Source organism: Balaenoptera musculus, chromosome 13 (genome assembly GCF_009873245.2).
Source record: "Balaenoptera musculus isolate JJ_BM4_2016_0621 chromosome 13, mBalMus1.pri.v3, whole genome shotgun sequence".
NCBI classification, from domain to species: Eukaryota; Metazoa; Chordata; class Mammalia; order Artiodactyla; family Balaenopteridae; genus Balaenoptera; species Balaenoptera musculus.
This window is the reverse complement of record NC_045797.1, coordinates 56632665-56704753: the sequence shown is the minus strand read 5'-3', so window position 1 is coordinate 56704753 and position 72089 is coordinate 56632665.

The window sequence follows — 72089 nt, the reverse complement described above, 5'->3', positions numbered from 1 at the left end:
TTTTTGGAAAATTTACTGTCACAAGCGTAAAGGAGTAACAATTATTGAGATGAGATTAGTGAGAAGTTGTTTGGAAATTGGGGATTGTCACCATGTCACTGACCAGAAGTGGATTCTGATAGACTACTGTCTGGCTTAATACACTAAAACTCAGGTTGGCTTGATGATGCATTAAGAAAAATTGAATGTTGCAATATATGTTCATGATGCCACAATTTACATATATGGCAATGGAGGGGACTTTTGAGTATTGATGGGTTTTGCTGTAAGGAAACTTATAAAAATCAGAAGCCACAAGTATTCACTTACCTAATCACATGGCTTCCTTATTCTGTTCAGGCTGCCTTGATCATCAACCTACAGGCACATCTCCAAGAACAAATGAAGTCACATGATCACCCTCAGAGTACAGCAACTCCTCATTTTTTATTCTTAATCTCCAGTATAACACTTACCCTGCTGCTTTGCATGTTTGACAGTAAAACCTAAGAAACAGTAACACTAGCTGAATTTCAGCCTAATAGTATTTGAGGATAACACAGGCCAATGTAGAAGCAATGACTTATGGATGTTCTTCATGACCAAATCAGGAAAATAACATATGTTATCAAAAATTATAGATGCTCCATAGAGCAAGAGTAACAAGATTTTTATTTCTTTACATTTTTGTATGATAATATTCTTTGTAATATATGAAGGGGTCTAACAAAATTGGATGACTTCTTCAATGGTGTCAGTTTGCCTGGAGTAGATGAAAATCAAAAAGTGGTTGTCCTAAAATAAATTGCACCCCATCTCATGCTGCAGATAAATGTCATAAAAGAAACCTCAGCAATCAGTGATTCCAGAGCAGATGATATCTGAGATGATGTTGCTTGAGCCTGAGCTTTCTTCTACTCCAAGCCGGGTTCTACTCCAAGCTTAACAATTTTAATGATACCTGGCCTCACCAATGTTCCATGATAATGATTTTCTTTGTTTTCTTCACCAGGTGATAAGCAAATTCGTAGGATTTTTCATGACAAGTCTTTGATGGGAAATCCAAATTTTCAAGTCAAAACTTTTTCTTAAGTAAAATCTCCACACTTATTTTGGAAATGGGCAAAGGTGCCTTTTAGCTTTGATAGCTTCTAGTTTAAATTGGCAAGAATTTGCCACAGGAAAAAAATCCTGGAGTCTTTATACCCTATCACATTTAGTAGTGAATGGAAAACCAGTTGGCATAAAAATTTTATCATATTTTCATGCACATTTGCATTGTATGCTAAATTCAATGTAAAAAGAGGATATACAAAATTATGATGGCAGGATTTAGCATTCTTTACTGCTTCATAGGCTTTTTATTTTATTTTTATTTAAAAAAATATTTTGTGGAGGTATAATTGACCTACCCACTGAACGTATATAAAGTGTAAAATCTGATACAATTCATATATACATGAAACCATCACCAAAATTAAGAAAATGACTTTGCTGTACCATGTATTGTTGTTATTGTAGTCTCAACTTGCATCTTTTCCCATGAGAAATCTAAAGTCATGCTTACATCTGTTCTTTTTACATTACATAGCATGTCCTTTTGTTTTTTAGGGTTTTTTTTGGTTGGCTTTAAGGTTTTCTCTTTCTCCACAGGTTTTAAGCAGCTTGTGATGTGCCTTGGAATAGTTCTTTTCATATTTCTTATCTTGGAGCTTGTTAAGTTTCCTGGATCCATGGGTTTCCATTTTTTCAACAAATTGAAAAATTGTGACCATTGTTTCTTCAAATATTTGTCTACTGCCCCCTCCCCTTCTCTTCTTCAGGGACTCCATTACATGTATATTAACAACTTAAGCTTTAACATTTTAATGTATACCTTTCTATAGTACATTATTCTGTGAGAAATCGTATGAATACTACCTGTCTGTTCAATTAGTCTTATGCCATCCTACATGCATTCAAAGTAAATTTTGATTTAATATGTTTGCAAAATCAATATCCAAAAGTACAGGCTAAAAACAAAATAAATATTTATTTTACTTTTCATTAAATCCAATACATTATTCTTACAAAATTATTTTAATCACGTGATTGAAAACCCATCAAATTATAGCATTGGAATATTACACCCTAAATGTGAACCCTGGGATTATAGCCATTTTTGTGCTTTTCCATACTGATCAAAAATACTAAAGTGACAATATTTTTGTGTTCATAAAATGTTACTTAAAAAGTGGTGTTTTTATACTTGAAAATATTACCAACTAATGATATAGAAGTGGCCAATGTTAGAAGATATAAAAATGTGCATCATTTTGACCTTTTAACCTCTGAAATTGGGGGAGGTATGTGAACATTGTGACATAGTCATGTGAAAATATTTGACATCTTTTGGCAAGATAAAAAAAGTAAGAGCATCAAAACATCTTAGATATGTAGATCATATAGGGATACATTAGGATATAAGAGGTTTTAAATTATGTATTGTTTCCATTGGACCCCTATAACCTGAATATTTAGTACTTTATATTAGAACAAGTAGTAAACTAAACTGGATGACCTAAGCTCCATTTCCAAACCCCTTCTAACTATTTCAGTCCCTCTGAAGCTAAAATACCAATTTTCCATCCTTCCTTGAAACTGGGAGTTGCCATAAGACACAATGAAACCTCAAGGCTGGTCAGCCAGTGCCACCTCTTCTCCTCATTCCTTCTTTCTGTCTGAAAGAGGCTCTCAATTCATGATAGTGAAGTGGCTATTACTAAGCATTGTGAAAAAGAAAGAAGGAGCTTCTTTCTGCAGGTGTTGTTAAGCTGCTATAGGAGCCATTCCTGGTACTTCTTGGTACATCAGTTAAATAGACTCTTGTGAAACGTAGTACAGGTTTTCTTTTACTTGAGGCCAAGTACATTCCTAGCTGATAGAAGTAGTATTGATAACACCTGCTTTTGCATTAGCTTTTAGTATGGGTTGGATTTCATAAAGGCCTTTACATCTGCTTGAGAATAACAACATGCACTTGGTGACTTAACTTTGGTTTGGCCTACTGTATGGGGCCATGAACGCACCCTTTATTTTCTCTCTCTTCAGTAGCACACAGAGAAAGCTTATAATGAAGCCGGCATATGCTACACAAAAGTCACTTTTGTCTTCACTCTACACTAAAAACTTCACTAGACACTAGGGAGCATTACTGCTTGTTGAAATAAGCTCCAGTTTTTCATATGCACTATGCGTCCTGTACATGTGATAACTGATAGATGTGTGACTATTAAGTGATGAAACTGGAGATGATTTCTAGCTCTGGAGAGTCAGTGTCCCCAGATTCCTATGACCTAAGTTCTTAGATGGCAAGACTTAAGCCTCCCTCACGTTCACAGTCCCAGCTGCTTCTGGCTTGTGATGGACAACCGAGTAGTTGATAAGCAGTCTCTGCCATCAGTGTGCCTTGTCACCTAAATCTGATTGTTTCATCTGCATTTTGTAGAGCCCTGTGTTTATTTCCTGAAAATGTCTTGGGGGCTGGGCTGCCTCCTCAGACCTGTAGAGCTAAGGAGACCTAAGACTTTCTTCAGCGTTGCTACTCTTTTAAAAATCTAATTCATGTGCTAAATTTCTTTGTTAATATTTTACAGAAAAAAAGTATTTCATAATCCAAAATTTTTTTTAAAAAATTAGAAATTGAAAACATTAAGCACATAGGATAATGTGCCTAGAAAGACACATTAACTTAACTTGCTTTCCTTTCTAGCATCAACTCATCATGCTATTTGCATTGTACTTGCATGCTTTAACATCAAACTTGTCATTTTCTGAATTTCATGGCTTAGGGACCTAAATCCTTCCAATTTTATGTTAAGGTAATAGTCTATACCCTGTCTCTCCCTTAGTCCATTCTCTGTAACGCTTGAAGTCAATGCATGTTAGAGATTCATTTTATTCACCATATATATATGTATATACATTTCTCCCCTCATATTTTACATGGTGTCTCCCCACAAAACTTAGAATTCATTATTTACTTATTCTGCTTATTCTTATACCTTTGCTGAGCCTAAATTAGTCTAAATACTGGGGATACGAGTGGCTGTTTTTAGTGAGTTCACCATCCAATGAGGAAAAAAGACAGAAAATCTATTAGATCAGAAATTCTGAGTGGTAGGATCCAGCAATTTACATACATATTTTAAAAGCTTTCCAAGTGATGCTGATACACACAAGGTTTAAAAATCATAGGTAGCCTATATTTACAGCCAGTCAAAATCTGCAAGTAATTTTACAGGGTGCTTCTTATAGACAGGTAGAATTCCTGCCATATTTTATTGTTTTGTTTTTCACTCCATCCCTACCACCATCTTTTAGAATGTGAAAGAGTCTTAGATAGCCTTTTTACTCAGAGTTCACATTTTAAGATGAGAAAGTTGATGAACAGAGAGGTATAGTGGTATAACCAAGATGGTCACTCCAGTATTATTACACAGTTCCTCTAACTCCAAATGTAATCCTCTTGTCTCTCCATGCTGGACAACCTATTATCACTACCTTGTATGAAAGAAAAAGAATCTCCTTTGGTAAAATGTTTTCCATTACACACATACACCTTAATAGAAATCATAAATGCCTTCAATCCTAGTAATTTTCTTTCACACTTAGCCCCTTATTTCCCATTTCCTTTCATGGGCAATGTCTGAAGATGAAGTTATCATACTGTCATAATATTTTCAATATCACATCCTGGCATCATTAATTTTCCCTATCACACCAGCTACTCAAGGATATATTTCAAAATACTATTTTCAGTTGGGACTGTCCTCTAGGACAGCTGTCAGAATACTTTTCTGGGTTAGGGGTCAAGAGTAAACTAATAAGGTGCCATTAAAAACAGTCTAGTGATGGATATGTTTATGGCATTGATTGTGGTGATGGTTTCATGGGTGTATACTTATCCCCAAGTTCGTCAAGTTGTATACAATAATATATACAGACTTTTGTATTCAGTCATACCTCAATAATACTTTGGTTTCTCTTCAGATCAAATAGATCTTTCACCTTTTACTAAAAAAATAAAATCATACCTCAATAGAGTGTTCTTTATTTAAAAAGGAATAAAGTACATGACAAGCTCATAGAAGTTATGCCTTATGAGCTAGTGACTTTTAACTTTTGTGCCAAGGCATAAATATCATAAAGTATTATTAATAATCACACTATTAAATATAAAACTTGTGAGAAAATATAAAAATTAAAGCTTTAAAAAATTATTCCTATAAATCTTCTAATTGTCCCAGTTGTTGTAACAGTACCAACAATCGCAATCTGTGGAGTACTTTTTGATTTACATAGTACATTTATTTAGTCCCTCATTTGATTGTCACAGTACCTTTACAAGGGAGCAAATATGTTCTGAGGAAAAAGTGACTCGTGCAAAGGCACATTGCTAATAAGTTCTCAAGCAGCGATTCAATCCCAGATTTTTGGTTGGCACACTTAAGGATCTGATGTACATTATAGGACTCCTGAGGCAATTAGAGTGCATTTTCATAGTGAATGTAATAGTGGTTGGTGTTCTTTAGAGACAAATGCATGACAATGCAAGTGGGTAAAACTTTGTTTCATAAAATATGGAATTCATTTTAAACTACTAAAGTTACATAAAACTACTAAATGATCACGCAAACTAATCATTGTGTGTTGACAGATTTGTTATTATTACCACAGGAGCGGTGCTGGCATCATATTTGTAATAATTTCAAATGCATTAATTTTGTGTTCATGTTAAATTATTACTAAAGATATATGGATATTGAATCATATTTCATTGATTTCCAGACTTTCCTGCAGATAAGGGTATAATTGCATTAATTCTTTATGGTTTTCTTTTGCAGATGATACACCAATTCACTTAGAAACATCTATGCATTTCTAATATCTAGGCATACCATAACAACACTATTTTATAGCAGCTACAGTTCCACTTAAATCCAAGATAGCATTCCCAATCTAAAATAGCACAGGAAAAAGTAAAAAGAGATGGACCTGGCTTGGAGGAACTCTGTCTGCCTATCTATCTATCTATCTATCATCTATCTATCTATCTATCTATCTATCTATCTATCTATCTATCTATCATAAAGCATCTGCATACCTAGCTACCTACCTGTTTGTGATATGGACCTTTTCAAAATGGAATCTTACATGCAACCCCAAATTGTCTCACTGGCTCGGTTTCCCTTTCTCTTTCAAAAGATTCATTAGTATCCCTTATCCTTCTCTAGGCTATCTATTCTTCCCAGTCCAACTCTTCAGGGTAATATTATTTTACAAAATATAATTTGAAAGAAAAAAAAGCTGGACCAGATGATCTCTGTTTTCCTTATACTCTAACGCTCCATTATTGAGTAAAATGAGGGGACCCTCAAATGACTGTAAATTTAAGATCTTTCTCTCTCTCCATCCCTCCCTCTGAAATCACTCTGGAGGTTTTCCTAGTAGATGCTTTAAGGTAAATTCTAACTGTATTTGTTTGTAAATGGGTAACCAATGCAATTCTTTTAATAATTTTATTATATAAATTTGTGGGTTCTTGCATCAATGCCATCCTGTTAAATACATTCAAATATCTTATTTAAGTAAATTATACATTGATTTCTACTTTTTTTCCTAAAATATCTTCACTCTTCTTTCACATACACACAATCACATAAAATTCAACACAATTTATAATCTTTCATATAAATTTTAACATGAGTTTGTAATTTTCTATTATGTATCTATTGCACTTTTGATTGTGATTTCATTATGTTTATAAATTTAATGGAGGAAAATTGATATTTTCACTAAATAGGATTATAGCATATTTTAGCATTAACTGTATCTTCTTTTATGTTCTTCACTAATGTTTCATGATTTCATTCATATGGTAGTGTATATTTCTTGTTTAATGTTTTCCTAATTATATTTTAATATACGGTATTCCTTTTTTTTTGTAACGGGATGCTTTCTTTCATTATATTTTAATAATTGATAAATGCTGGTATACAGACAGGCTGCTTTTTAAGATGTTAAACTTAAAACTGTAAACTATTACTGGTTTTAAATACACTTCTGATTACTTTCTTGGTAAACAAACAAGAAAGTGATGGGCTTATCTTTCCTTTCAAATACTTATACCTGCTGGAATATAAAATGGTACTTTGGGCAAAAGAGTTCACAGATTCTCATTAAAGTTAAAACTACACCTAACATTTGACCTAGTAATGTCATTTCTAAGTATTAATACAAGAGAAATAAAAACATATATCCACAAAAAGAATTGTACCTGAATTTCCATAGCAGCTTTATTCACAATAGCTAAAAATTAACATCAACACAAGTTTTCATCAAGAGGAAAACTGATAAATGAATGTGGTTATTTCTACAATGGAATTTAGCACAACAATACAAAGGAAGGAAATACAACATTAATTGATTTCACAGAGAAGTCAAGTTAAAAGAAGCCTTTTGTTCTAAGGATAGCTTTGTATGATGAATATTTAGATTATTTATTTTCATTCTTATCTGATTTTATTAAATGTATTTAAGGGTATGAGTTCACCACTAACTTCTGTAGCTGCATCTGCATCCCAGAGATCTTGACATGTACTTTTGTTTATATTCAGGTCTACATATTTTGTTAATTCCAGTTATTTCTTCTTTAACCCTTCATTTTAAAACAGAAGAGGAGAAGTGGAAGGCATGTAGCAGTCAGAGGACCATATGAGTTCTGACATTCTCCTGCGCAGATGTTGTCAGGTCGTCCTACTCCAGGATAGGTCTTGACTAGGCCCAGCTTTGTTCCCGCAGAGTGGTACCCAAGTCCATCACTCCTGCCAGCTCTTGACTCCACCTTAGGGATGTACTTCCTTTTCAATTACCCTCCTTGACCATATCTGCGGAGTTAGAATTTGAGAGTGTGCCCTTCTTGGTAGCCAAGGAGATTTTCCAACTTGGTCCTTTCCTTTACATAGTTGGAGACCAGATATATTTTTGCATCTCAAATATTTTAATATTTTAGACCTAGTTGGCATTGTTGTTGCTAGTACACATCTTTTTTCAAAGACGGATCAATTCCTTTGGCAAAAGCCACAGTCACAATCTTTTTTGAGATAGAACTCTCTCTATATTTAATTTCAGGTAATTTGGGTGCAAGTGTCATTGTAACAAGGCGTTTAATCTTTTTAGAGCCATTTAGGTCTAGAAGAAAGGTCTACTAGATACCATCTAAATATTTTCAAGTGTTAACAAATGACAAAATGGGATTGAAGCCACACTCTTTGGTCTTTACCTGGAGCCCATTTCTTAATGGTTGCATGCTGTGTTTGATCTTTTCCCTGCAGCTGCATTTAAATGGCTCACCTTTGATTTGGTGAAAAACTCCAACTCTGAAATGTATCTTTAATTTCCTTCTAAATTATCTTGTAAACCAGCCAGTCTTGTTCTAAGCTCATCATTGTCTTGCATCCCTGTATCAACTGCAACAGCAAGAGCCAGCTCGTACTTCACACTCAGCATTCTCTTTCAAAATCTTATCATCCAGTTTCACCAATTTATTAGGTAAATTTCCTGTTCTCAGGATATTTTAGGCAACACTTTTACCAAGTGTTTCACCACTATACGAGTCAATGTTTTCCAGCCTTCTGTGTTTCCTCATATGTGGCTCAACTGTGCAAACATTTCAAGCCTCTGTTCACATCCTGTGTGCTAACACCCTGCTAGCCAAAGTAAGTCACATGGCCAAGCCCTGAGTCAATATGATGGGAAGTATAGTCTTCCCATGTAGATGGTGGTCATGGAAACTGAATGTTTTCTGAACAACAATCTTTTATCTACCATACTACTACTCACCTAGTATCATGACACATTTTTAAAGTAGCCTGTCTTCGGAAAAGATAATTAGAGAGAATGTTTGAAACTCATCCTTTGGATTTTCAAATAGGCATTTATCAACATTGGCAGGGATTTTGCCATTTTATTTGTGCCACATAAATATTTTAAATTATACTGTGATCATGCACTCTTCTTTGAAAGGACACTCACATACATAGGGAGTGCTTGAAGTCTCTTACTATCCCTATTACCCTATCACAGAAAATTTGTAACCACTTCCCACTATGCACAGAGAACACAGACTATAAAGAAAAAGTTTCTGTCTGCAAAAGTTTATTACTTCTCAACCCCCTTGATATTTTCTAGCATCTTCCACAGAAAAAGAAGAAGTACATTCTGTTAACAGAGGCATTGCACATATGAACATAATCCTAATGGTTTAACCATTTTATAGCAAAGGAAATTCTGGGAAACATACTTTACAGGAATACTTTTCCCTTCATAAAGCATTTAGTTTGGCAATTGAAAAAAACTGTCTAAAGATGACTTAAATATTTTTATTTTCTGTTTTGTTTGCTTTTCATGAATCACAATTGTAGGAAGTCAGGGGATTTATGGGCTGGTCCAGAAAAAAGATATGACCATGATAGGCAGTAGCACACGCAGCTTTGTCTGTCAGTGCCATGTTAGGTTTGCCTGTGGGAGAAGTCCCTCACAGAATAAGTCTGTCCAGAGGCTATGACTCAGGGGTCTCCTACTCAGAAGGGGAGGGAGATAAGACCACTCCAAGGGGAGAAGGGAAACTGAGACGGGGCTTAGACCTGTAGGTAAAGTTGCTTAGCCTCCTAAGGGGAGTCTTTGGTCAGAGAACTGAAAATCAGGGACCTTATAACTTCAAGGCCCCATTTTATCAATAGATAACAGCTGTTGGGTGAGGTTTCACAGGGTATTCAAAGCAGGAAGGCTAGACATGGCCAAACATTTGCCTGTTTGGTCTATTTTAAAAATAATTACATGTGCAAAAATTTGAGTCTAGCGCTGGCAGGCTTTTGAGCTGGAAGGTCTCAGTCTGCAGGGAAGAAATAATGTAGGGGCCAATACACAGAGGCCATTTTTGGCTCATTTATGTAACAATGATGCAATAGAAAAAAGAGCAGGTTAGGGTACATGGAAACTTGGCGGCAACTTGAGCTCCGATACTAAGTTTTAATGGACTTTGGCTAAGTAGATCATTTAATATCATTTAATATCTCTGAACCTGATTTTCCTCTTCTCTAAAATAAAGAAATTAGATTAGATGAGGGGTTCACAAATAACTTGCAGGCCAAATCTGGCCCACCACCTGGTTTTGTAAATATGTTACCGGGACACAGCCGCATTTGTGTGTTCGTGTGTTATTACCCATGGCTACTTTCCTTCTGCAAGGGCATAACTGAGTAGTTGTGAAAGTGACCACATGGCCCACGAGCCTAAAGTATTTACTACTTGGCCTTTTACAGGAAGGTTTGCTGACCCCTGGACTAGCCTATAACATGGGATTCCTTCAGCTTAAACATTTTTTGACTTAAAAAATATTAGAAGTCCAGCTCTTATCATCTTAGAGTTCCTGCTGCTTATTTTTACTTACCTTTTGCACCATCACTCACTACTTCAACTGAAGAGACTATTCGTAAGTTTCATACCAAATGTCACAAACACCACCTCTCCTACAGCTAAAATGATGTTGCCAGTCTCTCTGAATAAATCAGTAGCTATTTCATTTTCAAGTCTAACCTGAAATGAAAATGGAAAGAGAAGGCAAAAAGAGTGGAGGGAAATGAAAAATATAATATCTAATTGAAATAACAGGAGTATTTTATGTTAAAAGAAATGTAATTACCTAGTTGGATTTCAGCCAGTGGCATGCCTTCCCTCTGTCTCGGTTGAATGACCCAGGTCATTCCATCTCATCAGGGGTTCAAGTCTACATTTTCACATCTCATCTGGCAAAGGCCAAAAATTAGTCAGAAGCAACCCATTCATTTTAGGCACTTACATTTTTATTTGACAAATACCGCTATTAATTATTAAGTCAGTATTTCAACCAGCCATCACTCATTATTACAAGAAGCTCAAATTGTCAGAAGTCAAACTGAAACCTCTCAGAAATCATTTTGTCTTCTTCCCTAATAAAAGTCAAGATTATTTTGCTATACAATGAATAAAATTTTATACAGATCTTCATTATATTGCCAACTCAAGAATAGTAAAACACATTATATAACTGTACATCCTATATCTTTTTAAAATAATTTAAAGCATAATGAGAACACTCACCTAAAAAGGATATGTGTTCTTCTCAGAATGTTTTTGTCACATATATTTAAAATAATTCCTTCATGAAGACTCTTGAGTGTGACTGAAGTCACAATTTATTTAAATTTATTTCTACTATGCATACTATGGTGAAGGACCAGTGGATGTAGTAAAAAGATAACGACCATGGAGTTTCATTGATTTTTAAATAGAAATTGAAAGATGGAAATTGAAATATTTTAAATGTACTTTCTATTTACATGAAAAATGCAGTACGTTATCTGACCAGGTTTTCTAATTTTAATACGTATTCTGTTTGCTGTCTAAGCAAATTCATAATGAACCACGTCTAGATCTAACTAATATATGCTGAATCATTACCATCTTTCAAGCACAGCTACTGGTACTTTTACAATTATTTCCTTATTTAATATGGACTATAGCCCTGTGAATGAGGTTCTTTTTGTTGTTGTTTGACTTTGTCTTGTTTGTTTCCATTATATAGTTGAGGATAATGAAGCTCAGGAAGGGAAAGTGTATGCTAAAAACAGAACAAAAAAATCAGAGCCAGGTTTCAAACCCAACGCTTTGGATGTCTAAATGGAATAAGGACAAAAATATTTTCTCTCCCACCAACCTAAGCTCATGCTGATTCTGCCCTGGTTTGCTGACAACTACATTCATAAGATGGATGAAATCCTGTTTAAAAATGACAATTCAAACAAAATCCTTTATAGTGCTTTTTGAGAACTTTTTAATGACAAATATCAAGCATCAACAAAAAGGAACAATTCTAGAATGGGGGCAGAGAAAGAAAAGATAAAAGCTTATAAGTAAATATTAATAGTGAAGTCAAGTTGTTGTGATGTTTAAATCAGACATTTCTCAAATGTGCATTTCCTTTGTTCCTTTGCTGCTGCCAGAGCTATAGCACTGTATTTTTTCTCAGTCTAATTCCTACTGTATTTAGGAACAACCCCAGCAGAGTGCCCACTTGGACCCGATTTGATGCATGGCAATGCTGCGTAAGTGACAGAGAGGGAGAAGCATGTGGTACAGATACACCCAGGGATTAGGAGGAGATGATGGGCCTTTGTGGCCGCCACCAGGTCAGGTGGATCATGCTTCCTTAGGCACAGTAGATCAGCTGCCCTCACGCTGCAGGTTTGTTGATGCTGTGGAAGTCATCCCGGCCTGTCTCCAAAACAGCATGATTTTGACAAGGTTTTTAGTGCTTGCCGCTGAATAGAGCACATTCAACACCTCGTCAGCTTGCAGCAGCGGTTAAAAGAACACTTAGCCCAGCTTCCTTTATGTAAAGCTGTTGGCAGGTAGTAAACAGCTACGTGGCACACCTGTATATGTGCTGAAAATGGCTCGTGTTTTCAGGCACACCTCAAATCCCAGAAATTATAAATTCCATGCACTATAAAGCAAATGCCTATCAGGTATAGAATGTCTTCGCACAGAATTCCATTAGAGAAGGGGAGTCAGGTTTTCTAATATCTAACTTAGTCTCTGCTGAGTACATTTTACTAAGAAGGGGTTGAAAAGTTTTAACAAGTTAAATAGTATGCTCAATATTTCTGTGGCCAAAAAAATTGTTTTGAAAAAATTTCTGTACCTATATCCTGCTGACACCCACTCCGTTTCCTAAAGAATTATTCTTTCTAAGATGGCATTATTTTCTTCTTTGATTAGAAATCCTCTCTCAACCGTTAACTGCTTACTATGTGATTGCTAGGTAACAAGTTTGTGATAAGTGCTTTACAAGCATTATATCTAAGTCTGTTTTGATACCCCAGCAATTATTTATATACTTGTTACTACTGAGCATCTTCTGAACATTTTCTGTATTAGGGGAATTTAGTACATTAGGGGTCCAGTCTGCTCAAGCCAGAAGACCGAGTTTCTTTTCCTAACTTCCTTCAGTTTGTTTTTTTAATATATATATATATAAATTTATTTATTTTATTTATTTATTTTTGGCTGTGTTGGGTCTTTGTTGCTGCACGCGGGCTTTCTCTATTTGTGGAGAGTGGGGGCTACTCTTTGTTGCGGTGCGTGGGCTTCTCATTGCAGTGGCTTCTCTTGTTGCGGAGCACGGGCTCTAGGTGCGCGGGCTTCAGTAGTTGTGGCTCGCAGGCTCTAGAGCACAGGCTCAGTAATTGTGGTGCATGGGCTTAGCTGCTCTGCGGCATGTGGGATCTTCCTGGACCAGGGCTCGAACCCATGTCCCCTGCATTGGCAGGCGGATTCTAAACCACTGCGCCACCAGGGAAGTCCTGCAACTTCCTTCAATTTGAACCAGACAGATGACCAAGCCTTTTTCAACCAAAGACACATGAGAGCCTGATTCAGGAGAGAATGATATGAGGAGAGAATGCTGGGCAGAATTTACTGGGGAAGATATATAGTTGTGATGGAGGGATATTTGTCTGTTTAGAGTTTTCACTCGAGTACCCTGAAGTGTAATACAGCTGTTGGAATCTTAACTTCATTCCTCTCATTCTAAGTCTTTGTCCTCTGCAGATTCTTAGTGAGCTTCCTGTACCTGTTAATATTTGCTTTTGTAGGTATGGGGCATAAGATAGCTGGACGAGGTGCTCTTGCAAAACTGTCAATAATAAATAACCAAACTTTCAAACATTACCTTCCAATTCTTGTTTTGGTATCTCATGTAAATCTTAGTAGAGAGAAGTATAGCAGATATATCCCGTTAGATGCCAAAATTAATCTATTCTCTTTCTCTTTAATTTTTGTAACTATTTACGACACATTGGTGTATCTATCTTACTGCCCCCAAGATTATAAGTAACTGAATGTATGATTGTGTGAAAATAAGTTTGTATCTTTCATGGCTATTTATTGAGTACCTTTCATATGGTGGGTACACAATAAATGTTGAATAAACAGCTAAATGCTCTTACCCAAAACTGGTGATATAAAGCAAATTCTACGTATTAAGCTTTTGATGGCAAAGTAGCATGATGTTTGTCATGAGTAGAAAATATAACCTTAGAACATAATGGATTAAAGGTAACTTGAGGGACAGAGTAGAAAGGTTAGATGAAAAGAAGGAAGGACCATGGTAAGACAGAGGAAAAATAAAGAAAATTTTATTTATGATCTACACATTTTTCTTTAGTTCTGGACAAAGGGAAAGAAATAATTTGCATAAACAATTAAAAAATAAACATTGTCATTTCAATCAATTCTGTGAAAACATATGTAGTCGTAAAATTAAGTAATAATTGGAATGTTGTCATTATGTTTATCATACAGTGTGGGAAATGCAATACAAAGGATAAGTAATAAGTTGAGCTGTCAGCATGATAAAACATTATTAATGTCACATTTAGACTGGACTCCTATTTATTGGGGTGATTGAAAGCTAATAAAGTTGGTCTTCAGGCAATAGGCATAACTGACTCCAAATCACACAACTTCAAAGTTGGGGAAGGAGAATCTGATTTAAAACACAAGAATGAGATGTATCGTTTTGAGCAACTAAAATCACAATGTCTTAGGCTTGTTTGGGACAGTGCTCTCATTTAGTTACCGCTTTCCATACTGAACTTTTGCAGTGAAGTCAACTTCACTTCCTGTCAATGTGTTACCAATTCAATTTTCAGAGCCTGCATGTCTCTACACACTTCTGCCTACCCTAAGAAAAAATAAGAGTTCTTCAAATATGAAAAAAGAATTGGGTCAAAAAGCTTTTCTGTTAAAACTGCATTATTCTCCCACAGCAGGTGAAAGATCAGCAAGGTATTGTGAAGTGCAAATGTCAATATACTGAAGATGCAGGATCAAATAATTTTAGAGGTCAAAGGGGCTTTATAAGCCATCTTCACCAATTTTCTACCCCCTCAGAAATCTTTTCAGCAGGATCTCTGGCAGATGGCCCTCTAGCTTCTGCTTAAATACACTGTAGTGGTGGGGACTCTATTTCCTCCTGAAGTATCCATTTATTTACCTAAAATAAGTATTGATTGTTTTGTATCCCACAGGCACACTGCTAGGAAGAGATATCCTAGATATTATATACTAGATGTTGCAGGGGCATGTCTTTAGAATGTTCTTCCCATTTTACAGTGAGCTAAAATTCATCTCACTTTAACTCCTATTAATGGACACATTTATTTAATATTAGTAAATAATTAAAGTGTCTGTTGATCTTGAGCTTCATGATCCAAACAACTAAATTTAATTAATAAGTAGAGAGATTGATTCATATTCCATTTAATTATACTTTTTTGACAGAATAGTTTTCTTTATTAAAATATCAAGGTTTACTAACTTAAAGAAAACACCACATTTAAGAGGATATCTGTTCAGATTCATACTAAAAGAAAAAGCATCTAAGTACACTTTATCTTCTCATTCATCACTGTTTTTAACAATCTGCTCTAATTGCCAATCTTATTTCAAGAGGAGCATATTTCATTCTATATTTTAACCAACATATAACACTTTCTTAACTTTTTTTTTTTGTATTTTTAAAATTCTTTATTAGAGTATAGTTGATTTACAATGTTGTATGAGTTTCAGGTGTACAGCAAAGTGAATCAGTTATACATATACATATACCCACTCTTTTTTAGATTCTTTTCCCATATAGGTCATTACAGAGTATTAAGTAGAGTTCCCTGTGCTATACAGTAGGTCCTTATTAGTTATCTATTTTATATATAGTAGTGTGTATATGTCAATCCCAATTGCCCAGTTTATCCCTACCCCCTTTCCCCCCCTGGTAACCATAGGTTTATTTTCTATATCTGTGACTCTATTTCTGTTTTGTAAATAAGTTCATTTGTACCATTTTTTTAGTTTCCACATATAAGCAATATCATATGATATTGGTCTTTCTCAGTCTGACGTACTTCACTCAGTATGACAATCTCTAGGTCCATTCATGTTGCTGCAAATGGCATTATTTCGTTCTTTGAATTAAATATACATAATGGGATTTAAAGCCCACTTGGCTTCAATCTTTTTGAAAATTCTGCCACTGTCAAAAGTTTATAAAGAAGTTGTGGTCAATCCTATATGCACAATTGGATCATGTGGAGAGATTTAATAACTACTGAGACTCTCTCACCACTACCCATTCCAATTTAATTGGATTTTGGTAGAACCTGGGCATTGATAGGTTTCTAATCTTTCCAGGGGATTCTAGTACGTAGCCAGATTTCAGAACCACTGTTTAAAGAAAAGCTTGAAATCACTTAATGAGTCCTTCTTACGTGATAATCAGATACAAGCGTTGCTTCCTTTTCCAAGTCCATTTTCTCATGCCTCTTTCCTCATATGTGTCAGTAGCATGAAAATGATAAGAAAGCAAACAACCAAATAAAAAATGGGTCAAACACTTGCACAGATACTTCACAAAGAAGGTATATGAATGACCAATAAACACCTGAGAGATGCTCAACATCATCAGTCATCAGGGACATGCAATTAAAACCACTAACACCCATTAGAATGGTTAAATTAAAAAAAAAAATAACATGATATTATCAAGTATGGGAGAGAATGTGGGGCAACTTGAATGCTCATACATTGTTGATAGAATTGCAAAATGGCACAGCCAATTTGGGAAATTTAAAACAGTATATTATGTCACTTATCATATGATTTAGCAACCCTGTTCTTGTGTAAGATCATATAAACAAAATAAAATGAAATGAAAACATGTACATACAACTTATACATGAATATTTATAGCAGTATTATTCATCATAATCAAAATCTGGAAACAGTCCAAGTTGTCCATCAAATGGTGAATGGATAAACAAATTATCTTTTAACCATGCTATGAAATACCAGTCAGCAATAAAAAGAACACCACCATGGATGTAACAAAAAAATGTTTGCTAAGTGAAAGAATTCAAAAACAAAAGACAGCTACCATATGATTCTCTTTATATGAACTTCTATAAAAGGCAAATAATGACAGAAAACAGATCAATGGTTGCCTGGAGACAAGGATAAAGGATAAGGGTTCACTTCAAATGGTCATAAGGGAGCCTTTAAGGGTGGTGGAACAGTTCTGTATTTTTATTGTAATGGAAGTTATACAACCTTATACAATTAGAAAATTTATCAAACTGTACTCCTAAAAGAGTGAATTTTGTTGTGTATAAATTATAGCCAATAACTATTAAAAAATAAGTCATAGAATTAGGCATTCTCATATGCTGTAGATGGAACGGTAAATTGGTACAACATTTTTGGGGGCAACTATGACAAAGTAAACATTTTCTTTGATATGTAGTTCCACACATATATTTATTCTATAGAAATCTTCACTTGTCCATAAAGATATAAATGGAAGATTGTTCACTGAAACATTGTTTTTAACATCAAATAATACTCAACAGGGGCTTATTTAAATCAATTATAGTATATCCATACAATGGAAAATCATGCAGCTCTTATAAAATGTAACATATCTGCATGGAAATTTTCTAACATTTAAAAATCAAAAGTATTAAGGCACAGAACAATGTGGATAGCATACTAATGTGTATGTAAAAACCCTTACCTTTTACATGCATAAAATGTCTCAAAGGATACTAGGTCAAAGGGAAAATGACACCAAATTATACATAAACACACACGCATATTTATATATGATGAAACTTTAAAATATATCTTTAAATTTTTCTAATAGAAGGTAATTGTTTAAGGCAAAAAAAATACTATATGTGGCAGCATTTGTAGACTACTCAGAAGATATGTAACGAGAGCACATAGGGCAGGAGAGCGTTAAATAGAATTACACTCTTGTAAATTTCATGTATTGTTTGACTGTAGATTGTGATAAGTTAAAGATACATATTGTAATCAAATAAAATACAAAGAGGTATATCTCAAAACTCAACAGGGGAAATACAAATCAAATACTAGAAAAAATATTATTTATCAAAAAAAAAGACAGAAAACTGAGGAATAAATATATCAATTTTGGAACAAATATCAAACTTACAATAAATGGAAAAGGAATAAACACTTCAATTAAAAGGTCTTGATTATAAGACTAAATTAAAAAAAGCAAGACCTGTCTATATGATGTCTCAAAGGAATATGATATAAAACAGACTGCTTTAAAATAAAATGATGGGGAAATGTATACCTTGAGGACCCTAAGCATAAGAAAGAAGAGGTGGGTATGTTAACATCAGACAAACTGTGCTGTACTTCATCCCCAAAATTATTTCCAAAGATATATCTGTATGCACATAATAACAGAACTTCAAAATATAAAAACAAAACTGACAGATTTAAAGAAAACATAGACAAATCTACAAGGAACTTTAGAAATTTTAATACTACCCTATCAATAACTGATAAGAATCATAAAAGTCGGTAAAAATATAGAATGCTTGATAACACTATTAAGAAATTGGCTTATTTGACTTTGATGGACTACTACATCTAACGATTATAGAATATACATTATTTTCAAGTGCATATGAAACATTCACCAAGGTGGACAAAATTCTGGGTCATAAAACTCAATAAACATCAAAGTATCAAAATAATACAAAGTATATTATCTGATCAGAGCACTATTAATTTAGAAGTCTGTAGAACAAAGAAATAATTGGCAAGAAAACACAAATTGACAATATCTAGAATTTTAAAAATTGCACATCATTACAGAGCCTTCATATATTAAAGGAGTAATAAAAAGTAAACAATTTAATGCCAAAAATTAGAAAAGGTAGATAAAATATTTGAAAGTACAATTTCAGGACAAAGGGTTTCTCTCTAAAGTAATACTTGTGAAAGTTTAATGTGTTCAGAAATCACTAGGGGGGGGATCATTATAAAATGCAGATTCTGATTCAAAGTTCTGGGGTAAAAATTGAGGTTGTGCATTTCTAACAGACTCCCAAGTAATGCTGCTGCTAAGAAAAAATATGTGTTGCTTAAGGAATACTCACTATGCTATTAAAATGCTTCAGTATACTGAATGGATTTACAATTATAGAGGACAGGTGTATTTTGATCTGGAATCCAGGGAAGGAGAGCCAAATAAATGAGATGTTGACTTACGTGAGATATTTCATAGGGATTTGTGAATGGCTGCCAGGTTGGAGTGGACACCATGGTGCAGGGAGAATCTACACATACCTGGAGCGGTGCAAAAAAATACCTTTACTTCACAAACATCAAGGGCCTATGCCTCTTTTCATTTGTACCTTTTATTTATTGTGCCTATTATTTATTTGTACCTTTTATAATGGACAGAAATTTTCATATTAAAACAATCAAAAATTGTTAAGTTAATTAAATATCACAGTAAAAAGGGCCCTTGATTTGCAGATAAAAACAAGTTTAAATATTTGTCTTGATATAATGATCTTTCTAGCCTAGATGGCTTAAATGAAGAATTTAATTAGACTGCTTTAAAAGGAAGATCACTAGTGTTCAAAAATAGTTAATCTTCAAAATTAAAAATAAGACACTCTTCTCATTTAACAGTTGGCTGCACAGTCAACACAAGGGTATTTTGCCTCCTATTAACACTGTATGTCTTCAAAACTCAGCAAAAATTTTAAAGTGTACATGCCAAATTATTTTCTCGTTGACTTATATTTTAATTTCAGTAATACTTCCCATTCTGATTGATCTTAAATAAGCACTGACTTCTAATTTATAATTATATTGCTGAAAACAGACGCTGAGTAAGAAGAAAATAGCAGAAAAAACCCAGCAAATTATGTCATAGAAAAAAATAAACAAGCTACTTGACTTTTGAGCTATGCTAATGTCTTGGATAGTAGCTTTGGTTCAGAGCCTGGTCCCAGGTCTGCAGTTGCAGAAAATTACCTTTGTGAAGCAGACTGCAAATTGATCAAGCTCTCATTTTTAAAGGAGATGGGTGTACAAGGCAGTATGTAAAAACACAATGATGGCAGATGTTAATTCTACCTGACATATTTCACTCTTTTTATAATTTATAAATTTGTATTAAAAATAGTACATATTTAAGGCACACAATATGATAATTTGATATACATGTAAATACTGAAATGATTACTACAGTCACACTAATTAACGTGTCATCTTACCTAGTTACCATTTTTTCCATAATGAGTACATCTTAAATCTAATCTCTTAGCATACTTACAGTATTCAATACAGTACTATTAACTATAGTCATCAGGCCTATACATTAGAACACTAGACTTATTTATCCTAAGTAACTATAACTTTGTACCCTTTGATCAGCATATCCCCCACCCTACCAGCTCTTGCTCTCTGCTTCTAAAAGTTCTATTTTTTTTTTTAGATTCCACATATAAGTGAAATCATACAATGTCTGTCTTTCCCTGTCTGGCTTATTTCATTAACATAATGTCCTCCAGATTCATTCATTGTTGCAAATGACAGGATTTTCTTCTTTCTCATGGCAGAAACATATTCCATTCTCTCTATATATATAGAATAGAATTTTATATGTATAATATATATTCTATTATATTTTAAAATATTCTAATATATATTAGAATATATATATATATATATATACACACACACACATATATATAATGTCTTCTCATCTTCTTTATCTATTCATCCATCGACAGACACTTGGGTTGGTTCCAGACCTTGGCATTGTGAATAACGCTGAGTGCAGATATCTCTTTCAGATCCTGATTTCATTTCCTTTGGGTATACACCCAGAAGTTGGGATTGCTGGATCATGTGGCAGTTCTATTTTTAATTTTTTTGTGTGGAACCTCCATACTTTTTTCCATAGTGACTACACCAGTTTAAATTCCCACCAACAGTGAACAAGCGTTCCCTTTTCCCTACATCCTTGCCAACAATTGTTACTGCTTCTCTTTTGATAATAGTCATCCTAACAGGTGTGATGTCATAGTTCATTGTGGTTTTCATTTGCTTCTCCCTATGATTAGTGATGTTGAGCATCTTTTCATATATCTTATGGTCATTTGTGTGTCTTCTTTAAAGAGATGTCTATGCAGGTCCTTTGCCCATTTCTTAAATCAGGTTATTTGTTTTCTTGCTATTGAGTTGTTTGAGTTCCTTTTATGTTTTGGATATTAAAGCCTTATCAGATATACAGTTTGCAAATATTTTCTCCCATTTTGTAGGTTGTCTCTTCACTCTGTTCACTGGTTTCTTTGCTATGCAGAATTTTTTTTAGTTTGATACAATCCCATTTGTCTGTTTTTGCTTTTATTGCCTATGCTTTGGAGGGTCATATCCAAAAAACTAATTGCCAAGACCAATGTCATGAAGCTTTCCCTCTGTTTTCTTCTAATAGTTTTATGGTTTTAGGTCTTACATTTAAATCTTTAATCCATTTTGAGTTGATTTTTGCATATGTGGTGAGATAAGGGTCCAATTTCATTATTCTGCATAAGGAAAACTAATTTTCCCAACACCATTTATTAAAGAGACTGGCCTTTCCCATTGTGTGTTCTTGACAATTTTGTTAAAAATATATTGACCATAAATGTATGTATTTACTTCTGGGCTCTCTATTCTTTTCTATCGGTCTATATATCTGTTTGTATACTGGTATCATGATGTTTTGATTACTACAGTTTTGTAGCATATTTAAAATCAGATAGTATGATGCCTCCAACCGTGTTCTTTTTGCTCAAGATTATTTTGGCTATTCAAATCTTTTGTATTCCATATGAATTTTAGGATTGTTTTTTTCTATTTCTGTGAAGTAGCCATTGGGAGTTTGGTATGGATTGCGCTGAATCTGTAGATTGCTTTGGGCAGTATGGACATTTTAACAATATTAATTCTTCCAATCCATGAACAAGTGGTATAATTCTACTTATTCCAATTTCTCACGTTAATGTTTTATGGATTTCAGTGTATAGACCTTTCACTGATAAGAGTAAGCATTCTTGTCCTGTTCCTGAAATTAGAGAAAAAGCTTTTAGCTTTTCACCATTGAGTATGATGTTAGCTGTGGGCTTGTCATATATGACCTTTATATGTTATATGTTGAGGTACGTCCCTTCTAAACCTAATTTGTTGAGAATTTTTATCATGATGTTGCATTTGCCAAATGCTTTTTCTGTATCTATTGAGATGACAGATGATCATATGATTTTTATCTTTAACTCTTAATCTGGTATACCAGATATATTGATTTGTGTGTGTTGAATCTTCCTTGTATCACAGGGATATTACCCTTTTAATGTGCTGTTAAATTCAGTTTGCTAGTATTTTGTTGTACATTTTTACATCTATATTCATCAGGGATATTGCCCTACAGTTTTCTTTTTTGTAATGTCCTTGTCTGGCTTTGGTATCAGGATAATGCTGCCCTCGTTAAAATGTATTTGGAAGTGTTTCCTGCTCTTCTATTTTTGGAAGAGTTTGAGAAGGACTGATATTAATTCTTCTTTCAATGTTTGGTAGAATTCACCAGTGAAGCCATCTGGTCTTAGGCTTTTATTTGTTGGGAGTTTTTTGTTTTGTTTTTTAAAATTGTTATATTTTTATTATTTATTTTTTCCAGTTTTATTGAGATATAATTGACATAAAGCACTGTATGAGTTTCACGTGCACAGCATAAAGGTTTGACTTACATATATTGTGAAATGATTGCCACAATAGTTTAGTTAACATCCATCTTACCATACACTACAATAAAAATAAACAGAAAAAAAAAAAAGAAAAACAACTTCTCTACTTGTGATGACAACTCTTAGGATTTACTCTCTGAACAGCTTTCCTATATATCATACAGCAGTGGTACCTATAGCCATCATGTTGTACATCACATCCCTAGGACTTATGTATCTTATAACTGGAAGTTTGTACCTCTTGACTACCTTCATCAAATTCTCCCTCTCCCCAACTCCTGCCGCTAGTAACCACAAATCTAATCTCTTTTTCTATGAGTTTGGGGTGTTTTTGTTTTTTTTTAGATTCCACATATAAATGAGATCATATGGTATTTGTCTTTCTTTGTATGATTTATTTCACTTAGCATAATGCCTAAAGGCCCATCCATTTTGTCACAAATGGCAAGATTTCCTCATTTTTTATGGCTGAATAATATTCCATTGTGTGTGTTTGTGTGTGTGTGTATATGTATATATGGCACAACTTATCTGTTAATCTGTCAATGGACACTCAGGTTGTTACTATATCTTGGCTATTGTAAATAATGCTGCTATGAACATGGGGGTGCAGATAGCTTATCGAGTTAGTGTTTTTATTTTATTTGGATCTATTCCAAGAAGTGAAATTGCTTGATCATATGGTAGTTCTATGTTTAACTTTTTGAGGCTCTTCCATTCTGTTTTCCATGGTGGCTGCACCAATTTACAATCCCACCAATGGTGCACAAGGGTTCTCTTACATCCACACTAGTGTATGTTATCTCTTACATTTTTGATGATGGCCATTCTAACAGACATGAAGTGATATCTCATTGTGGTTTTGATATGCATTTTTCTAATGCTCAAGTAGCTGTTGAGCATCTATTTATGTACCTGTTGACTACTGTTGAGGTTTTTGGTTACTGATTCAATCTCTTTACTTGATATTGGTCTGTTCAGATTTTCTAATTCTTCATAGTTAAATCTTGGTAGCTTGTGTGGTTCTAGAAACTTACCCATTTCTTCCTGATTATTCAATTTGTTGGCATATAAATGTGCATATTAGTCTCTTATGATCCTTTGTATTTCTGTGGCATCAATTGTGATATCTCCTCATTTCTGATTTCATTTATTTTGAGTCTTCTCTCTTTTTTCTTAGTCAAGCTAAAGGTTTGTCAGCTTGATCTTTTCAAAAAGCCAATTCTTAGTTTTAATGATCTTTTCTATTGTTTTTCTAGTCTCTATTTTATTTATTTCTGCTCTAATCTTTATTATTTACTTCCTTCTGCTAACTTTAGGTTTACTGGGACAGGCTGGACCTTGGGTCTACTGAAGCCTGGTGCTACAGGGACTGGTCTGGCACTGGCGTGGGCCTGGAGCCTGGAGCCATGAGCCAGTCTGGCAACTGGCATGGGCTTGGAGCCTGGGACCGAGGCTGCTGGCCTGGAGTCTGAATCTGTGAGTGCTGGCCTGGTGCCACAGGTTTGGGCCTGGAGCCCGGGTTCATGGGCACCAGTGCGGTACCTGGATTCACAGGTGCCAGCTTGGATCCTGGGGAAAAGAGGACCAGTTTTGTGCTGGGGTGTACCCAGAGTCTGCGTTTGCAGGTGCTGGCCTGTAGGCTGGGGTCACAACTGCCAGTTTGGAGTGTGGGGTCGGTCAGGAGCCTGAGTTCATAGGTGCCTGAGGCCACAGTGGCTGGCGTGGTACTGAGGTTCATAGTGAGGTCAGGTGATCAGTTCACTCTCCTTCCCCCACTGGGAAGTGTCTCTCTCTGCGGAGCTGGGCTGCTTAGGCTTGAGGGAGGGATGAGGTGGGTAATATAAAACTTCCTGTCTATAGTCATCAATGCATTGTTCTTATTTCTGTGCTCCACCCAGATGTATCATCTTTCACCTGGAATCTTTACCTCTTGTGAAGGTATTCTCATGTGTGGATGGTCATTCAAATTGATGTTTCTGTGAGGGCACAAGCACTAGAAACTTCTATCTCACCATCTTGCTGATGTCACTCCATTTCTTCCTTCTCATATTTCACTCTCTTATGCGACTCATGGCTTTCCTGCAATCATGATTTCTAAGAAGCTGAATTCAAAGCTTGAAGATTGTTTACTGGTTCAAATTAGGGCAGAGAGCACTGGGCTGAGGGTACGTTATTTAGGCCTTGGAAATGGGGATGTCCCTGTGTAGTAGTTAGAGAGCTTGTATTGTCCTGATCCAGTATCTCTACCTATACACTCTGCTAGATAAATGCTCAGAATTCCCTAAGAAAACCTTGCAAAAACAAAATCATACACAAAAATGTTGACTTTCAAAACCTACTAAGTAATAAAACTGGTAAACTTTTTTTCCTATAATTTTGGAATAATTAAATTTGGGGTAATTTCTATTGAGCTATACTATGAAAGTATTCTTTAGTTTATAATTCTTATTTTCCCTCCACTTTCTGGAAGTTAATTGCTGAACTTCCCCTATCATGTTTTTTATGTTTCATCACAAGGATATTTTGGCACATATGCAAAAATGAATAAAGCATAAAGCCTAAATGTTAAAAAAATAAGCTTTTGTAATGCATTAAGCACACACACACATATAAATATACATTGTGTATATATATATGTATATATTTGTGCTACTCACACAAACATGTAAGCTCCCATTACCAATACTGAGACAATTTAAGCCATAAAGACAGGGTGTGATCCTAATCAGCCAATGATTGAAGATTTAGGTCTAGGGAAACATCTGTTTACTGGAAATTGTTTAATCAATTAAAATAATGAAAAATAATAATGTTTTTTACTAACAGCTTTTGCACTTTTTGCCATTATGTGAATTAGAATGTTTTCAAATATCTGCAGACGTTCTCACAATTTTTCACTAAGAGCACCTTTTTCACCCACTGCAATTCTAAACAAAAAATTACATGCAGACTGTGCATTCTAATGGAGATTTTTCTCAAATGGACGTTGATCTATACTATTTAAAAATATAATGGAAATTTGCCCTACTTTTGCATATTGTGGCAATCACATGTTTAATCAATCACTACATACCAAATTATCTACTCCTCTAAATCCTGAGAATTTCTTTTTTCCCCTCCATTGCACTAAGATAGGCAATATTAATACAGTGGGGAAAAATTTTTTATAATGAAGAAAGGTTTTGAAAGCCAGCTCTTAACAATTTTAATTTTTCTGATTACATGTGATATATACAAAAGAAAATATGTTACACATGTTAAATATAATCAGTCAACACACATTTACTGAGCAATTATTGATGCCAAATAGACATCTCAAACCAAATATATCCAACTAAATTCCTGGTCCTCCCTCACAAACTTGCTCCACTATAGCTCAGTTAGTGGTAACTCCATCCTTCCAATTGGACAGTCTCCAAACTTCGGAGTTATTCTTGATTTTTGTTTCTTTCAAAAACTCCTGTTGTCTCTACTTTCAAAATATGCTCAAAACCCTATCACTTCCCACCACCTCCACTGCTTGTCAAAACCATCATCATTTCTAGATTGTATTCCTGCTCCTATTCCTTGTTCCTTCTACAGTCTAATCTCAACCTAGCAGCCAGCAATACCTTTTAAATATAAATCAGATCATGCCACCTCTGGGTTCAGAACTGTCCAAGGGCTCCCCATCTTATGAAAGTCAGGTCACCGTCTTCACAATGAAGTACAAGGCCCATCACTGGCTCCCTGCTACTTCTCTGACCTCTTCAGTTCTAGTCTCTCTGGTTCCTTCCTGGTCAATTGGACAGTCACAACATTGGAAGTATCACTGGCTCTTCCTGCTTCCAGGAAAACCCTTTCTCCATATGTCTGTATGGCTCACCCCCACATCCTTCTAATCTTTGCTCAAATGTAACCTTCACAGAGAGGCCTACACTGACCACTCTATTGAAAAATGCAAACCCAACCCTGGCACTTCTGATCACTATTCCTGTTGTATTCATCACTAATAAACTTCTAAAATACTGGTCATTATTTCTCCTCTTACTAGAAAATCCATCAGGGAAGGGATTTGTTTATTTCTGTAGGCCAAGTACCTTGAAGAGTAGCTTATACACAATGAAATTTTGTTGAATGAATGAATGAATATATGCTATTTACTATATTAAGTGCCCAGGGAGCTAAGAATGACCAGGACACATATGCCTCCTGCTTTGGGGAGCTTATAGGCTATTACACTAGTCTAAGCATTTTGAGTTTGGAGAGATATTTAAAGTGCATGTAGTCCAACTTCAACTTTTTATAGATAAAGAAACAGAGGTTCGGTGATGCTCTTCAATGATCATTGAAGGACCAGAGTTCAATTATCTGACTCATGAAGTCTTATCACTACACACTGTGCTTAAAAATTTTTACTTCTCACAGTTTGTGCTCAAGGTACAATAGGGTCTACAAAAAGTAAATATAAGATGAGAAAAGTTAATGCACAACATTATAAATTGTATTATTAGTGCTGTAGGAGTGGTATGAACAAACAATCCTCAAGTAGTGCAGAATTGTAAGAAAGCTCTGTCATAAAATTATTAAGACAAACTTCAAGTTGAAAGATGAGTAAAATAATAGTAATAATGAAAATAGATATAATGTAACTGATGGTGTGGAGGCAGCATAAGTATAGCTTGGAGAGAGAATGAGAGAGATTGATAAGCTCCCTTGAGTTAACTTAAATCTTTAGGCCTTAGTGAATTGAAATCCTGCTAGAGAGTAGACATAGAAGATGTGATCACAAATGAACTCAAGGCCTCATAACGGAAATCAGATGAGAAAAGGTTCTTTTAATTTTCAAGAAGATAAAAATAGTGGATGACAGAAATGAAGAAATATATTGAAGAACTAGCTAAACAAATTTTATGAGTAAGTAGTGGCAAAATTGGCAATTACCAAGAGTTATCATAGGCTCACCTTACAAGACTTGCTAGAACGGCTTGATATTTTATCTTAACGTTGGTATGGGTATGCCCATGTTTGTTGCGCGTGTGTATTTGTGCGTGCATGTTTGTGTGCATTTAAGCAGGGTGTACAAGAAAATGCCTCTTGATACCCTGAAATTATCTATGGGGTTAAATAATTACCACATTTTACTGCTCCATAGCTGGTTGAATATTTATGTGCCAGTTATTCATTAATGAATAGATTTCAACCTAGAATGAAGTCTTTGTTGCATCATGTTCTCGACCTTGTCTTTGTTTTTCCCTAACATTTGTATCAATGATTGAATATAGATAAAAGTAAAGCACAGTTATGACTTTTTTGGGCTATCTAATATACAAGATGACAGAATCAAGTTTCTAAAAATATTGAGCAGAAATAGTAATCATAATTCTAATTACTACATTTTGGAGTAAATACTATGTGCTGACTAGGCCACTTTATACACTGCATCTCATTTGGTAATAACTACCCAAAATAGACATTATTATTCTTGATTTTTTAAAAGGCATATAAAAGTTAAATAGCATAACCAGTGGCAGAAGAAAAATTTTTTCCCAGCTCTGTCTTACTCAATAGCTCATGTTACACCTATGCCACGCTAATGTTTATAAAATTTATGAATAGGAAATTAAGTAGAGACAAATGCAGATTCATACATTTAGATACAAAGAGCCATTTTTCTACACATGGAAAGAGATAACTTGAAGTTTTCTATTCAGCTGCTAATAAAGATAATACAATCATAAATCTTAGACTTCATCGCAAGTATTAGACCAAAGAGATAATTTCATTTATTCCTCTCTGGTCAGATTACATCAGGACTACTGTGCCTAGTTTGTTACGTGGCCCCAAAGACTTACATTGACAAACTCGGGAGACTCTGGTGGACCCTGAGTAATTAAGACAATAAGACCTTGAGCGCTCTCCTTGCTTATCTACATACTGTTCTTCCTAAAATGAGTTGTTATAGGATATGTCCCAAATTTCTGTTTGGAAAATACATATAACAATACCCTACTTAGTCCTACACATTAATACCTCCAAATCAAGATAGTTAGGGAAATATATAAGATTTGAACTCATGCAAGATTACTGGATGGTTAGGAGCACTGAATGACTCTTAAGAGCCACATGAAGTACTTTGGGATAAAGCAAAATAACAACACAAACCAAACATCATAGGACTATCACACGAAGAACATTTAATTCCTCAAAATTTTTAATAGAGAGAAGCATAATTAGCGTTTTCTAACTATGTGAAAATATTATGATATATTTATAAGCATATATATTTATGCACACTAGAGATTTGCTTTTTTGCTAAGTTCTACTACTGCTAAGGGTTCCATGAAACATTTTGTAGTCATCAGGTAAGAGTGGGATGATAATATAAAGCACTATAGCAGTTGCAGCATATGCAGAGGTAACTTGACCAACTTACATGAAAAATTACACGGCTCTTCATCACACTGTTAGACTTTCAGACAGCTCATTTAGCCTTTGATTTGTTGAGTATATGAACTTCAATTTGAGCTTTCAAACAGTTCCAACTGATTTGACAGAAGCATAGGCGACTTCTGGTTTCAATTTAAAGACTATGATCAAAGAAATGGTGAATAAGATTTTTCAATTTTTCTATTTGTAGCACTGGTTTTCTTGAGAGACTTTAGCTATGATCTAATGCATTAATTGTTCTTTGAGGGAGCATAGGTAAGACTAATTTAATAGAAACACCTATGGCTGGAATACAAAGAGGGCTCTCTGTGTCATCTCAGGAATTTTCATCAGTTAAGAGGGAATGAAGCAATGAAAATTGATGTCCCATGAATATGCTGATTTTGCTTCCACTGAGTGAATTTAGAAACTCTACCAATTGGAAAAATTATTATTTTTAATCTGTTTCAATTTTGTTACTCAAATATGCTAGCAAAGGTCATAAAGGGGAAAGTTTTCACAAATACTGCAAGGACTATCCAGATTACTTTATTTGAATCACATTAATGCTTTGTGGTAAGGACCATAAAGTATTTTTCATTTAGTTGATAATGGACATATCTCAGATCTACATCAGGTAAAATTGCATCAGGTGATACTTTAGAAGGTACAAGTTAGAAACGTGTTTACTGAAGAGAAACACTTCATTAAAAAATAAATCATCTTCTCAATATCCCTTCTCAATATACATAACAAAGAAATTAATAAATATTATTGTTAATAGAAGGAACAAGCTGAGGTATATTCATTAGCTTATCATTCTAAGGTCATTTAGACTTTTGGAATTAGAATATCAAGCCTTTGCACTCTAGGATAAGCACAAGTTTAGTGTGAGCCTTTCTAGCAGTTCGATTGATGTGCTTATTAAAATCTTTATATTATTCAGTTGACTGGCTGAGGAATTTACTGCTAACTAAAAATATATTAAAGTTTTATCATTGATGACTTTATGCATCTTCTATCTAGGTACTGTAGAGGTCGTGAAGACCAATTATAAGAAAAAAGAAAACAAAAATAATAAAAATTTCCATAATTTTAAAAGGAAATCTAGCCTGAACCGATCGAGATTTTTCAAACTTATTTATGAACAAAAGTCCAAATTAATCAAAAGCATTGGATCTTTTGCTTAAGTCTCTGCTTAAATTATAGACTTTGCTATATAAGGCAGAGAAAAGTAATATAAATGTGGATACGGGAATGGGTCAATAGCCCCTGAACACAGTCTTATGGGAAATGATATTCTAAGTCAGAAAACAAGTTATCATCTAGGAATATGCATTCAGATTCATGCAAAAAGTCAAATTTTAATTTATCTTCTACAAACAGGGGAGTGTCATGACAAGATTTTTCATGGCGAAGGATGCAGTGGAAGGGCAGGAAATCATTTGATGCCTCTTTTTAGTGTCCTGGCAGGACATGATGAGGATCTAAACTAAATAAAGCAAGAGTGTGGGGAAGAGGTGGAAAGGATAATTGGGGTCATGTGAAGAAAAGAGGACCTACAGGTTTTGGTGGTTGAATATAGAAAAAAAGAGTGAAAAAAGTGTCACACTAGAATTCTGGACTGGAGGTAGTGACTTTAATGTAGTTTAATGATAAAATGTGTGGACAGAAAGTAAGGGCAACTTTGTTCTAACTCTGGTTTATAATCAATTTTGCGTTTTCTTAGAAAGTTATTTAACTTCTCTTATTTTTTAATTTGTAGGATGGGTTATACAAAACGTATTCTATCAACTCAGATTGATAATAAAAATAAATGAAATATTAGGTGTAAAAATTTGCATAAGAAAATAATTGCCAAATGCTACATGTTTTACTTTTGTTCCTTCTTACTCTCACTACTAATACTTCCAAATAAAACACTCATTGCTTTTTGCATGGACGATTTCAGTAGTTTTCTAGCTTGTCTACTACCCTTCATTTTAACTTCTCAATTCACAATACATCACACTGAGAGATACTCTTCCAAAAGAACAGTTCTGAGTATATCACTTCTATTGGTTGCAAATGATTTACAGAAGTTTAAACATGATATAGACTTTATTATACTTCTACAGACCTCTTTCTTCCTTTAAATACCTCATTCTTAAAAAAGGGGGGGGGAGGCTTGTCTTTTACTTCACAGACAAAATGGATGTAATCTGCATGAGACCCTGTAACTTGCTTGCCCCATCTCTCCCCTAAAAGTACATGAATTGCACTCATTTCAGAGTCAGTCATGTGTCTTTTTCTCTTCAAAGCGCTAACTCCACCTATGTACTCAATCATCCCTCTCAATTTCCCCAGGTTCTTGATTCAAAAGTTACCTTTAATCTTGTATCTTCATTCTTCCCTTTTCTAATATGATTCTATTCTGTCTGTATGTTGTTTGAACTGCCTTCATCCTTAAAAACCTTACTGCAACCTTACCTTGCACTCAACACATCACCATCTGTTATTCTTTTCCTTCACTGATACATTAAGCTAAGCCTCTAATTATTTTCCACTTCTTTAGCTCCTTCTATTTAACTCATTTCAGTTTAGATTTTTTATTCATTTTGAAATCGACCTTGATAAGATCACCAGTGAACTAAAAATCATTAACCCAATGGCTCATTTCACCACTCACTAAATAGACCCTCTTGAGCATCTAACACTGCTGATCTCATTCTTTAGACTCTTTACTCCTTTGATTTGCAGGAAACTAATATTTTCTTGTTTTTCTTCTATTTTGGCTTAATTACTGCTGTCAATTTCTTCATCATTCCCTTAAATGTTGTTATTTTTCATGGAGCGCTCAATTACCGATTCTTCTCTTCTTCTACATATGTTTCCTTACTTTAAATGTATACTGTTCATTTTCACCCAAGCATTCATGTCTAACAAGTATCTTTTTCATGAAAATGCATCTGCACTGACTTTTCATACCACAATCTGCCTGATTCCACGCTATCTCAGGGTCTTACTAGAACTCCTCCAGTAGGTGTCCCTTCCTTCTTCATCTCCCTGCTGAGATATCCTGATATTATACTTTTTCGTTCTTTTTGTAGTATATTGCTTTCTGTTTTGCTTTATCTGTTACGATTTGGCATGTATGCTATCCGAGGGCAATGTTCTTCTTGTTTTATCCGCATGGCTCCCTCAGTGCTTTTAATAATCTTTTGTATAGTAAATTCTCAATAACCACTTGTTGAATGCATGGAAAATGAATATTATAATTGAAAAAGATCTTATAGATCATTAGGTTCCATTTTTAGTATCGATGACAAATGGTCAGTCTGGGGGGTTTATAACTTTAGCCTTGTCCTGTACTCAGAAGAGCCTCATTTTAGATTCTAAACAGTTAATGGAGTGGCTTTGATAATATACTGAGCTTACTGCACTAGAGGGGAGGTACAAGAGACAAACCTCACATGCAAATTTAGCTTCTGAAATATTTTATTGTTTCACATAAATGCAACAGCTTCCATAAAAGTTCTCTGATCGGGTGAAGCGAGGCGCCACCAAACCCAAACTGCTCCTTTGCAGCTGCAGAAATAATGAACACAATAGATAATGCACGCATAAGTACTGGTTAATCCCTTTAGACACAGAGTTTTTACAACATATTTGATCACGCTCATTTATGGTTTTCTGATATACATGTATCAGGGGAAAATGGACATAACAATGGCTGACATGTTGCTGGGAAATGCTCTTTAATTTCAACAGCAGGAGAAAGGCAATGCAATATGAGTGAAAGAAAAGAAACAGGAGACCCCTTCAGGCTTCCTCAGTAATCCTGTGATAATATCAGTTCCTACAGACAAATAGTTAGGAAATACATAGAAAAAAAATGAGATCTGCTTTCCTAATTTACAGGCTATATGAAAAAATAAGAATGTTTGATATTATAGAAATTTATTTCAGAATAACAAGGAATAAATGGATATAACTGCATATCAATGACTACTGACACTATAGTTATTTTACTTTATTTTTATTTTCCAGCTTTATTTAGGTATAATTGACCAATAAAAAATTGTATATATTTAAGGTGTACAATATGATAATTTGATATATGTATACACTGTTAAACGATTACCACAATCGAGCTAATTAATATATCCATCACCTCACATAGTTACTTTTCTTGTGTGTGTGGTAGGCACACTTAAGATCTACCCTCTTAGCAAATTTCAAGTATATGGTACAGTAGTAGATCACCAGAATTATTAATCTTATAACTGTAAGTTTGTAGCCTTTGACCAATATCTCCCTGTTTCCCCCATTCCCCAGCCCTTGACAACCACTATTCTATTCTCTGCTTCAGTGAGTTCTACTTTTTTAGATTTCACATACAAGTGAGAAGATACAGTATTTGTCTCTCTCTGGGTTATTTCCCTTAGAATAATGCACTCCAAATTCATTCGTGTTGTTGCAAATGGCGGGCTTTCCTTCTTTTTTAAGGCTGAATAATATTTCACTATATACACATACAACATTTTCTTCATCCATTAATCCGTTGACAGACACTTAAGTTGTTTCTACATCATGACTATGAATAATGCTGCAATGAACGTGATACGGCATATATTTCTTCAAGATAGTGATTTCATTTCCTTTGGAGATATGCCCAGAAGTGGAAATACTGGTAGTTCCATTTTTTAATTTTTGAGGAACTTACATACTGCTTTTCATAATAACTATATCAATTAACATTCCCACTAACAGTGTACAAGTGTTCTCTTTTCTCCACCCACTCACCAACACTTGTTATCTTTTTTGTGTAGTTAGTGTTAGCAATATGAGTTCAGGAAGAAGACTTGGAGGAATGAAGTGTCAAAAGCACAAAAAAATTAAGATACAGAAAAGACGGTTACAAGCACAGGTCATGACAGGTAAATTAAAATGAAGAGGCTGAACAAAATGAAGTAATTTCCCACCTCTGTAGAATGAATCATGTGAGTTGAGAATATGCAAAGACCTTACTCAAAGAACAAAAGATATTTCCCCAGAAATTCCAACTGGGCTGAGATTGGTTGATTCAGTCATTCAGCAGACATTTATTAAGAACCTTCTGTGTGCTCGGCACTGTTTGGTGTGCTCAGTGAATATAATAAAGATCTGTGATCTATAACATACTCTAATGGGGGAAAATAAACAATAAGCAACAAGCATGATAATAAATTAGTCAATTATATGGTATGTTAGAAGATGAGAAGTGTTAAGGGAAAAGAAAGCAGAATTTCTGTGTCATATTAAATGCAATGGTCAGAACAGACTCACTGGAGGAGGTGAGGTTTGAGCAAAGACTTGAAGGAAGTGAGTTAGTGAGATAAGCTGTTAAGTTGCCAGTCAGGATGTGTGTTCAAACCCTTGTAAGAAACTCAGGCTTTAAACCTGGTAAAAAGAGCGCTGCCCTTGAAAATGAGCAGACCTGATTTCAGGTATTTATTCTTCTATTTACATGTGTAGTCATGTAGCTCAAAATCACTTAAATTCTATGACTCTCAACTTTCTCATCTGTAAAATGAATTCTGAAATATTAATACAATATTAGTACAGGAAAAAATAAAGAGCTTCACTGTTAATAAACTTTTTAGAATAGATTTAGATTTTAGAGAAAAGTTGCAAAGATAGTACAGAGAGTTCCCATATTCTATACCCAGTTTCCACTATCATTAATATCTTACATTAATATGGTATATTTATCACAATTAATTAACCAATATTGATGCATTATTATTAACCAAAGTCTATCCTTTATTCAGCTTTCCTTAGTTTTTACCCAATGTCCTCTTTCTGTCACAGGACCCCAGCCAAGATACCACATTACATTTAGTCTCATGTCCTCTGAGGCTCTTCCTGGCTGTGACAGTTTTTCAGATTGTTCTTGTTTTTATGACCTGGACAGTTTTGAGGAGTAATGTTCAGGTACTTTGCAGAATGTCCCTCCGTTGGGAATTGTCTGATGTTTTAGACTGAGGTTATGGATTTTGGGGAAGAAGACCACAGAGGTAAAGTGCCATTCTTATCACATCATGTAAAAAGTATGTAATATCAACATGACTTATGACTGTTAATATAAACCTTGAAGTAGTATCTCTCAGGTTTCTCAAAAGGCTTCACACTTAAAAGTAGGTTTCTTAAAAAGTAGTAAACTAAAATCTGGACCCATGTCACTTGATGACACTTGTTGAGTTTATTGCCTAGGCCAGGACAGCTACTGATATATCCATTAAATGTATATTGTAGAATCTATTTAGTGCTCCATTGTCCACAAAGCAACACATCTCTACTGTAAGAGAAAGTAATTACTGAGTTATTTTCTCTAAGATAGATTCTGTGGGAAGAACTAAGTCTTACCATATACTTCCTTATTACTATATATAAGCCTTTGGTCATATTTTCCTTCAATTCTATTTTAACACAAGGGGTAAAAAACATGTCTCTAAAAGACTTGCAACATATCAAATGTGTATGTTGCTTTGGAATGTAATTGTACTTCTGTCCAGCAACTTCTGTTTGGGAATTGGAAATACATTTCCCAGTGACAAGAGCATATTTCAACTGAGGCAGCAAGTTGGTTATAAGGCCCTAGGTTGTGCTTCAGAAAATGAAAAGCAAACCAATCAAACAAGGATAGGCAGGCCTTGCGGGCTAACCAACGCCTTCATCTCTTTCTAATTTTGCTTTCATGATTCCCACAGAGTAAATTATATTGCTCAGAGTGAAATGAGACCCTGTATGTTCACTCCATTATTCTTCTTATATGTTTCAAAAGATGCCAGACCCAGAGCAAGCCTAAATTTTAGAGCCACACTGTCAATACCAGTGACAAAGATGTTTGCATTAGGCATTGCTTTTTTTTAAATTTAATTTTATTTATTTTTTTATACAGCAGGTTCTTATTAGTTATCCATTTTATACATATTAGTGTATACATGTCAATCCCAATCTCCCAATTCATCACACCACCACCACCCCCCTCGGCCACTTTCCCCCCTTGGTGTCCATATGTTTGTTCTCTACATCTGTGTCTCTATTTCTGCCCTGCAAACCAGTTCATCTGTACCATTTTTCTAGGTTCCACATATATGCATTAATATACGATATTTGTTTTTCTTTCTGACTTACTTCACTCTGTATGTCTAGATCCATCCACATCTCTACAAATGACCCAGTTTCATTCCTTTTTATGGCTGAGTAATAGTCCATTGTATACATGTACCACATCTTCTTTATCCATTCTTCTGTCAATGGGCACTTAGGTTGCTTCCACGTACTGACTATTGTAAATGGTGCTGCAGTGAACATTGGGGTGCATGTGTCTTTTTGAATGATGGTTTTCTCTGGGTTTATGCCCAGTAGTGGGATTGCTGGGTCATATGGTAATTCTATTTTTAGTTTTTTAAGGAACCTCCATACTGTTCTCCATAGTGGCTGTATCAATTTACATTCCCACCAACAGTGCAAGAGGGTTCCCTTTTCTCCACACCCTCTCCAGCATTTGTTGTTTGTAGATTTTCTGATGATGCCCATTCTAACTGGTGTGAGGTGATACCTCATTGTAGTTTTGATTTGCATTTCTCTAATAATTAATGATGTTGAGCAGCTTTTCATGTGCTTCTTGGCCATCTGTATGTCTTCTTTGGAGAAATGTCTATTTAGGTCTTCTGCGCATTTCTGGATTGGGTTGTTTGTTCTTTTAATATTGAGCTGAAATGAGCTGTTTATATATTTTGGAGATTAATCTTTTGTCCGTTGATTTGTTTGCAAATATTTTCTCCCATTCTGAGGGTTGTCTTTTCGTCTTGTTTATGGTTTCCTTTGCTGTGCAAAAGCTTTGAACTTTCATTAGTTCCCATTTGTTTATTTTTGTTTTTATTTCCATTACTCTAGGAGGTGGATCAAAAAAGATCTTGCTGTGATTTATGTCAAAGAGTGTTCTTCCTATGTTTCCCACTAAGAGTTTTATAGTGTCTGGCCTTACATTTAGGTCTCGAATCCATTTTGAGTTTATTTTTGTGTATGGTGTTAGGGAATGTTCTAATTTCATTCTTTTACATGTAGCTGTCCAGTTTTCCCAGCACCACTTATTGAAGAGACTGTCTTTTCTCCATTGTATATCCTTGCCTCCTTTGTCATAGATTAGTTGACCTAGGCATTGTTATTTTTTAAAAGAAGTTCATTTCAATCAAACTCACTCTTAGGAGGGCACAGAGTGGCAGCTGGGGGTGGTTCATTACAGGGTATTTGGTTCATGATTTTGATCTGTAAAAGTGCAGCAAGCAGCTGATGTAGCCATTGCTCTACTGTGGGAGGTCAGCTCTCCCTCCAGGGAGAAGTCTGATCCTTGTCCGGAAAAGCCCATTCGTCTTTGGATTGTCCTCTTCTGCTTCTGGTGCCCAAGGTCCCGTTTGTCCTACACTCCCTCCGTTACTCCAGAACTTTGATTCACGATATGTAAGCCCCAAAGAGTTATGTAATTTGACATAACTTTGAAAAGTAAAACGTATTCTCTATCCAAAGAGATACATGTCTTGTCAAAGAAATTCTGATGTTGAGCTGCGTTTCTTAAATCTGTTTTAATATTTTAGTTTTATATTTAACCACCCTTTTCCTTTCTTCATAACTCAGAGTCAACATCATTATAAGCTCTGATTATAGCATATTGGCTAGAAAAAAGGAAAAAGGAGTAATTAATGATTGGAGGAAAATATTTTCCTTTAATATTCCTTTTAAAATAGTGCAAGGGGTACCTTTAAATACAATGGAAGTTTACGTATACTTTTATTCTATTTTATTTTATGTTGGAGTATAGTTGATTAACAATCTTGTGTTAGTTTCAGGTATACAGCAAAGTGATTCAGTTATACATGTATCTATTCTTTTGCAAATTCTTTTCCCATTTAGTTATTACAGAATATTGAGCAGAGTTCCCTGTGTTATACAGTAGGTCCTTGTTGGTCATCTATTTTAAATACAGCAGTGTGGGATTGACATGTACATATACATTTATGTATAACTCCTGCCATCCATTCCCAATCTTCCCAAATCCATGCTCTTTATGCCCACATTATTTAATTTCATCAACTCCTATATGTCTCTCCCTGTGATACTTCATTTATCTTTCTTATTTAACCTCTCTGAAATATCCTTTTTTAATTAATTTATTTATTTTTGGCTGCATTGGGTCTTCATTGCTGTGTGCAGGCTTTCTCTAGTTGCGGCAAGTGTGGGCTACTCTCGTTGCGGTGTGCAGGCTTCTCATTGCAGTGGCTTCTCTTGTTATGCAGCACAGGCTTAGCTGCTCCGCAGCGTGTGGGAGCTTCCTGGACCAGGGCTCAAACCCTTGTCCCCTGCACTGGCAGGCAGATTCTTGACCACTGTGCCACCAGGGAAGCCCTGAAATATCCTTTCTTAAATAAGGGATAAATTGTATAAATTATGGAAGATTCCCCAGGAACAAGTAGTTGAATCAATTTGTCGGCAAACAAACAGCCATACTATTGATATATTGGGAGTAGAATACTAAAAACATGTTAGCAGAGGTGTGTGTTGTACTAACATATGACTTTCAACAGTCAATCTGACATATGTTTAACAATATTTTTATTATTGTATTGCATGATAACTAAGCATAAATGAGAAATATAATAGTTAATCTAATGTCTATATTTAATATTTATCACGCTGAACCAAAGCATGTTTTTCTCACCTCTTTGTATGCTTTTCAGTATTTATAAATGACATGCACTAAAATGTGAGTTTCCCAAAGACAACTCACATCCACTTCACAGTGTGTCCTTAGGTCTCAGCACAATGTCCACTTTATGATAATTTCACAATAAATGTTGAATGAGTAAATCTTTATCTATCCATACATTGAAGTTGACAGTTGTCCATGAATACATATATTATATAAGCCTCATTTCAGATTGACTTACTGACCAACCAAGATGATCACACAAATCCACACGATTCTGGACTTATTTTTGTGTCCCTTATTTGTGTCTGGCATTGGGTTATAATCAGGTCTACAGAGATGAGAAGCCACAGTCCATGCTCTCCAGGAGCTAACAGTCAAGTCAGAGAGGTGGACAAGGCAAGAAACAATGTGAAATGGCTGGACCATAAATTGCCTATGGGAGAATGAAGAAGCTGGAAAATCAGGCTTAGAAATTTGATTTAGAAGCAAAGGGTGTATCTCGCATGATTTTTAAGTAGCAAGTGACACTCATTAAAAAGTAAGTGGTCTAATACTCCAAAAGCCATGATTATTTGTACCTGTAACTCTAGCCCAGGGCCAAGAATTCCTGTAGCTGCCTTTCTAGTGTCTGATTTAGTGGTTCTCAACCTCATCTGCTTATGAAAACCACCTGAAAAGCATATAAAGAATTAAAGTGTGGGCTTCAGTATTTATTCTGATTTATTGGTAAAACTGGGGGCTCAAGCATCATTTTTTCAAAAGAAGCACCCCCAGGCAATTCTAATGTTCAATCATGGTTGAAAATCATGATTCTATTTGTTTTATTCCTTCCACTACTTGGATAACTAGGCATCAGAAATTCAGACAGGAGGCTATAAATGGATGACTAATACTGGGAGCTATGGTATTACTGTGATGCTGCAAGAAATCATGTGAGTTTGTAGCTCACCCTGTGTGCTGACTTGAGACAAGTTAGTTAGTGATGTTCTATTCCCCTCACCAACTTAGAATCTCTGGGTAAAGACCCTCTAGCAGTGCCAGGCAAGCCAGGTCCAAATCTTACATTGATCTCTGATCTGATTTTGGAGATGGGGGAGGAAGGGAAAAGAGGAGAGAGAAAATATAAGGCCCCTAGGGATAGGGGAAGTGAAAGTAAAGGTGGGGAATGGGATGGAGAGACACAGAAGTAAAAATAACTTGAAATTACAAATCCTTTCTCATCCTCATTTTGCCATCATACTTACATGGATCCCAGAGGAGTGGAACAAAAATGCCTTCTCCCCAAATCTGGAAAAAAATGATCTAATATGCAAAGGATAGGTCTTTCCATGAAAAAGAGATATGCATAGATTATATTATTTACCTTGATTAAAGATTTATGTTGTTCATAAAGTCTCAAAAAAACAAGTTACTCAATGTCTGTTTCCATATTTCCCAGTTGCATTTCTCTCTCTCACACACACACACATTCCTCAATACAAACACACCCACAGGTGCCAGAGCCTTATGCCATGGCCTTGAGGCAGCAGGCACTCACCTTCACGGTCCTCCTCAACACTCAGGTTCTGACTAACATCCTTGTTTTCCTCACAGTTTTATTCCTTGAGTTGGGGCCTTTATTGACAAGTAGGTATAATATTTTCCTAAGTCTCAACTGGGTAACACTGACAGATAAAGTAATTTTTGACTTCCAGACCAGAACAAAGTTGATAGTGGGGTTTACTCTAAAAAACTTTGTAATAAATTCTCTAAACATACATACTGAAGACAGGCACCCCATCTCTTGTATAATTTAAATTTATATTTATATCTAGAAACATAAAACTCTAGTTGCTTAAACTGAGAGAAGTTTAATATTTCTTAAGGAACAAGATGTTTGGAGTCGAGCTCCAGGATGACTGCAACTGCCCATGAGCTAGTTTCTTATTTTCTATTCTGCCATCTTTTTAGCACGTGGGCTTTGTTCTGATGATCATAAGATGAGTGATGATCCTGCAGGCATTATGTCTACTTCCCTGGAACCAGTAGGCGAAGTTAAAGGAGAAAGAAAATTCCATGCCAGCTGAATTCAGTCCTTTTACAAAGGTTTTTCAGAAAGCCCACCAGAAATTTTCTTTAACATTGCATTGTCCATATTTTGATCATTTGGTCACCACTACCTGCAAGGAAGACCAGTATGGACTAAGTTGGCCAGCGTAATCTATCACCCAATGTCTCTCTTCCATTCAACCTCACCCCAACTTTCTTTGTTCCTAAACTCTAATATCTGGAGTGAAATGAATAAGACCAGTTAAAACTTCAAAGCTTGAACTCATTGTTAAGATTGTTGGCATTCACATCAGATACCAAAGCCTTTATGGCAGAGCTGGGTAAGCGTGAAGGATCACCTTAGACACAGAACAGAAGAAATAACGTTTTCCTCAAAAAAGTGCTGAAAGAATACTTCAGAACTTAGGCTTTTTAAATAATTGAGTAGTTGTTTTGACTTTAGCTTACTCAGGTCTTGCTGAGAATTGTGTCACTAGGCACTCTTTCAGAAAAAATAGGAAAAAACAAAAAACAAAAAAACCCAAATACCTGTGATTTTTCTCTTCAAACTATTTTAGGAGCTAGGCAGCAATTAGTGTTGCCATATTAATATGGGAAGACATTTTTGTGGCAGCATTGCTTTTCTTGTTATTAACTACCAGTACTACATACTATGGGAGAGCATTGATATTAAGATTAATGAAGTGGTTACTTCATCCAAGAAGAGCAGGCAGGGATATTATTTCTGGATGTTCAGTGAATACATTTATTAATGCTAATTAGAAGTATTTAGGCTAATAAGTGTGTCCATGTTGTGTCTAAATAATATATACTCGTCTTAAAACTCATTAAGTTTTCTTAATAAATGTTGGAATCTCCATTAGGAGTAGCAGTTTCCAACCTAATTACTTGTTTTTGAGTTTTTCTTGGCACACAACCACATCCATATAAACACACACACATACACACACACACACACACTCAAAGGCTCATAATTATTCCAGAGAGTAGCTAAGTTTACTTTCCTGGTTCTCTGATTGATTAAGAAGAATAGAACTTTTATTTCACCTTGGTGTTAACTACAGATAAAGAATTTGAAATACTTAAAAGAAAAACATAATTACTGTACTATGTAATTCATACAAATTAAATTGTATTAATTCATAATGAATGGTTCTAGGAATTCTTAGGAAACATATTTAAACTTTGCTTATTGGTTCTAATTTGAATATAGCAACATTTTGATGAGTATTCAGATCTTGGTAAAGTACTGTGGGATATCTTTATCAAAAGAGTTTCAGTAATTTGTCACCTTGTATTTTGTAATATGACCTTCACATTTAAAGCAGTCATGATATTGCTGACAAAGATCTGTGCTGTGTTGTAATTTTATTGTCAGTAGAAATTACACATGAGTTGCTTATACACTCTGAGGCAAGATATTCCCTGCTTGAGGGTCAAAGCTTTGATTATGATCACATTACTGTTAGTTTGCAGATACATTCACTTTTTGGTTTTGAAAAAAATAGTATTTTGTCAGGAGCACAAATCTGCATTCTGTCCATACCTAATTGTCTACTGCTCTTACAGAATTAACTTCTGCAATGAGTCACCAAACAAATGATTTGAACTGTTTTTCTGAAAATGGTTTTGCCACTGATTTTGCTATTGGTAATAGTCCATCACCAATCAACACTTAGAATGTCCATGAAGATTTTTTTCTTGAAGCTATTCTTCTATAACACAAATAGTTATCAATATATAATCTGACTTAGACAAAAAGCAGATCCCCTCTTCTAAGATAAATTGATCTTCAACAAGGGTACCAAGACTATTCACTGGAAGAAATAGTCTTTTCAACAAATGGGGCTAGAACAAATGGATATCTAGATGCAAAAGAATGAAGTTCACACCATATATAAATATTAACTTTTAAAATGGATCAAAGACCTAAATTTAAGAGCTAAAACTATAAACATGATTTTTGCAAATCATATACCTGGTAATGGACTAATACCCAGAATATATAAAGAACTCCTGCAACTCCACAACAACAAAAAAACATAAACCCAATTAAATGATAGGCTAAGGACTTGAATAGACATTTGTCCAAAGATATACAAATGATTAATAAGGACATGAAAAGATGCTCAATATCACTAGGGAAATACAAATTTAAACTATAATGAGATACCACTTCACATCTATTAGAATGGCTAGTATAAAAAATAGAAAATAATAAATGTTGGTGAGGATATGGGGAAATCGGAACCCTTGTGCACTTCTGGCAGGAATGTAAAATATCACAGACACTGTGGAAAAGTTTGGTGATTCCTCAGAAAGTTAAGCAGAGTTATCATATCCAGCAATAAATATATCCAGAACATCTGTTTGCATCCCTGTTTTCAGTAACAGGTATGCCAATGTTTACTGCTGGATCGTTCACAATAGCCAAAAGGTAGAAACAACTCAAATGTCTATCAACAGACAAATGGATAAACAAAATATGACGTAGCCATACAATGGAGTAATATTTGGCCATAAAAAGGAACGAAGTACTGCTAAATGTTTCTTACACTTGGTGAACCTTGACAACATTGTGACAAATGAAAGAAACTAGTCATACGAGTCCACATACTACATGATCCCATTCGTATGAAAGTTCAGAATAGGGAAATCTATAGAGACAGAAAGTGGGTTGTTGATTAAGCCTGGGGGAGGGGGAGGAGAGGTGATGAGAAGCGACAGCTAAAGGGCATGAGCTTTCTTTTTCAGGTGATGAAATGTTCTAAAATTGACAGTGATGATAATTGCACATATCTGTCAATATGCAAGAAAAAAAAACATTGAAAAATTGTATACTTTAAATGGGTGAATTGTATGGTATGTGAAATCTATCTCAATAAATCTGACTTTAAAAAAATGAAGATTGAATAGGACAGGTATGCCACCCCTTATCTCCCGTTTAGATCTCTCTCAGACATCATTTGTGGTTGTGACTTTGGCTATCCAAATGGTGATGTGAAAGCCTTCTTGTATAGATCCAGCTCCTCCAGGTACTTGATATTGGACGAACCAAAAGTGAAACAATAGAGGGATAAGCTCTCAGTTAAGTGTTTAGCCAAAGATAACCTTATTGATTTAGAACTAGAAGTTAAAGATGTGAATTTTTTCTAAAATATAAGTGGCAAGGCAAATTTCTTTTAACCCTTCACGTTAAAGAAAATAATTTTGCCTTGCCATTTACATTTTAGATAACAACTTTGCTATTGACACAATGGTCTTGAGAGGAGTTTCCAAATACTTTTATCCACCCCATGCCTTATTCATGTAGGTTGAAAAGATATTCCTACTCAGCAAGAAGTCTTGGCGCTTACTGGTAGAAGGATATGATTTAGAGAAATGAAAATTTTACACATTTTCTGACTCTGGGACTGATGGAAAGGAGAATAAACAGGTCAAACATTCATGCTCTGATTTTCCTCTCTCTGGGCCAAATCTGGAAAGGGGAAGGTGAGCCTTAGGTAAATACTGATGATAGGGAGAGTAGAGGATACAAATTACTTCCTGTTTTGAGCCTCAGAAAAAGCTCCCTAACCTGGGGCACAAATTAACATGGCAGCACAGCATGGTCAGGTGAAGAAGGGTCCTGGTTTAGAGCCGTCCTGACCTCCCTTGTAGTATGGATGCTCTGTGACAAACCTCAGGCCTGGATGGGACTCTATGGTGAAGTGTAGCAAATCCATAAGAAAGGTTAAGGGCAGAACCACTTGTCACAGGCCAGTGGAAAGTAAGGAAGGCAGGAGATGAGACTGTAAGTTATAACAGTCACAAACAAGCTGCAAATGCCAGCAGAACAAGACATGTCACCTGGGCAAGATGGAGGGATACTGACTCTAATTTTTCCTACACTTATACCTTGGTGTCCCCTAAGTTTCACAGCTTCCTTCCCCCATGCCATACCCAGATACCATTTTGGGGAGAGAAGCCGGGGGAAGGAGAGGGTATCTGAAACAGAGACTGGATGTTTTTTCCAAGAAAAAGCACTCAACATTATATGTAAACACACCAACCAAGTGAATGGAGGAGAGCTGGAGCTAAGTGGAAACCAGGAAAATAAAATAGTGTGGCAAGCAGTTTTATACAGAGAGCAGGTGGCAGAGTACAAGGTACAGGAACCAAAGAATAAATTTTTAAGAATTTGCATGTTGTAGATTTCTCCTTAAGGTGAGCAGTGTTGCTTTGCTATAATAAGTTAAGAACTTCTTGGCTGAGACTGTAGAAAGGCCTATCTGCTTCAAGGTTTCAGAGTACTTCCCTGGTATGCTGGTAGGATCCCCAGGGATAAGTGTTCAAATCTTGGTATGCGGATGTAATGTATTCATAGGAAGGCCCCTACTTAGACCCTGAGTTCACACTCAGGAATGATTAAGTCCATTTGCTATCTAAGTAAAAATTAGAGCCTGACAAATATCTCCAAAGAGAGTAGTCTGTGATTAGTCAATATATCATACACATGCAAAGATGAAATGGAAAAATATCAGGAAGACATTAAGATGATGCAAGTTACTGTATCCTGGAAAGATTGATATCTTGATGTGGACCTGGATCCATACATAGGAAGAAGACATACAGCACTTTCTATAGGTACATATATATTTTTCAGAATTTTCTACTCTATGGTACAATGGAAAGGTAACGGAGCTCTTCTGGAGAACAATTTTCAATTACAAAAAAATAATCTAGCTGACCATTTTGACCCATCAAAAGGGAGCATAAAATTTTTGGCACAACTATCCCAGCAGTATCCCCAGAAAACTGAAAGTTCAACTGAAAAGTGTTAACATGTAATTAATTAAGCAGGACATTTACAACTTACTTTCTTCTTCCCAACAGAAAGCTTGGAATAGGTTTTACTTCCTGTTAAGCAATAACTGATTCTAATTATTTTCTCTGTTTTTGAGTTTTTAAAAGAGAGAAAAGTTATTTGGGTGTGGTACTATCTCTGTGATGGTACAGAAATAACTGTTGTCTTAAGTTCGCCAAATGTAAAACTAGGATTATAGTATAGTGCTGTTGTTTTACAATTTCTACTTCAACGAAATACATTCATTCCCCCAAATATAATATACTATCATGTTAATTATACATAGGAATAAATATATACATCTATTCACCCACAGATTAAAACCTCCTTCTTAATAAGTTATCTTGACTTATACTAATACCAAAGCCTGTCATTCAAATATATACTATACTAATCCATATATATATATATATATATATCCATATGTATAGATCCATGTGTGTATTTATCCATATGTGTATATACATATTTTTCAATCATATTGTCATTTCTCATTCTTTCTTAGATGTTTAACCTAGATGCTTTAAATGAAAAGTACTACAAAAATTATTACATAGACTATCAGTATGTCTTCAGTATGGTACGTAAGGGATAAATTGGTCTACTGCATGCCTTCTAGAAGACTAGGCATTTTTACATATAGGGCTAAGTAATTTTATGATAAAAACACTATATTCATTTTGTGTATGCTGTGCACCTTCTGCCTCAGGCAAAGCCTAAAGCCCATTGGACAATTCTCTCCTTTTATTTAGTTCAGGAGAAAAACTGTAGCTGTTAAAAAAAAAGTGAAATTGGGCATAATATTTCTCACTCTTTAAAGACATTTAAGATGTTTTTTCTTCCATTTCATTTCCTGCTTTTCCTTTCTATCCCTTTCTTTGCCTTCCTTCCACCTCTTTTTGAAACACTACCTATATTATTGGCATATAGTTTCTTGTAGTAATCTCTTATGATCCTTTGTATTTCTGAATTGTCAGTTGTTACTTCTTTTTCATTTCTAATTCTGTTGATTTGAGTCTTCTCCCTTTTTTCTTGATGAGTCGGGCTAATGGTTTGGCAATTTTGTTTATCTCCTCAAAGAACCAGCTTTTAGTTTTATTGATCTTTGCTACTGTTTCCTTCATTGCTTTTTCATTTATTTCTGATTTGATCTTTATGATTTCTTTCCTTCTGCTAAATTTGGGGTTTTTTTGTTCTTCTTTCTCTAATTGCTTTAGGTGTAAGGTTAGGTTGTTTGAGATTTTTCTTGTTTCTTGAGGTAGCATTGTATTGCTAAGCCTGGACAAAATGGACACATTCTTAGAAAAGAACAACCTTCCACAACTGAACCAGGAAGAAATAGAAAATATGAACAGACCAATCACAAGCACTGAAATTGAAACTGTGATTAAAAATCTTCCAACAAACAAAAGTCCAGGACCAGATGGCTTCACAGGTGAATTCTATCAAACATTTAGAGAAGAGCTAACACCCATCCTTCTCAAACTCTTCCAAAAAATTGCAGAGGAAGGAACACTCTCAAACTCATTCTATGAGGCCACCATCACCCTGATACCAAAACCAGACAAAGATACTACAAAAAAAGAAAATTACAGACCAATATCATCACTGATGAATATAGATGCAAACATCCTCAACAAAATACTAGCAAACAGAATCCAGTAACACATTAAAAGGATCATACACCATGATCAAGTGGTGTTTATCCCAGTGATGCAAGGATTCTTCAACATACGTAAATCAATCAATGTGATACACCATATTAACAAACTGAAGGATAAAAACCAAATGATCATCTCAATAGATGCAGAAAAAGCTTCTGACAAAATTCAACAACCATTTATGATAAAAACTCTCCAGGAAGTAGGCAAAGAGGGAACTTACTTACCTCAACATAATAAGAGCAATAAATACAAACCAACAGCCAACATCATTCTCAATGGTGAAAAACTGAAAACATTTCTTCTAAGATCAGGAACAAGACAAGGTTGCCCACTCTCACCACTACTATTCAACATAATTTTGGAAGTTTTAGCCACAGCAATCAGAGAAGAAAAAGAAATAAAAGAAATCCAAATCAGAAAAGAAGAAGCAAAACTGTCACTCTGCAGAGGACATGATACTATACATAGAGAATCCTAAAGATGCTACCAGAAAACTACTAGAGCTAATCAATGAATTTGGTAAAGTTGCAGGATACAAAATTAATGCACAGAAATCTCTTGCGTTCCTATACAATAATGATGAAAAATCTGACAGAGAAATTAAGGAAACACTCCCATTTACCATTGCAAAAGGAATAAAATACCTAGGAATAAACCTACCTAAGGAGACAAAAGACCTGTATGCAGAAAACTATAAGACACTGATGAAAGAAATTAAAGATTATACAAACAGATGGAGAGATACACCATGTTCTTGGATTGGAAGAATCAATGTGAAAATCACTATACTACCCAAAGCAATCTACAGATTCAATGCAATCCCTATCAAACTACTAATGGCATTTTTCACAGAACTAGGAAAAAAAATTTCACAATTTGTAGGGAAACACAAAAGACCCCGAATAACCAAAGCAATATTGAGAAAGAAAAATGGAGCTGGAGGAATCAGGCGCCCTGACTTCAGACTATACTACAAAGCTACACTAATCAAGACAGTATGGTACTGGCACAAAAACAGAAATATAGATCAATAGAACAGGATAGAAAGCCCAGAGATAAACCCATGCACATATGGTCAACTTATCTTTGATAAAGGTGGCAAGAATATACAATGGAGAAAACACAGCCTCTTCATTAAGTGGTGCTGGGAAAACTGGACAGCTACATGTAAAACAATGAAATTAGACACTTCCTAACACCATACACAAAAATAAACTCAGAATGGATTAAACACCTAAATGTAAGGCCAGACACTATAAAACTCTTAGAGGGAAACTTAGGCACAACACTGTATGACATAAATCACAGCAAGATCCTTTTTGACCCACCTCCTAGAGAAATGGAAATAAAAACAAAAATAAACAAATGGGACCTAATGAAACTTAAAAGCTTTTGCACAGCAAAGGAAACCATAAACAAGACGAAAAGACAACTCTCAGAATGGGAGAAAATATTTGCAAACGAATCAACGGACAAAGGATTCATCTCCAAAATATACAAGCAGCTCAATATCAAAAAAACAAACAACCCAATCCAAAAATGGGCAGAAGACCTAAATAGACATTTCTCCAAAGAACATATACAGGTTGCCAACAAACACATGAAAGGATGCTCAACATCACTAATCATTGGAGAAATGCAAATCAAAACTACAATGAGGTATCACCTCACACCAGTCAGAATGGCCACCATCAAAAAATCTATAAACAGTAAATGCTGGAGAGGGTGTGGAGAAAAGAGAACCCTCTTGCATTGTAGGTGCACTGTAGGGAATGTAAATTGATACAGCCACTATGGAGAACAGTATGGAGGTTCCTTATAAAACTAAAAATAGAACTACCATAGACCCAGCAATCCCACTACTGGGCATATACCCTGAGAAAACCATAATTCAAAAAGAGTCATGTATCACAATGTTCATTGCAGCTCTATTTACAGTAGCCAGGACATGGAAGCAACCTAAGTGTCCATCGACAGATGAATGGATAAAGAAGATGTGGCACATATATACAATGGAATATTACTCAGCCATAAAAAGAAATGATATTGAGTTATTTGTAGTGAGGTGGATGGACCTAGAGTCTGTCATACAGAGTGAAGTAAGTCAGAAAGAGAAAAACAAATACCGTATGCGTACACATATATATGGAATCTTAAAAGAAAAAAAAAAGAGTTTTGAAGAACCTAGGGGCAGGACAGGAATAAAGTTGCAGACGTAGAGAATGGACTTGCGGACACACAGAGGGGAAAGAGTATGCTGGGAAGAAGTGAGAGAGTGGCATGGACATATATACACTACCAAATATAAAATACATAGCTAGTGGGAAGCAGCTGCATAGCACAGGGAGATCAGCTTGGTGCTTTGTGACCACCTAGTGGGGTGGGATAGGAAGGGTGGGAGGGAGATGCAAGAGGGAGGGGATATGGGGATATATGTATATATATAGCTGATTCACTTTGTTATACAGCAGTAACTAACACAACATTGTAAAGCAATTATACTCCAATAAAGATGTTAAGGCTTCCCTGGTGGCGCAGTGGTTGAGAATCTGCCTGCCAATACAGGGCACACGGGTTCAAGCCCTGGTCTGGGAAGATCCCACATGCCGCGGAGCAGCTGGGCCCGTGAGCCACAATTACTGAGCCTGCGCGTCTGGAGCCTGTGCTCCGTGGCAAGAGAGGCCGCGATAGTGAGAGGCACGCGCACCGCGATGAAGAGTGGCCCCCGCTTGCCATAACTAGAGAGAGCCCTCCCACAGAAACGAAGACCCAACACAGCCATAAATAAATAAAAAAAAAAAAAAAAAGATGTTAAAAAAAAAGAATATACATACTGATAATTACCTTAAATGTGAATGGATTAAATGCTCCAACCAAAAGACACAGGCTTGCTGAATGGATACAAAAACAGAGACCCATATATATGCTGTCTACAAGAGACCCACTTCAGACCTAGGGATACATACAGACTGAAAGTAAGGGGATGGAAAAGATACTCCACACAAATGGAAATCAAAAGAAAGCTGGAGTAGCAATACTCATATCAGACAAAATAGACTTTTAAATAAAGACTGTTACAAGAGACAAGGAAGGACACTACATAATGATCAAGGGATCAATCCAAGAAGAAGATATAACAATTGTAAATATATATGCACCCAACATAGAAGCACCTCAATATATAAGGCAAATGCTAACAGCCATAAACAAACAGAGAAGTTGACAGTAAAAAATAATAGTGGGGGACTTTTACACCCCATTTGCGTCAATGGGCAGATCATCCAGACAGAAAATCAACAAGGAAACACAGGCTTCAAATGACACATTAGACCAGATTGACTTAATTGATATTCATTGAACATTCCATCTGAAAGCAGCAAGATACAGATTCTTCTCAAGTGCACATGGAACATTATCCTGGATAGACCACATACTGGGCCATGAAGCGAGCCTCAATAAATTGAAGAAAATTGAAATCATATCAAGCATGTTCTCTGACCACAAGGCTATAAGATTAGAAATAAACTACCAGAAAAAAAACTGTAAAAAACACAAACACATGTAGGCTAAACAATATGCTACTCAACACCAATGGATCACTGAAGAAATCAAAGAGGAAATAAAAAAAATACCTAGAGACAAATGACAACAAAAACACGACAATCCAAAACCAATGAAATGCAGCAAAAGCAGTTTAAGAGGGAATTTTATACCAATATAATCTTACCTCAGGAAATAAGAAAAATCTCAAACAACCTAACCTTACACCTAAAGCAAGAGAAAGAACACGTAGAGAAAGAAGAACAAACAAACCCAAAGTTAGTAGGAGGAAAGACATCATAACAATCAGAGCAGAAATAAATGAAATAGAGATGAAGAAAACAATAGAAAAGATCAATGAAAGTAAAAGGTGGTTCTTTGAAGAAATAAACAAAATTGATAAACCTTTAGCCAGACTCATCAAGAAAAAAAGAGAGGGGGTTCAAATCAATAAAATTAGAAACAAACAAAAAGGAGAAGTCACAACTGACACCACATAAATACAAAGGTTCATAAGAGACTACTACAGGCAATTATAGCCAATAAAATGGACAACTTGGAGGAAATGAACAAATTCTTAGAAAGATACAACCTTCCAAGACTAAACCAGGAAGAAATAGAAAATATGAACAGACCAATCACAAGTACTGAAATTGAAACAGTGATTAAAAAACTTCCAACAAAGAAAAATCCAGGACCAGATGGCTTCACAGGCAAATTCTATCAAACATTTAATGATGAGTTAACAGCTATCCTTCTGAGACTCTTCCAAAAAAACTGCAGAGAAACACTCCCAAGCTCATTTCATGAGGCCACCATCACCCTGAAACCAAAACCAGACACAGATACCACAGAAAAAGAAAATTATAGGCCAATATCACTGATGAATATAAACGCAAAAATTCTCAACAAAATACTAGCAAACTGAATCCAACAATACATTAAGAGGATCATACACCATGATCAAGTGGGATTTATCCCAGACATGCAAGGATTCTTCAATATAAGCAAATCAATCAGTGTGATGAACTACATTAACAAACTGAAAAATAAAAACCTTATGATCATCTCAATGGATGCAGAAAAAGGTTTTGACAAAATTCAACACCCATTTATGATAAAAAAAAAAAAATGCTTCAGACAGTGGGCATAGAGGGAATGTACCTCAACATAATAACGGCCATATATGACAAACCTACAGCTAACATCATACTCAACAGTGAAAAGCTGAAAGCATTCCCTCTAAGACCTGGACCAAGACAAGCATATCCACTCTCGCCACTTTTTTCCAACATAGATTTGGAAATACTAACCACAGCAATCAGAGACGAAAAAAGAAATAAAATGAATCCAAATTGGAAAATAAGAAGTAACACTGTCACTGTTTGCAGATGACATAATACTGTGCATAGAATATCCTAAAGATGCTACCAGAAAACTGCTACAGCTCAACAATGAATGTGGTAAAGTTTCAGGATACAAAATTAATACACAGAAATCTCTTACATTTATATACACTAACAATGAAAGAACAGAAAGAGAAATTAATAAAACAATCCCATTTACCATGGCATCAAAAAGAATAAAGTACCTATGAATAAACCTACCTAAGGAGGCAAAAGACCTGTACTCTGAAAACTGTAAGATGCTGATGGAAGAAATCGGAGATGACACAAACAGATGGAAAGATACACCATGTTCTTGGACTGGAAGAATCAATATTGTAGAAATGACTATACTGCCCAAGGCAATCTATGGATTTAATGCAATCCCTATCAAATTACCAATGGCATTTTTCACAGAACTAGAACAAAAACTTTAAAAACTTGTATGGAAACACAGAAGACTCCGAATAGCCAAAGCAATCCTGAGAAAGAAAAATGGAGCTGGAGGAATTAGACTTCCTGACTTTAGACTATACTACAAAGCTACAGCAATCAAGACAGTATGGTACTGGCACAAAAACAGAAATCTAGATCAATGGAACAGGATACAGAGCCCAGAAATAAGGCCACACACCTATGGTCAACTAATCTATAACAAAGGAGCCTAGAATATACAATAGAGAAAAGACAGTCTCTTCAATAAGTGGTGCTGTGAAAACTGTAAGGTTACATGTAAAAGAATGAAGCTAGAACATTCTCTAATGCCATACACAAAAATAAACTCAAAAATGGATTAAAGACCTAAATTTAAGACCAGATACTATAAAACTCTTAGAGGAAAACATAGGCAGAACACTCTTTGACATAAATCGCAGCAATTTCTTTTTGGATCCATCTCCTAGAGAAAAGGAAATAAACACAAAAATAAACAAATGGGACCTAATGAAACTGAAAAGCTTTTGCACAGCAAAGGATACCATAAATGGAACACAAAGACAACCCATAGAATGGGAGAAAATATTTGTGAACAAAGTGACCGACAAGGGATTAATCTCCAAAATATAAAAACAGCTCATGTAACTCAATATAAAAAAAAAAAAACCAATCAAAAAATGGGCAGAAGATCTAAGACATTTCTCCAAAGAAGGCATACAGATGGCCAAAAAGCACATGAAAAGATGCTCAACATCGTTAATTATTAGAGAAATACAAATCAAATCTACAATTAGGTATCACCTCACATCACTCAGAATGGCCATTGTCAAAAAGTCTACAAACAATAAATGCTGCAGAGGGTATAGAGAAAAGGGAATCCTCCTACACTGTTAGCAGGCATGTAAATTGGTACAACCATTATCAAGAACAGTATTGAAGTTCCTTAAAAAACTAAAAATAGAGGTACCATATGATCCAGCAATCCCACTCCTGGGCATGTATCTGGAGAAAACCGTAATTTGAAAAGATACATGCACCCCAATGTTTACTGCAGCACTATTTACAATCGCCAAAACATGGAAGCAACCTAAATGTCCATCAACAGAAGAATGGATAAGAAGATGTGGTACATATATACAATGGAATATTACTCAGCCATAAAAAAGAATGAAATAATGCCATTTGCAGCAACATGGATGGACCTAGAGATTATCATACTCAGTGAAGTCAGTCAGTCAGAGAAAGCCAATTATCATATGATATCACTCATATGTGGAATCTAAAAAAAAAGATACAAATGAAATTATTTACAAAACAGAAACAGACTCACAAACTTTGGAAACAAACTTATGTTTACCAAAGGGGAAAGGTCGGGAGAAGGGATAAATTTGGAATTTGGGATTAACATATACACACTACTGTATATAATATAGATAATCAACAAGGACCTACTGTATAGCACAGGGAACTCTACTCAATACTCTGTATCTGAAAAGAATCTGGAAAAGAATGGATATATGTATATGTATAACTGAATCACTTTGCTGTTCACCTGAAACTAACACAGCATTGTAAATCAACTATAATATAAAATAAAATTAAATTTAAAAAAAAAAATTTTTTTTGTAACATAAAGTCAGAAAGTAAGCACTTTCAAAATCAGTGAAGCACCCCAGTAATGAGGAAATGAGCATCCTTTCTACTCTGCCAAACAGAGCATGTGGTTTTCTTCCTCATGATCTAAGACAGCAAGTCCACTTCCAGGTGTCTTACCTACATTCCATGAAAGTAGAAGGAAATGATCGAGAACAAAGGCATATCTTCTACAGTTAAGAAATAAAAATTTTCTTCCAGAAAACCCCAGCAATCTCTATTTCCTTTGGCTACAATTATAAGGAATCCTGAGAAATGGCATTTTTTTGCGGGGGGGGAGATGGCATGGAAAAGGGGTCACAGTGCCACCCTGAACAAAATCAAGATGGTTAGTAAGGAAGTAGGAGTGAGAGTAAGACATTTGACATAAAATTGGAAATACCTTCTTCAGGCTATCTTTTACTATCCAACAATCATACTTCCTCTCACCTCCCATGAACATGCTCACCTCTCCCCAAGGTACTCTCATCCAGTTACACTCATTTGCCAAAAGTCCAGGATTTCTGAAGTTCTTTCCATCAGGTTTGGGAGTAGCTCCTATGTGAAGGTCTGGAAACTTAAAATTTTAAATCTTAAAGCTTATCTGACACCAACATACCAATATGCAATAGTTTAGAAGAAACAGGAAACTAAAACCTAAAAAATAATTTCCATTTAGACAAGGGAGGACTGGGAAATAAACAGCATTAGTGAATTTCTAGAACATACCAAATCCTGAGGGACAAGATGAGGGAGAACTTCATGGTCTGGGAGCAAAGGAAGTTCCTTGGGAACCAATCTGAGAGTCCTGGTTCTGCTGTGGAGAAAAATATATCTTGTTATCTTCAATGTATCTATGGATACAGTGGCATCATAGAACATATCTACTTTCACAGCCCACTTCCCCCTCGTGTTGGTTTGTGTGTTTTAGAAATATTTCAAAAATTGAAAAGTCACAGCTTTTGCAGGCCAAGTTAGGAGTTTCTTTGGGAAAACAGTAGGGTTCCCATCATGCAGTGGTTAGGAAAATAGACTCTTGAAACCAGAACTTCCATATATCAAATCATGGCTCTGCCTCTTACTAGCTCTGTGATCTCAGTTTACTTCTCTGTAAAATGAGTAACAATCACAACCATCACAAGGGGTTACAGATAATATATGGCAAGCAATCAGAACAATTCCTGAATTATAATGAGTGCTACATGAACTTTGTTATGATTCTTATTCTAGTTACTTTATAACTACCATCATCATTATTAATTACATGGGTAAATGACCACAAACAATAATTATTTAGACATGTTCTTTGACATATTTGCCTTTTACACGTTGGCTTTTTTTTCTGTTCATTCCTTTATCCTTTCACACAATAGTCATGGCCTTACATAACTTTGAAATAGGCTTAGCTGAGTGAGAAACATCTGATGGTGGGTTCACAGCAACTGACTGACCCAGAATGCTTAGAGATGTGTGCTTAAGAAAGACTTGGTACCACAATCTGATCTCCTACTCAGACCTCCATTCACAAATGCTTATCACAGAGCTAACGAAGCAGTTGTTCTCTTTAACCTTGCAATGATCCAAATTATGAAACTTTCAGTCAATTTAAACAGCAGGCATAAGAGCATCTCCTTTAACAAAGCAGCATTTCCTCCTGTCTCTGCTTTGGAAATTGGATAGTTCTATTCTTTTTCATCCTTCTCTTCCAGAACTTGGCACAATATATCCATAAATAAATAGGATTTTACCATGTTTTTTTTTTTTCTCCACCATTTGCCCCAACACTACATATAACACACGATGTATGCCACACAGCAAAACCTGGTGATCATGTGATTTACTGTTTTACCACCACATAATAAGAGTTATTAGCTTTCCATCCCACAAATTCAGATATAGCAATTCGGGAGAATAACCTCATCTAGGACTCAAAAATAGATAGTGGAAGCAAAGCAAAGGACAAAATAATTTGAAAAGACAGGATAATAAGTGGGTCTTTATGTATATGTTGACATAACCCAGAACTATAGATTCCTAGAAAATTACTGGACCCCAAGTACAAAAAGAGAGTGCTGGAGGCTATAACTTTACATAGTATCACATGGCAGCATAAATGACCCATCCAGCCATCAAACCAAATTTGTACCTTTATGATTCTTTTTCAAGCAATCTTAGGATCAAATACTTCCCAAGATCTAGGTTCATCTGGCCTTTATTACTGACCACAATTTTCTTCCCTCCCCCCTTTCTTTACTTCCTTCCTTTCCTCCTTCCTTTTTTTCCTTCCTTACCTCTCACCATCCCTCCCTCTCCTTCCTCCCATTTTTTATTTTTATTTCTTTTTCTCTACATTTTGAGGGGGCTCCAAGTATAAGGACTTAAACTAAATTAATTCCTATGAGCTTTTTCTGAACGAGTATTAAGTTGCCATCTTAGTTATTATTTTCCTTAGTTTTCTCAATTTCCCAGTACCTTAGTCAAACCAGAGTTTATATTAAAAAATTCCCTAGAGTTTATAATACCCAGGTCCAACATATGTTTAACTTTGACTGTGTTCTACTTATTTTTATATTTGTTAGTTTCTTTTATATATTTATTAGGTTATTTTACAAATCCTTCCTGAAAGAATTTAAAAGGAAATCTAAAACTCAGCAAAGAAAACATTGAACAAATATAGGAAAAGGTGGAGGAAGTAAAACAATAAAAGAATATGTTATAGATCTGGAAAGAAGGATACATTTATTGCATTAATTTAGACAACAAATATTTATAGACTATCTACACTGGAGATACAGCAGGAACAAACCAAAATAAATACTTCTTTCATGGAATTTACATTATGGGAGGGGGAGACCTATAAGGCAGTAACACGTGCAACGAATAAAGCAGGATATTGTAAAAATTGAGGCACTAAAAAAGGGAGGCACTATTTTAGATAAGAGTACTCAGAGAAGACCCTTCTATTGGAAAGACATTTGAGAAGAGACTTGCATAAAATGAGAGAAGAGCCCATCTTCTGAGGAAACAGCATTCCAAGCAGAAGGAGCAGCATGTGTAAAGGGCCTGAGATGGGACCACATTTCAGTGTTTCCCTGAACAGCCAGTGTGATTGGATTTTAAAATAAAATTAGAGAAATAGGTAAGGTCTAATTCACCTTGTGAAGATGTTCAATTTCATTGCAAGAGCAATGGGAAGCCAAAAAGTTTTAAACTATGGGAGAGACAGGATGTTATTTAGGTTTTTCAGAGTTCATTCTGGATTCTGTGTGAATATGAACAGTATTAGATGAGACGTAGAGAACGAACGTATGGATACCAAGGGGGAAAAGGGGGGGGATAAACTGGGAGATTGGGATTGACATACATATACTACTATGTATAAAATAGATAACTAATGAGAACCTACTGTAAAGCACAGGGAACTCTACTCAATGCTCTGTGGTGACCCTAAATGGGAAGGAAATCCAAAAAAGAGGGGATATATGTATAAGTAAAGCTGATTCACTTTGCTGTACAGTAGAAACTAACACAATATTGTAAAGCAACTACACTCCAATAAAAAAAAAGAAGTTATAGTTATTGGGTTCTTACAATGTACAGGGAAGTTTTAGCCTCCATTACAGTTATGTGAGTTTCCCCTTTTACAGATAAAAAATAGAGACTAATAATAATTTAAATACATAAATAAAGGTCTACAACTGGTTAAAAAAAAAAAATCAGTATTAGACGGATGAATTTGAAATGCATAGCAGCCAACATTAAAAAGGGAAATCAGACCCAATTTTGCATTTAATATTGACCAAAAGATAAAAATAGACCAAAAGCTCAAGAGAAAAATAATGTTTCCTGAGGCTGCAAAAGGACAGGCATATTCCAAGGGTCTATATTACATAAGGAACCACCTCTTTAAACCACAGCCATAACATTACTATCTAAATATCACTGTGAGCCCATTTTATCTAGGCCTTAAGCTGTTAGAAGACACAATATTAAAACTCATTTTATCCCTGCCCCCAAGTTTTTTCACTTTACCAAAGAATTAGAGAGATATGTGATTTTTTAAGTGAATAGTTTGTAGGAGAAACAGATTTTAGATCACACACACAAAAAAATGCACTAAATATCATGAATACACATTGACTAGTCCCTTTCCAAATCTTCCCTAATATACCACCACTAAAAGAGCTCTCCTTGTATACTGTTCTCTAAAAAAACTAACATCATTGTCTCCTGTTGCCCCAGCTCCCATATCAGTTACCTGATACTTTTATATTTCTAACAGATTTTATTATGCAGAACTATTGAACTTATTCTGGTGTCTTCAAATTGAACAGCCACTCATGGGAACATTGTCAACAAAAGACCTTTCAGATATTGAGATGTACTCTTTAGAAGGCAGTCTAGTGATTTAAAGCATGTATTTCTGATTCAGATTTCATGGGTTCAAATGAAAGGTTTACTACTTTTGTGCTATGTGTATGTAGACAAGTTACTTTCCCTCTCTCTATCTGAATTTCTTTACCTTTAAAATGAGTATCACAATAGACATAATCTTAGAAGTGTTACAAGATATAATTATAACAACGCTTATAAAATACTTGGCACAGTACCTGGCATATAATAAGGTGATGAATAAATATTAGCTATATTCATTACTATTTAAAAAAATAATTTAGTTTTTTTAAAGTAACTGTTATTTGTTTATATGCATAAAATTGAGAAGTTTCTCTTGAAGGGATGTCAGAACAAAAACTCTTCGTATCATAAAAGATTTTCTTTTTGATACTTTGTCAAGATTCGGTTGCATATTTACCATAAGGACCAATAGAAGACCCAAAGCTATTCTGATAAGTTGATTTGCTCTTAGGCCTCTCTTCTGTATAAGAAGGCTATTTGAAATAAAGATATGCTACAGAATGCAGGGCTAAAGGTAGTAAGCCGTTCCATTCCATAAACTTTCTTTGGCAAAGGATTCTTAAGAAGTAGACTTGGAGTCATAAAATTAAATTCAAACCCAGCTCTGTCATCTACTATGCAACCTTAGTCATGTTACTTAATCTTTAAGGGCCCTCAGTTTCATCATTTCTAAGACATAGTTACCAAGAATAAATATCTTCCAAAAAATAGGGGTTCAATAAATATTTTCTAAATTAAATTCAATGTCAGCTTTTAACTAATTACCCATGCAGTTTTCCAGCATCTTGAAAAGCAATATAAGTTTCCTCTTAAAATGATTTTCCCTTACAAGTTGAAAACAGTTTCTAAAATAAGGGCTTTAATCAATTTGATTTAAAAATCTTTGATGGCAAGAAGGTGTCATAAACTGAAATACTGTGGATTGGATTCACCTTTAGAAGGAAAAACTTCCAAAGAGCAACAGTTACCCAGAGAGTTTTTGGAATCTCTTTCCTGAGAGGTGTTTTAACCCTGAGATGACTTTGGCATTATCATCTTTGAAGTAGAATGTTTTTTCAAGATAGCTTTCTTATTTTCTGTTCTCTCACACTATATCCCAGTGGAATTACTTCAAACATAAGGTCATCATTAAATTTGTGTGTTAGCTATTGCCACAAAAACGTAGCATGACAAACACATAATGCTCAATAAGCATCTATTTAGCTTGTTCATCTGCAGATAAGCTGACCTAGACTCAGGTGTACTGGAAAGGCTCTGCTCCAAGAGTCTCTCATCCTCCATGAACCAACAGAGAAATCTGTTCTCCTGGTCATGGCAGAAGTACAAGAAAGTGAGCGCAAACCAGCAAGCTCTATTAAGGCCTGGGCTAGAAACTGGAACATTATCATTATCATTTCCACTTTATCCTGTTGTTCAGAGTGAGTCACTTGGCTCAGCCCAAAAGTCAGGGGTCATGAAAATATGCTCTGCATATTTGAGTAGGAGAAATTACAAAGCCACATAGCCAAGAGAGTACATAAAGGGAGGGTGAAGAATTGCAAAAGTGCAATCATTCTTTCAAAGTATTCAAATAGGTTTCTTAGTATATGAGAAATTTTCTCTACCTTCCACTCAGCATTCTCATCTTCCTCCCCAGGACTTTTCTCTGGGGTGGTGTGGAGTGGAGAGGGCTATTTGGTGAAAAGGTATAACTCTAAAGAAAACATAACTTTCACTATTATAATTTAACTATTTAATGAAATTTTTGCCCATCTGTCACTATAAAATTTTTCAATATAAAAGTAACAGTAGTTCCACCTAGAAAGACATAAAGGAAAAAATATATAAGGACACAGATAAAGAAGATTTTGAGCCTCTTCTATTTTTCATTTCTTCCTCTACACCCAAGTAGGCTATTTCCAGATTTTGCAAACAGACCATATGTTCCCAATTCCTTAATATTAAAAGCTGTCTCATCTTGCTTTATTTAAGATGATATTTATAGTTCCCTCCATTCTATATGTGAGTAGTTAAGCATTTATCCATGATCATTAGCATTTGTTAAAATATTTCTATTAGATTTCATATAGCAAATTCTATTTGTGAGTTATTGCTCCAAGCTGCCTTGTGTCAAAGCTGGGAATTTGCATGGAGGGTGGGGAGGGCAGGAGGGGGGATTCTTCAGTAATACTGTCTCCTATTTAATGTGGCTCTTCATTAAATAATAGTAACATTACTTAAATTTTTCAGAATGTGACCATGAGCATGAGAGGAAGAGAGGATAACTATTTTATACACAAGTAGCATAGAAAGGCTCAGTAGCTAAGAGGTGGAATGTTCTGGTGGAATGTTAAGCTAGATTCTTGAACTCAAAGCAATGCTTATGTAGTCAGCATTGTGTAGCTACTGGGATTAGACTCAGCAAACTATAGTGTTCCTTTGTAAACTGGTTTCCTGACAATAGCAAAAACTAGAAGAAAATAGGAAGCCAGGAGGAAGGAAGAAGGAACTTTCCCCTTCCTGGCAGCTTTATGTTCACTGGGCCAATAGAACAGTCATGCATTTTGGATATGAATTTGCTTTCCCTGCCAACGTTACCATCTGTGAATTTATGGAATGCCTTATTCTATGCATATTCCACAAAATGTTTCTCATTACTGAGAACTTGATTTTACTGCAAAAGAGGTTTCAGCAATGGTCATGCCCATAGAATCATTGGTCTTATCATATAACCCATCATCCTGAAGGAGCTGGCCTGACAGAACAGTAAAAAAAAAAAAAAAAAAAAAAAAAGCGTAATAAAGACTCGGTTATGGTGCTAGTTGTGAAATAAATGCCATGAAATATTGGAGTACTATCTTACAGAATACAGATTATAATTAAATCAGCAACCTATACATAGTGTTGTTTCTTCCATTCTATAGTACATAGGTATAGGAATCAAGAAAAAGTGAGAGTGATTCTCATTGCTATTACACCTAATAATCCATTCAGATAATTTTTTTCTGGACTGTTTGGGGTCTTAAATATCAGGAGAGAAAGGGTTTTATCAGGAGACATAATAATACCTCTGTTGATTTCAAAGTTGACACTGTCACCTGGACACTTTGGGCTCTGTATCACTGGACCAATAGGTGAAGAATGAGATACTGGGGATAACTGTTCCTGATTATTGAGGGTAAAAATGGATTTTTGCTATACAATGACTTTGTCTGAAATACTAGGGATTCTTTGAGATGCTTATTATTTCCATATCAAATGGTAAAAGTTAATGGAAAATCAATGGGAAAAAAGGCCACTGACGATTCCAAATCTTCAGTTAATCACCAGGCAAAGAATTACAACAATGTATGGTGCTGGCCTGACAGAAAATGGAATGGCCAGTGAAATTAGAAAGGTATAAGTATCAACTACAACTTCATGGCCATTTACAGTAAAAAGGATTGTAGCAGCTACACATACCATCTTCTTTGCTTGTTACATACATAAGCTAATTTATATACAGTAACTAATTTATATTTGCATATATTAACTAATTCCCTTTTTACTCCCTTTTTTCTCTTATTATTGTGTATAAGGATTGTTGGGAGTTAATACTTATTAACTTTATTCTTAAAGTTAAATTTTTTCTTTAAAATTTATTTTTTAGCTTCTTATATATCCAAGTAGAACTGTGACGGAATAAGAGGAGTACTATCATTGCCCAGAGAGAGAGACAGAGACGGTTGGAATTTTGTGTCTAACCTTTTTGGGGATGAGGGTGAGTGCATCTTTGTACAAAGGATAGTTGATTCTTCAACTACTAATCCATACTTTATCTATATAATGTCATTTCAAGATTACTATATAAATGGAATCACATAGTATGTAATATTTGGGATTTTATTTTTTTTACTCAGCATAATTCTTTTGGATTCATCCAAGATGGTATGCATATTAATAATACATTTTTTAGTAAAATATCAAGTTATAAAATGCTATGCACAAATTACTCCCATTTTCTATATAGATTTCTCTACCCAAAAATATGTGTTATAGAACAAAATGATAATAGTACATAGGAGTAATGACAGCAAATAGGAATGTTTGTATTCTTTTCATTGTACTTCTCATATTTATGATTATGTGCATGACTTAATGAGAAAATATATAAATATAAAAAGGCAGACAAGGGGAGTTTAAAGGGAGATGTTTAGCTCCATGTGGTTACTGGATGTTTAACACAGTGGGTTTCATGGTTTTCATTTTCAGATAAAAAGAAAATACATCAGTTCTTTTGAAGTAGAAGACATCTCTATGTCATTAAATTCTGAAACGAATATGTCATATGAATTATTATATAGGGGAAACTAAGCTATCAATGTACAATGTGTTTAGCAGAGATTTAGCAAAGGATGCAAAATGTTCCTGACATGTTCTTTTTTCAATCCTCTATGAGATCCAAGGAACTAACTTTAAACTATAAACTAGTGCTGTCTTAGCTAGATTCTTATATCTATCTTCTCCCAACTATTACTTGTCTTTTGGACATTTTCCTACTCTGACCCTTTATTAATAGGAAAGGACAAAAGAAAGTGAGTAGTTTAGTCCAAATTTGAAAAATAGGCCAACAGATCTGATCAAAGGGTTTCTATAAAGCAGGCTGACTGACAGTATCAAACTTTACTGAAACTTATGACTTCTCCTTCTCCTAATTTGACCTGATAATTGAAATGGATTACTTAAAATCTGTTTAACACTATGTTTCTATTTCTTAAATACAATATTAGAAAATATTATTGTGATATCCTATTCTGCTTAGAAATGTTTTTCTTTAAGAAAAATAAGAATCCTGGAATTTCTTGCAGATAGTGATCACATTTTTCTGGGAAATTATAAAAATAACTTAATTTTAAGACCACATATTCTTTTTTAGTAATAATTCGCTACTATCACAACAGTAGACATCATGACTGTGCCAGCTGCATTGTCAACAAGCAAGAAAGCTACCAGATGCCCCTTACGGCATCTGAGTGTTGAGGTCTCAGCTCTTAGTAATTGTCTAAGGAATGAAGCAGTGCTAGGGCTGGATTTATAAAGACTAAATATCTAAAGTAGCTGCCATTATAATAACAGAGAGCTGTCTAGTTATTAAGTTTTCAGATTAGCATTCCTAATAAGGGATTATAGGGCAATGTTAAGGAAAAAATAAGTTATGTTTGAAAATGTCATCAAAGAGAATTAAAAACATTTTCAGCAAATAATTGCTAAGTAGACTGTGAGCTATGCAGGCTCTGTAGCACTGTATAATTAGCTAACTTTATTAGCCACCGAACATCTAAATGCAAAAGAATACATTAGCTACCAAAACAAGAGGGTGGAAAGTTGGTGAATGCCTCACATGCACAATTATAAAATTGGTTTTTACAAATGCCACACATAGATGTAAAGGTGTTGTTCCCCGATATGTGCTTACACTATGTTATATGTTCTGTTCATTCCTAAACTCTGTGTTTAAGACAGCGTTGCTTAGGTAGAAATCAAGAACTAGGAACTATGCCCAATACCGAAGAATACTTTCTCAGATTTAAACCATGTCTCTCCCAGCTACAACATAAACCACTACTAACCAAAAATTATAAGGCAAATCTTGTGTTCTAAAAGAAAAATTTTAGTCACAATAACTTTCATGCACAATATAAACAGATAGTTCAAGCACAACTCTTACTAAGTTGAGTTTGTACCCAACCCGCTATAGCATGACATTTCCACATACCTCCTCCCTTCATTTGCTGAGGAAGCTGTGCCTGTCTCATTCCAGTTCTAAGGTTTATTCACAGAGCACCTTTGAGTTGCTCATGGTAGATGGTTCAACCTTCATCTTGACTTCCTCCCCCCATTCCAAGATGAGCAAAATAAAAAGGAAAAGTTGAACAGTGTCCTCCCTAAAATTCATGTCCATCGGTGCTTTGGAATGTGATTTTATTTGGAAATAGGATTTTTGCAAATGTAATTAGTTAAATTAAGATGAGGTCATGGTGGATTAGGATGAGTCCTAAACCTAATGACTGATGTCCTTAAAAGAAGAAGGGAGGACACACAGAAAGACACAAAGGGAAGAAGGCCAGGTGACTATGGAGGCAGAGATTAGAGGGGTGCAGCTACAAGCTACAGAACACCAAAAATTGCTGGCAGTCACAAAAAGCTAGGAGAAGGGCATGGAACAGATTCTCCTTCAGTGCCTCTAGAAGGAACCAACCTTACCCACACCTTCATTTTGGACTTTGGGCCTTCTGAACTGTGAGAGACTAAATGTCGGTTGTTTTAAACTACCAGTTTGTGATAATTTGTTATACCAGCCCTAGGAAATAATACGGAAGGTAAAAGAATTGATTTGAGAATAAAATTGAGTTGGTCAAATAGTCACAACTTTCTTTGTTCACTTAATTTCCATATTGTGACACCACCTAGCTTTTACTTCGTAAGGCCCCTCTCCTGTCATTCCATCTTTTAATTATCCAAAGTCCTCCTCTGTACCTTAACAGTGGGTATGTATATCTCCTAAATTCACACTTTCTCTTTCCCTCACTGTATGAGAACTTCTATTCCTTCAGTGCAGAAAATGCATACCCTCTCTAAATTATATTTATATTTTACCTATGACAAAACAAAAGAAAAAATAGTATAACTTCTAGGGGATACACATACCACTTTTCTCTATAAAAAAGCTGAATAATACTACATACATAGTTTTATAATCAATGTTTAAATTAAACCATATAAAGTGAACATTCTGTTACTTGATAAATACTGAAAATATGGTTTGTAATGGCCACTTGATATTTCATCCCGTAGATGCACCACAGTTTAACTATTCAGTTATCATGGTAATATTAGGTAGGTATCGTTTTGCCCAATGTAAATGATGAAGTAATGACCAACTTCACACATTAATCTTCGACCTCATATCTCATGTTTTCCATAGTATACAATCCTAAAAGTTGCATTTCTGATTCAAAGGGTATGAACAATTTTAAGGCACTTGATCTGTGCTGCCAAACTTTATTTGAGAAATGTTGCACCAAGTAGACTCCCCACTGACAGTTATCTATGCCTCCTTATCAGTGAATGCAATTTAATGATATACATTAATATACAAATGACATTTTACTGGTGTTGGCAATTCAGTTTTTTCTCTTTTCTTGATCAATCTGGCTAGAAGTTTGTCAATTTTAATAATCTTTTTAAAAAAATTTTTTGACTTTGTTGACTTTCTTTTTCTTTTCCATTTTCTCTATCATTGACTTCTAATTTGTGTTATTTCTTTTATCTACTTACTTGGCTTTAATATGCTCTTCTTTTTTATTTCTTAAGGCAGAAATTTATGTCACTGAAGTATAAAAATCATTCCTAATATATGCATTTAAAGGTATATATTTTCCTCTAAGCACCATTTTAACTGCATCCACAAAGTTTGGTATGTCTTACTTTGATTATAATTCAGATTAAAATATTTTCTAAATCCCCTTGTAATTTCTTTTTGACCCAGGGATTATTTAGAAGTATGTTGTCTAATTTCCAGATATTTGAGGATTTTCTAGGCATCTCATTTTTATTTAGTCTAACTTAATTCTGCTAATGGTTGGAGAATATAATCTTCATGATTCTGACCCTTTGAAATTTCTTGAGATTTATTTTGCTGTCCAGCATATATTCTATCTTGATAAATGTTTTATGTGCAATGATCTCTATTTGTCACAGTTATGGTAAGAAGGAAACCATTTATCTGTTGTAACTAGCATAGAACCTTCTAGTTCCCATCCTTAGTTTTGTTTAATTAATAATTTACAGTGAAACTCACTCAGGAAATCTATGCGGTGATTCTGCTGTAAAGTCTTAACAGATTCAGAATATTTTCTGTATCCTAAATGAACATTTTACATAGTATAAAAAGACTAAACAAAATATGATTGATATTTAAAATAGGAGTTTTTGTTTTTCAAAAAAATTGTAGTTTGGCTACTACACTTCATAGTAAGACCCTGTATCTTGGAGTCTTTTTCAAGATGCATCTGAATCTTTCTTATGACTGAATAGTATTCCATGCTATTTGCGACTACATGGATGGATCTTGAGGGTATTATTCTAAGTAAAATAAGTCCAACAAAGAAAGACAAATACCATCTGATTTCACTCATTTGTGAAATATAAAAACAAACAAAATAAATACAAAACCAAACCAAACAAACACTAGGTACTGAGAATAGAGTAATGCTTGCAAGAGGGGAATGGGCAGAGGGGAGGGGGGAAAGGCAAAATGGGTAAAGGGCACATGGTGTCAGATGGAAACTAAATTTTTGGTACTAAGCACACTGTAGTGCATACAGAAGTAGAAATATAATGTTGTACACATGAAGCATAATGTTATATAAGCCAATGTTACCTCAATAAAAAGAATTTTTAAAAAATATATACATATGAATTTTTTATTGCAAGTTTCTAATTGGCTTAGTTGCCCAAAATAAAGTAGCTCAGAGTAATTTGGGATTATAAGTATGAGATAGTTCTTTGAAATCATGTTTGTATCAGGAAAAATTACTTGTGAATTACTTCCACACTAGCTCAATTTTTATTACTGTTACTATTTGGTATTTGGACCTGATAGATTTTTACTGAAATTGATGGATATCAAATTGGCCTTTTTTTCCTTTCACACTCTCTGCCAGTATATAAAATACTTCTATGGTAGGCTGAGTTTTTTCATAGTCAGTATTTTCTTTTATAAGAAGTAATACATATATATTCTATATATTCTCTCTCTATCTATATCATCTATATATTCTAATATATATTGAATATATATATATTTGAGAGAGAAAACTAGTTAATGACAATAACGTAAACATAGTAAGAATAAATATAAACTGTTCTTAGAATATCAAATTATATAGATATGGTTGGTGTATAAGGCAACTAATTGCATATTGAATGGCAGACAGACTGGATAGAAGTCTTTACAGCATATTTACCAGATGATGACATACCTGAACAAAAAAAGATTACCTGTATCAATTTTACAGGATCCATTCTGTCTGATAAAAAGGATTAAGAAATATAGTTCTACCTGGGGATTCCGGTTATGTGAATACTATGTCTGTAAGCCACTGAACAAAACTCCGAGGCAGAACAAGTGTTAATTATTCACAGCATATCGATGTTCTTCCTTCATAAAATGTAAGGAAATTGCTCTATTCTATTTTTGCTCAGAAGTCGTTCTTGTAGGGAATACAATTTGTTCTTAATTTCAAATTCACTTCTCCTAATTACCCTCAAAGGAAATCGATGTCACTATTTTATTTTTATAGTTGGTGGGAAAAGAATTGACCAGATTAACTGACTTGAGAGTCCAACAATAGTTCCAGTGAGAACGCTGAATGGGAGAAAAAGGAGCAGTCATCCAGGGTGCCAGCCTTTGAAAAGTGCTAAACGGGAAGCACAGGGAGGAGCTGAGCAAGAACCATGCAAAGGTTTTCAGTTCAGTCCCTGCATGAGTTTATTTACTTTGCTCCCTTCTATGCCTACAATCTGTACCTTAACTTTGGCTAGCGAGTCCCAAATCCACTTAGGAAAGTCGAAGACGACTGAACAAAGAAATCTAGAAAAGTGACTCAATATATGTTCATTACTTTGCCAGTAGCATGTCTTCATGTAGAAGAGAGAGAAAAATAAAGTAATTAAGAAGTTACCTGGACCTTGAGATCAACTACTCTCCCAGCAGCTCAAATCTTAGTTCTTCTATTTATAGGTGGATACTACAAACAGTATTTCATCCTTATCTCTAAAATAATACCTACTTTAAAGGCTTTGTATGTGATATTAATAATAATTTAAGTAAATCTTCTTACACATTTCATGGAACAAAATAAATATCAATAGTATTTTCTATTATTTTGGCTATTAGGGCTGCCAATCATCACCACATACATATAAGATGTCTCTCATCTGAAACACTTACTTCCTGCCGTCATTATCAGTATACCAAACATGGAAGATGCAAGCTTTTGCATACCACTCTATTTTTCAACACTGCAACTTCTCCCAGGACTTCAGTGACAACAGGAGTAATACTCAGGGAACGCAATCTAACCCATCCAACACTGCCACCAACCACACAAAAACCTATCTGAGCCTGGCTTTATGCTTTGGATCACCTGTGACAAAGAGTAACCACAATGCATGACTATCAGTTTGCATAGAGTAATTCTGATAATTCATTCACTGGGTGATGTCACTGGTGTTCATTGCATTTCTGTGGTGGTTGTGTCCTAATTCCACAGTGTTTCTAGTTAGTGGGGGATGGCAGCTCTAACTCAGTCAAATGTGTACTCAGATGCATCTGTAAGATTCAGTCTGTCAATGGTGCTCTCAAAAATATGATAATTGCCACAGCATAATGTTAGGATTTTCTTATTTGGGGAACATCTATGACAGTTTGGGCTTTTTATTCTTTCCCACATGCTCTCTGATTTCACTGTGAACATTTGTGATGAATGACAAGAATGAGAAAGTGCCCATTTAATGTCCTCACAACTGCCTTTCATATGCAGAACTGCATTACTAGATAATAAGTGACATCCTTTGACATACTGGTGTTTGTTTTCATTTCATACACAGAATGAGAAACAGATGACATAAAATATTTTTAAAAAACTGAGACATGGGAACAGATGTCAGCAAATGGCCTTCAATACTGTGAATCCTAAACCAATTTCTCATTCAAATTTTACCTTCTTTATAGACTTCACCATCCAGGAAAATGACCTGCAAATGCCCAAGTCAGCACATTTCTCTCAGGGGCATCTCATTTACATCCTTTTAATTGGCTCTTGGGTACATTTTGATACTTGTGACAGTTTATTCCTTGTTTTAATTATTTTCTATTAGAGCATTCTGATGTAATGTGCTTTGGGCTGTTTATATGTTGCAAGATGTTCATTTGCAACATAATTGAGCTCATATTTTTTTCTGTCCCCTGAGTGAAGGTTAGACTTTGAAGTTTGGAGAATTATAGCACTTCTACTGATTGCCTCACAAATTGAGTATATATACAATTGTGTATAATTCAAAGTATGGCAATAAAAATTGTATAAATATTTCACAGGATATGTGAAGTGAAATCTATTATTTCCTCCTAAACATACTCATACTGGAGGTCTACTATGGTGAATCTCTCTTATTCATAATGGAAGAGAAGAGAAGAAAATCACAAAGGAATTAATTGGAAAGATGGGCCCTGGAAAGCTGAGAATAAGTTCTGACTGCACAATTTCTAGCGTATGGTTCAGGGCAAGTTCTTAATCTCCTAAGCCTAAATTACCTCATATGTATGATAGACCTGATAACACAGGATCATTTTGAGAAGCAAAAGAATTTGTGTATATGAAATTCTTTTACATTTTAAAACATCATTCATGTGTAATCATTTATTGGACATCTTCAAAGATTATATCCAAATGTGGGATGTCAAAAAAGATCCAAAAATCTTTTGGTAGCCTTTGCCTGATGTTTATGTAAAAGTGCACTTGAAAATGTCCTCTGTAGAAGTACCTTTCAAAATTTTATGCACATGCAGATTACCTCCAGATTCTGGTTCAGTGGGTTGAGGATGGGTCCTATGATTCAACACAGCTCAAAATATGAGCCAGGATCTGTGCCTGCCTTTGAACCCTTGTCCCTGGTCCACAGCAATGAGATAAGGAGCTTGTACCAGAAGATGAATCAACACGATGATTCCTTAATAAAGAAAGTCTAGTTATGGAAAAATGTCAGCTGTACAAAACAGAGTACTTGGTGATGCAGATAATTTCCATCTGGCCAAAACTCCTTATCTCAGTGAGAACTGGGAAACAATCAGTTCCGTCAGGCACTTTGAGTAGCACTGCTTAGACTGATATGGGGGAAAGCATTTAAAATGTCACTTTATTTTTCGTTTGTTGTAAAATCAGTGTCAATCTGAAGTCTCTAAAGCAATGGTGCTTCGGGAAAAAGCGCTATTATATAATGATTAATCAGCAAAATGTTAGACTCTAAGAGCTCTGAGTCAAAATTCCTGTTCTGCCACTTATTAGCAGCATGATTAGGCAAATTTTTAACTTCTCTAAACCTCATTTTTCTCAGCTGCAAAATGAAAATAATGATACTTATCTTCATAGATACCTTTCTCATTAATTTACCCTTTCAACAAATATGTGTTGCATTCTAAATAATGGGGTTACTAGAAGTGAATAAGACAAAGTTCCTAGTAGAAGCAGGACTGTGGTCATGATCAAATGAGAAAATAAATATGAAAGAACTCGGCAGTAACCATTCCTTTCCCATCTCCATTTTTCTCTCTCTAAACATACACCCAAACTCCCAATTAAATATGGACATGGTGAATTATGCTTGATCTTTAATACTATTATGAAAACAAAATCTGAGATAACAAAACAACATCTAATAGGCAGTATTATATTAAAGGCATATTCTTTGAGGGCAAGCTGAGCAGAGTCTAAAGCCTAGGTTTAACAGACTCTAAACTATGAAATATTGGGTATGTTACTTAACCTCCCTAATTTAAATTTTCTCCTCTCAACACAAGGATGATAAGTTATATTTCATAGTACTGTTCAGAAATAACTGATATGTAAAGACGCTGGTGCACAGAAAGCACTCAAAAACTTGTAGCTCTTTAATTACTAAGGGCCCAATTCTGGATTAGACTACTTAGAGAAAGTTGCCATGGATTGTTGTAACCTTGATAGTTTGCTCCCCAAAGAAAAGGACTGTACATGATTTCCAATATATTTCTAATGCACATTTTAGATCATGACACTAATATTTATTCAACATTTGTTTAAAGAAAAGAAGGGAGAGATCAGAGGAAGATAGAAGGAAGGGAGAAAAAGAAAACTGCAGGATGACAGAGGCCTCAGTTCATGGATGCGATCACATAATGCCATCAATGTGATCAGATTGACATCAGGTCATTGTACTAATGTTACCACAGTCAACACAACATGTATCTATCTCCCTTTCCACTAGACTAGCCTAACATGGGGAATGATTGGTAGACCAGTAGTATGTGTGTGCCTAGGTGTATGGGTTGTTTTATCATTAGTATCATTTTTCTGTCATTCATCCTATGGGCAAATGAGGATTGAAGTTAATATCACTTTAAGTCTGTGACCCACATAGTGCCTAAATGATTAATGCCAGCACTTGACAGTGATTTCCTAAAAACAT